Source organism: Rutilus rutilus (genome assembly GCF_951802725.1).
Source record: "Rutilus rutilus genome assembly, chromosome: 2".
Lineage (NCBI taxonomy): Eukaryota > Metazoa > Chordata > Actinopteri > Cypriniformes > Leuciscidae > Rutilus > Rutilus rutilus.
Window position 1 is genome coordinate 49,098,729 of NC_140210.1, and position 72,089 is coordinate 49,170,817.

At 39.2% G+C, this 72,089-nt stretch overlaps 3 protein-coding genes across 3 annotated transcripts in view; all 3 read right to left on the reverse strand.

The window, feature by feature from the left end:
- LOC311279499 (adhesion G protein-coupled receptor E3-like) overlaps positions 1-2,294 on the reverse strand; it is a gene marked incomplete at its 5' end in the record, with an annotated part of 18,766 nt that extends 16,472 nt beyond the window's left edge. Inside the window, 3 exons of the mRNA XM_084391048.1 lie at positions 822-878; positions 1,129-1,497; positions 2,168-2,294. Of these exons, the coding sequence (XP_084247174.1) occupies positions 822-878; positions 1,129-1,497; positions 2,168-2,294 (553 nt within the window). The remainder of the gene's footprint in view (positions 1-821; positions 879-1,128; positions 1,498-2,167) is intronic.
- A 24,453-nt stretch (positions 2,295-26,747) lies between these two features.
- LOC311279505 (adhesion G protein-coupled receptor L3-like) lies at positions 26,748-47,636 on the reverse strand (the record flags this gene model as incomplete). The annotated part of the gene is made up of 17 exons (XM_084391064.1): positions 26,748-27,363; positions 27,627-27,789; positions 27,871-27,962; positions 28,048-28,114; positions 28,339-28,571; positions 28,649-28,864; positions 28,935-29,096; positions 29,184-29,365; positions 30,317-30,436; positions 31,099-31,300; positions 31,444-31,512; positions 33,828-33,859; positions 43,498-43,554; positions 43,639-44,016; positions 46,296-46,352; positions 46,566-46,805; positions 47,510-47,636. 17 exons carry the CDS (start codon positions 47,634-47,636, stop codon positions 27,307-27,309), a joined length of 2,454 nt encoding a protein of 817 aa, XP_084247190.1. The 3' UTR covers positions 26,748-27,306.
- A 19,808-nt stretch (positions 47,637-67,444) lies between these two features.
- The window catches only part of LOC311283837 (uncharacterized protein), a 21,091-nt gene continuing 16,446 nt past the window's right edge, over positions 67,445-72,089 (reverse strand). Inside the window, exons 2-3 of the mRNA XM_084398570.1 lie at positions 70,488-70,562; positions 67,445-67,832 (exon numbers count right to left, since the gene is read on the reverse strand). Coding sequence (XP_084254696.1) covers positions 67,588-67,832; positions 70,488-70,562 — 320 coding nt within the window. The 3' untranslated portion in view covers positions 67,445-67,587. The remainder of the gene's footprint in view (positions 67,833-70,487; positions 70,563-72,089) is intronic.

The window sequence follows — 72,089 nt, forward strand, 5'->3', positions numbered from 1 at the left end:
CAGATAGCTGTAATAGTAAAAACGTATAATAGCTGTAATAGTAAAAGTTTTCCAGATAGTTCCACATGTAATGCCAGATATTTCATATGCAAGCATGTCAGCCAATCACAGCAGAGGGCGTTTACACTGAAGTCTCACAGCAGACACGCCCCTTCAAACAGAGTGTTCAAACCAGGGAGACCATCAGGCTAGGAAATATGCCTTTTATTTCTAAATTATAACAATTTTTGATCTAAAAAACATACTAACATTATAAGGGCACCCCTGGAAACATTATAAAATAATAAAAATAATCCATGGAACGGGACCTTTAAAACAAAATAGTTTATTCTGAGTCAGAGTAAAACTGCACAGGAGGTTGTATATGATGAACTAGGGCTGGGCCTGGGCGATATATCGGATAACATTGTTATGCGCATCTCGTCAGTAAAGCCGGTTCCTTGATTAGTAGTAAATCGCCATCGCCTGCTTTCAGATGGAGCGGCATTTACTACACAGAGCCGTAGTTTAATCTGGTTAGTTTTAAGTGAAGCTGGTAATAAGTGTACGGCCATGCATTCACCTTTTTGTTTGGCAAAATGACATCAGCAGAGGTCAAAATCTTGACATCAAATTGACATCAACACTTTGACGTCAATTTGACTTTCATTTTTGACCTATTTCTTGACGTAATTTTGACATCAATTTGATGTCATATTGATGTTAAATTGACATCAAATGCCCACTGGGATGCTTCTGGGAAATGCAGCCCTGATCTGTAGCCTACATACATTAGAGAACGTTAGAAAATAAGCCAATAGAGACTCAGTGTGTAACATTACCAGGTGAGATGGTCACTGGTGTGACAGTTGTAGGGCTGGTGTTAATGCTGTCAGTGTCTGAAAGTTTGGATGAATAGTGATTAATGAACAGAGACACAAATATTCTGGGGATATTCTGGGGATATCTAATTTGATTTTATCAATAAATTCCACTAGAAACAAACCTTGTTGTATTATTTTAATTTAATACTGTGAAGCTGCTTTGATACAATCTGTATTGTGAAAAGCGCTATACAAATATACTTGACTTGACTTGACTTGACAAATATCATGAGTGTGTAGAAAGAGCTCATGTGAATATAATTACCTGCACAGTATGCTGAATCACAGACAGTTGGACTAACCAGCTCATAGACATAATAATTGCCTGGACAGGCTTTGACTCTAATGGGAAAAGACCCGAACAAGCAGCAGTCATTGTTCCAGTAACCACAGACATCTCGAGTGACGACTCCATCTGTTACTGTTGGGTGTCCACCACGGATCCACAGTGGGACATTAGTGCCACAGCTGTACACAGCAACACATGTGTCTGGGATATGAGCGCTCAGGCCGTTAATGAAGAGACGATACCAGCCGCTCCAGGAGACAGACCTGTCACACTTTCTGACTGAAGCATCTGTATTATTGATGGATCTCCATGTATCGTTCAGCACAGTGTAGTTGTAGCAGGGGTCTGAGGAGAGATAAACTTATGAAAATATATTAAGAAATTAACAAGTTTCTGAAAAATATGTTTTATTACAAAATGTAACCAAAAGTGCAGCTTTAGACATTACTTTTTCTTCTTCTTCTTTTGCTCATTCGGAGCGATTCATTTCGATCCACAATATTTTTTTCAAATGCATTTATAGGATTATTTAAACATCAACACGTTACATACCAGTATAATCATGTACATATTATTATTATTACAATTTTTTAAGATTTTATTTCCATTTTCTTGGTCTAACAATGACCATTTCAAAATTACATTGCCAGGTTTTCAGCGGGAATCCATAAACTAATATTAAAGTAACAATCTGACATTCAGTTTCCTCAATATGCAAATAATGAAAAAAAAAAACGGTTTGACTAAAACAGCTGTATTTTATTTTACAGAAAATAAGTGAGTTTCTCCTCAGCGTGTGAAGTGTTTTATTCCAGTCGTGTCCTCAGCAACACTGTATCAGTGGTTTGATCGGGTCTGACTCTAAACTAGCACTATTGAGAGAGAGACAGAGATCTGTCGTTCACTCAGTGACAGTCAGTGTTTGAGCTGAGAAGAGATCAGACACGAGGTGCTCAGAAAAGTGTCACTAAAGCTCAGGATGGACAGATTCGACACATGCGCACTGCGACTGCACCAGTCCTATAGAGGGCAGTGTAGCCGTGACTCGTGTCAGCTACAGGACCTCTGCTCTGAAGGACAAAGAAGAAGAAAAGGTGTGTGTTCCACTTCCGAAGATACACAACCTCAAAGCGACTGCTCATGTTCCACTGTGTCTGTGTGTGTGCTCTCCGCTGTGTGTGTGTGTGTGTGTGTGTGTGTGTGTGTGTGTGTGTGTGTGTGTTTGTGTGTGTGTGTGTGTGCTCTCCGCTGTGTGTGAGCTCTCCGCTGTTTGTGTGCTCTCCTCTGTGTGTGTGCTGTGTGTGTGTGTGTGTGTGTGCTCTCCACTGTGTGTGTGTGTGTGTGTGCTCTCCACTGTGTGTGTGTGTGTGTGTGTGTGTGCTCTCCGCTGTGTGTGTGTGTGTGTGTGCTCTCCGCTGTGTGTGAGCTCTCCGCTGTTTGTGTGCTCTCCTCTGTGTGTGTGTGTGTGTGCTCTCCGCTGTGTGTGTGTGTATGTGTGCTGTGCTCTCCGCTGTGTGTGTATGTGTGTGTGTGTGTGTGTGTGTGTGTGTGCTCTCCTCTGTGTGTGTGTCTAAGTGTTCTCCTGTGTGTGTGTCAAGTCAAGTCAAGTATATTTGTATAGCGCTTTTCACAATACAGATTGTATCAAAGCAGCTTCACAGTATTAAATTAAAATAATACAACAAGGTTTGTTTCTAGTGGAATTTATTGATTGATAAAATCAGATTAGATATCCCCAGAATATCCCCAACTGAGCAAGCCAAAGGCAACAGTGGCAAGGAACCGAAAAACTCCATCAAGTGACCTAATGGTGTCCTAAAACTCCATCAGGTGACCCAATGGAGAAAAAAAAAACCTTGGGAGAACCCAGGCTCAGTCGGGGGCCAGTTCTCCTCTAGCGTTTATGAACTAGAGGCCGGATTGTAGTTTGAACTGTAAGATTAAAAATATTATATGAATGCCTGGCTGAAGAGATGCGACTTTAATCTAGTTTTAAACTGGGAGAGCGAGTCTGAGCAACGAACAGTATCAGGAAGGCTATTCCAGAGTTTTGGAGCTAAATGTGAAAATGCTCTCCCCCCTTTGGTGGATCTGAATATCCTAGGTATGACCAAAATTAGATTAGATTAGATTCAACTTTATTGTCATTACACAAGTACAGGTACAAGGCAACGAAATGCAGTTTAGGTCTAACCAGAAGTGCAATAGCAGCAAGTGCAGGATATACAGTGGTTCCATAAGTGCAGAACATGGATATGTACTGAATAAATATAGAGTTGAATACTATTATAAGCAAAAATTTACAGATAGATTGTCCTATGAATATAATATACAGATAACTATTACTGTGAACAGAGTTTACAGCTAGATATGTACTGAATATAATAATATACAGATGGCTATTACTATAAACAGAATGCTTACAGATAGATATGTACTGAATATAATATACAGATGGCTGTTACTATAAACAGAATTTTACAGATAGATATGTACTATGAATATATATACAGATGGCTGTTACTATAAACAGAATGTGAGCATAATATACAGATGGCTATTACTATAAACAGAATTTAACAAATAGATATATGTATAAGTTAGGCTAATGAGCAGTATAACAATGGATTTAAAGTAGTGCAAATAAAGTTGGACAGAAGCTATCCGAGTGAAAGTGCAGTGGAAAGTAATTGCATATTACAGTTAAGGTACGATATTGCAATGTATATATAAACAGTCGGTACTGTAAATAAACAGTCGGCAGTGCAAATTGAGCATATTCCAGTCAAGGTAGTAGTGCAAGATGCATATGTAAACAGTTGTTACTGTAATAACAGTCAGTAGTGCAAATGAACATTATAGTATTGCAAATAACAAAATGGAGGCAGGTGTGAGGAGGGAGAGGAGAGTCAATCAGTATATAAGGGGAGTGGGATCAATGAGGGTTAGAGTTTAATAAAGAGACAGCTCTGGGGAAAAAACTGTTCTTTAGTCTGCTGGTCCTGGTCCGGAGGCACCTGAAACGCCTGCCGGAGGGCAGGAGAGAAAACAGTCTGTGGGCTGGGTGAGAGGAGTCCTTAAGGGTGCTGCGAGCTCGATGCAGACAGCGTTTCCTCTGGATGTGCTCGATGGCAGGTAGTGGAGTCCCAGTGATGCGCTGGGCGGTTTTCACCACCCGCTGCAGTGCCTTGCGCTCTGCAACAGAACAGCTCCCATACCACACTGTAGCACAGTTGGTCAGGATGCTTTCTATTGCACAGCGATAGAAGTTCACCAGGATAGTGGAGGAAAGCTGATTCTTCCTCAGTGTCCTCAGGAAGAAAAGGCGCTGGTGAGCCTTCTTGACCAGGCTGGAGGTGTTGGTTGTCCAGGTCATGTCCGCCGAGATGTGGATCCCCAGGAACTTGAAACTGGAGACACGCTCAACAGCCATTCCATTGATGTGGATGGTGTCGTGTGTGCCTCTTGACACTTTCCTGAAGTCCACGATGAGCTCCTTCGTTTTGGTGGTGTTGAGGAGCTGGTTATTTTCGGTGCACCATGTGGCCAGGTGCTTGATCTCCTCCCTATAGGCAGTCTCATCGTTGTTGCTGATGAGACCAATCACCGTAGTGTCGTCCGCAAACTTGACGATGGAATTAGATCCGTACACAGGCTTGCAGTCGGAGGTGAAGAGGGAGTAGAGGAACGGGCTTAGCACACAGCCCTGTGGTACACCAGTGTTGAGTGTGATGGATGTGGAGCAGTTGGAGCCTGATCGAACATTCTGGGGTCTGTTGGTCAAGAAGTCCAAAATCCAGTTGCACATGGAGGTGTTGAAGCCCAGGTCTCCAAGTTTGGCTATTAACTTAGTTGGGATGACAGTGTTGAATGCTGAGCTGAAGTCAACAAACAGCATGCGTGCATAAGTGTTCTTATTGTCCAGATGTGTGAGCACAGAGTGCAGTGCCATGGAGACTGCATCCTCTGTGCTCCTATTGCTACGGTAGGCAAACTGGTGTGAGTCCAATGTGGATGGTAGAGAGTCTTTTAGGTGTGCCAGGACCAGCCGCTCAAAGCACTTCATTACGATGGGTGTGAGTGCTACAGGGCGGTAGTCATTAAGGCACTTCGGGCTGGAGTGTTTTGGCACTGGCACAATGGAAGTGCATTTAAAGCATGTTGGTACAGCTGCTTGGGCAAGAGACAGGTTGAAAATGTCTGTAAAAACCCCAGCGAGCTGCTCCGCACATGCCCTGAGTACGCGTCCAGGGATGTTGTCTGGTCCAGCAGCCTTGTGCGCGCTGATCCTGCTCAGTGCATTGCAGACATCTGTGGAGGAGAGTGTGATCGGTGGGTGGTCAGCTGAGGATTTGAGCTTGGTGGCAGTTTCTCTGTTGTCTCTTTCAAAGCGAGCATAAAAGTCATTTAGCTCGTTCAGGAAGTTGACATCAGTGGCTGCGGGGGTGGAGTGAGAGGGTTTGTAGTCACTGATGGCCTGAATGCCCTGCCACATGCGCCGAGGGTCAGCGTTGGAAAAGTGTCCCTCTATCTTAAGCTTGTAGCAGTGCTTGGCCTCTTTGATGCCCCTTTTCAGATTTGCTCTGGATGTGCTATAGGCTTGTGCATCTCCTGATCTGAAGGCAGTATTGCGTGTCTTCAATAGGAGTCGCACTTCCCTGTTCATCCATGGCTTCTGATTTGGGTATGTGGTGATCTGCTTCTGGGTTGTAACACTGTCAATGGTGGTATTAATATAATCCAGTACAGAGGAGGTGTAGCAGTCAATGTCCGTGTGAGAGCCACTGGTGGCTTGAGAAGCAAACATACTCCAGTCTGTGTGTAGAAACCTTTCCTGGAGTGAGAAATCTGCCCCCGCAGGCCACACCTTGATGGTCTTCACTGATGGCTTCACGCGATTGATCAGAGGTGCATATTTGGGGGTGAGGAACAAAGAAAGGTGATCTGACTGTCCCAAGTGGGGGAGGGGTGTCGCGACGTAAGCTTCAGCCATGTTTGTGTAAACATGGTCTAAGGTTTTGTTTCCTCTGGTGTGACAGGAAACATGCTGGTGAAATTTCGGTAGCACTGACTTTAAGTTTGAATGATTAAAATCACCCGCAACAATAAACGCAGCTTCCGGGTGAACGGTCTGTTGTTTACTGATGGCTGCGTGAAGTTCTTTCATAGCAAACTTGGCATCAGCATCCGGGGGAATATAGGCTGCAGTTATAATAGTGGAAGTGAACTCCCGCGGTAGATAAAACGGTCTACATTTAACCATGAGAAACTCAAGGTTAGCTGAACAATGTCTCCCAACAATAGCAGAGTTTGTGCACCAAGCTTTGTTAATGTAAATGCACAATCCACCACCTCTGGTCTTACCGGAGCCATCTAATGTTCTATCCGCCCGGAATGTATGGCGTCCCGCTAGCTCAATAGCGTTGTCCGGTATTCCGCTGTTTAACCATGTTTCCGTGAAAATTAGAACATTACAGTTCAAAAGTCTCTTGCTGTATGTGATGTTGAGTCGAATCTCCTCCATTTTGTTCAACAGCGACCGTACATTGGCAAGGAAAATGCTGGGTAAAGAGAGCCGGTGTGGTGTTAGCTTTAGCTTAGCTCTTAGTCCTCCGCGCTTCCCCCGCCTTTGTTTACGATCTCGCCGGCGCCTGCGAGCACTTCCGCCCGGCCGGGCAGAGTGCATAGCCTCGGGTGATCTGGCGATCTCAGGAAGGAGTCGAAGGTTGTCCATAAAACTGTCGGAAATTCGCAAACCAATATCCAAAAGCTCACCTTGGGTGTACGATGTTAAGGCACAACTGTTCTGGACGAACAGACCCGAAATGAGCAAGAAAAATACTGCTAAATTACAGAATCTGGAGAGACCGCGAGCCTCGCGATGTACTCGCGCCGCCATCTTGGATCCGTCTTGGAAAAGCCTTGAATTAAGTGATCTTAAAGAGCGCGATGGATTATAGGGCGATAGAAGATCCGTTAAATAGACTGGAGCTAAGCCGTTTAGGGCTTTATAAGTCAGTAGCAATACCTTGTAATTAATACGGAACTTTATAGGTAACCAATGCAGTGATGATAAAATCTGTGTTATATGATCATATTTTCTTGATCTAGTAAGAACTCTAGCGGCGGCATTTTGGTGTGTGTGTGTGTGTGTGCGCTCTATGCTGTGTGTGAGCTCTCCGCTGTGTGTGTGTGTGCTCTCCGCTGTGTGTGTGTGTGTGTGTGTGTGTGTGTGTGTGTGTGCTTTGCTTTCCGCAGTTTGTGTGTGTATGTGCTGTGCTCTCCACGGTGTGTGTGTGCTCTCCACTGTGTGTGTGTGTGTGTGTGTGTGTGTGTGTGTGCTGTGCTCTCCACTGTGTGTGTGTGTGTGTGTGTGTGTGTGTGCTCTCCACTGTGTGTGTGTGTGTGTGTGTGTGTGTGTGTGTGTGTGTGTGTGTGTGTGTGTGTGTGTGTGCTGTGCTCTCTGCTGTGTGTGTGTAAAAGCAAAGTCTGCTAAAAATGTGCTCTGGAAAGTTTCTCTGGACTTGTTTCTGTTTGCAAATCTTCTGGTGTGTGTAGCAGTGCTGGGCAACGCTGGTAAATGACGCTCTCCTCTTGTTCACTCGTCCTCTCTGCTTTCTGCTCACATACTCTGATAATAATAGCGCTGTAGCACTACTCTATTTTCATAAGCGTTTAAAAAAATCTGTTCAATCTGATTTTATTCAGAACTGAATGAAGAATAAGATTTTCATATTTAATGTTTTAATATAGGCCTATTTCCTGTCCAATTTTTGTGTGTTGTTTTATTTCATTGGCTATATCTACAGGTTCACAGGTTATATCTACTGACAGATATGCTTCAGTAAAACCTTGTTTGTTTTAGGTTGGATGAAATCAGTTATAATCAGTAATCTTAAATCATTTATTTCATTTCAACATTTCAACCAGTTATTGTAGATGTTTCCACATGATGTACATTTTTCTAAGTTGAAATGACAAAACATTTAGTTTTTCAGTGTACATTACCTATTTGAGCCGTCACCGGGGAGACAGATGAAAAGGCCAAGTACAGTCTTAAGACATCTAAAAAATAATTATAAATACAAATGAATCAACATGTTTAGGACACAATCAAATATAAATAAACATATATACATATAAGCTTGTACTTAAAATAATAGTTCACCCAAAAATGAAAGTTCTGTCATCATGACTTTTTCTTTCACAGAATATTGTATTGTCTATCCTAGAAATTATTATTATTCACACACATCTTTTCCACATTATGAAACTCTCAAGCCTTTTCTGTTCAAACTAACTAAAAAGCACCATTGCAGCACTACAGTATCTATATGAAGTATGATGTGTGTGTCATATTCCAAATCTTCTGAAGTCAAACAGCAGCTTTATGTGAAGAGAAGAATGAAATTAAAGAAGTGGTTGTTGTTTAGAGTGGTTTCTCTACACAGATAAATCAATCACATTGTAGTTGTATCGATTTAAATTATTGCATGAATGACCAAATGATTCAGGAATTCTAGAGGTTTCAACAGAAAGAAAAGTGATTTCTCCCAAATGGATCCTAACATGCAAAAAAGCACGTGAGTGACTTGCAGAGGTGTTCTTGACCCCAAGTACTTGACCACTATTTCAAGGACAATTAGGAAGAACACAAATTAAAATATTTTATGTAATTCAAATATTACATTTTTTTTCCCACAAATAGGCCTATTTAAAAAATAAAAAAAAAATCCATAATTTAATGAGGCTCCAGGTCTGCCCAGTTTCATGTGGAGTATTTGGAGATTTTTTTTCTCCTGAATTACCACGGGGAGTGAATTGTGCTAAAAAAAAACGTTGCCTTATCTTCTCTAAAAAGCTTTTCACCCATTCAGCTGACATTAACCACAATTTCCGTAAACGAAAAAAACTATCCAGTGATTAAATGTTTTTGACACAAATATTGTGCGATGTCCTAAACTGCCGAGATAATCCCACAATGTGTGCCGTAGACTACACGTCCACTAATGACGTGTCCGATACGCAAACGAATGACTCCTTTGTACCATTCACTTAAATTAATGGTTAAAGCAACTGATCTGTCCAACACTGAACTCACCTCTCAGAGGAGAGGAGAGGAAGAGCAGAGGAGAGGAAGAGGAAGATCAGAGGAGAGGAAGAGCAGAGGAGAGGAAGAGCAGAGGAGAGGAAAAGCAGAGGAGAGGAAGATCAGAGGAGAGGAAGAGGAGAGGAAAGGAAGAGCAGGGGGCCATCTAAGATTATCTTGTACTTAATTATCTCATTAACTCTAACACTGCTTCAGGGTTTCTTTGAACACTCTGCTGGAGTTTCCCTTATGAACACTGAGCGATGGTAATTCAACACCGGGGAATTTACTGTGACGTGAAGGATAAACCAGATCTGATTCACTGGTCATTACATCAGCATACAGACAAAAGAAAAAAACACTGTTTAGACTTACACAGAATAGCAGAGATGAGAGGATGAGTTTTTATAAAACCTGAAATATGAAGAAAAAGTCAATAAAAACACTGAAATTGTATTGGATTGAGTCTGAGAAAACTACATTCATCATACGTTCACAGTTCATAAGGTTTTTAGGGTGATGAGAGCCAACCTTTAAACACAAGAAGAATACTCACCTTTATGAAAGGAAGCCATTGTCAGTTTATTTCTGTTTATCCACAAACCAGTTCAGAGGACGAGTTTCCTTTACAGTTAGAGAATAAACAAATTAGCTATTGCATTGACACATGACTTATAAAAAGGCTCTTTGTTTCAAACACATGTAAAACATTCCACAGCATTTGATTCTGGATCAGAGTTCAGATTGAGACTTTTAAAACCGTTATTGTCAAGCACAATGCAATAAAGGAAGAAACAACTTGATCAATTTCTCATAGTTTATGAGGTGGCTATTGGCTAATGCGTACGAATGACTAACCCCTGATCCCGCCCCTAAATCTACCCCTGACCACGCCCCCGCCCCGAATCACTGAAGGAGAAAACCACAAATTGTAAGCCACCGTTATGGTGATCAGTGTTTGCTTTAGTTGGGCTCTTGACCCTTATATGTTTACTTTAGGTTTTGTTTGGCTGTTTTACTTGAGTTATAACTGTCAGATGAACAAAGAAAAAAAAAACTGATGGTGTTGGTTGCGTTATATCAATCATTGTTTGAACTTGATCACTGAACTCCTTAAGATCCTTAATACTGACATAGCTTAATGTTGTTGGTTACAGCATAACTGTGAATCTGCATAAATATCCAGAATTTTAGATATAATACAAAGGATTTCTTAAAAGTTGTTTTAAAAACAAAAATTTTTTACTTTTAGGCACACACAGACGTCAAGATTCAGTCAATGCATCTCAACAATGGTGACGAGCAGAATATTCAATTAGGAAAAGTAAATTACATAGACAATTCAGATCATAATTTATTCATACCGCAATGCATGATGGGAGCCATTAATGAGTTGTGATTGGTGGCAGCCACTGCAACATGCTTTATTATTGTCACCATTGTTGAGATTCACAGGCTGATTATTGATGTCTGTGTTTCTAAATAAATTCATTTAAAAAATCTTTTGATCAAAACAAAGTTTATTAAAGATTTTGGATTATATGAAAAATACCAAAAAAATCATATGCTGTAGAATCACAGTGCTGCTGTAATTAACACGTTTAACCCAATTATATCAATTAACTTCATTTTCCAGATCACAGTATGATTATGTCAAAGCATAACCAAAACTATCAGATCACATTGTCTATTTGTTCATCTGACTGTTATGAATCAATAACAGCCAAAGTAAATTTAAAGTAATCATGTAAGGGTCAAGAGCCCAACTAAAGCAAACACCCATCACCATAACGGTAACTTACAATTTGTGATTTGTGATACACTTCAGTGATTCTGCTTGTTAACATCAGGTGTCTTCAATAATGCTCAATCATCACTCAATGAATCACTTAATTAGCTCATTAACTTTAACACTCTTGAGTGTTAATTTGACACTCATATTTTAACACTCTTGAGTCTGGAGCCATATAAACTCACAGGAGAGTTCATTTAACACTGGAGTTTTTGTTTTGGTTGAATGTAAAAATATTAATTTTAGGATAACTGAACTTAATTAACTTAATTGTTTTGGACAAAATTAAGACTGTTAACCTTATTCAACTAAACGGCATTGGATTAACCTTATGTAATTAACTTAAGTTAACTGAAATAAATAATATTACATAAATCCAACGTAACCTAGTTATGTGGGACCTGTTGACATAAAAAAGTTAATTAAAGCCAACATAGCATTTTTTAGAGTGTACCCCTCACTGCCGTTTAGACAAATCAGTCGTCCAATTAAAAAATGCTCTGTTGTTTTCCTAGAAATTAAGAATCAAAAGTGCTCTGGAGTTATTCATGAAGTTTTAAAGCCCAAATTACTCAACTATAACTACAAACAAATCAATTATAACTACACAACTGTAACACACACACACATCAATATATGTTTTTGACATAAAGAGAGTGATGAGGATCATTATGAGCAGAAAGAAGATCTTACCTGATATAAGCTGATATACAGTGATCATCACCCGACACGACTGACTGAAGAAAAAGTTTGTTTGTGTTGAGATGATATAGTGAAGTTATCTGTCCATCATTCTAATGAGGAAATATGAAACCAAGTCCAGTGTTTTCCTTCCTCAAATTCAAATACAACTTTCCACACAATATGTGTAATTTCCTCAGTTCCCCCTTCTCCCTATTTTTCTCAGATTGACGCGACACGGCATGGATAATCCCAACATTCCCAACAGTCTCGTCCATCCCTCAAACTCAGATTATTGACTCGTGTCATACATATAAATTGTGCATAGACGTTGTGATCAGATTTTCTGATTATTTCACAGATATCTACAGTTAAGACTTTTGAATGTTACATTTTAAATATATATGTTGCAGAAGATGGCTTAATTTCATTTTTTATTTCACAAACTAGGATATTCTTCTCAAATTAGAGTCAGTCTATTTTATATACATATATCAAATATATATATATAATGCCAAGATAAAATATGATCAGGTGATTTTGGGAAACTGTTGATCTGAACTGCTGATAAAGCTTTTTTTTCTTCCCTCATCACTGAAATCATTCATAACTGATTGCTGTAAAATGCGTTAATAATTTAACACACTTTCTAAATGAAATTAAATTTAAATTAATTTAAAAAAAGTGCCTCATAGTCCAACACAACTCTCCATAATGGAGACCAGAATACTGTGTCGATCATGTTAAAAGCAGAGCATTAATCTAATAGCAGCAAAACTTTCACTGAATTTTACATTTGCTTTCACTAAATTTCTTGTCTACGCGTTCGTGACGTCACGTAATACGCAATTACGTTGAAAAGGTCACGCTTGAAAAATTTCTGTCCTGAAGAAAATGTTCTTTTTGGCTTTTTAATATTAAAACACTCAGGATACACACACGAAATGGGCATTTTAAACGATAAACTGACACAAATACATTTGAAAATGTGTATATGGTCCTCCTTCCGCACATTTGTAAACACGTCAAACTTGACCTTTTCAACGTAATTGCGTATTACGTGACGTCACGAACGCGCATCACAGAACAGAGCAAGGCAAACATTTGTGCTTATAAAACTTAAACTTTTTTATTTATTTTTGAAATGACCGATCGTTTCGCTAGATAAGACCCTTATTCATCATCTGGGATCGTTTAAAGCCCTTTGAAGCTGCACTGAAACTGTCATTTGGACCTTGAACCGTTTGGGTCCCATTAGAATCCATAATATGGGGAAAAATCCTGGAATGTTTTCATCAAAAACCTTAATTTCTTTTCGACTGAAGAAAGAAAGACATGAACATCTTGGATGACATGGGGGTGAGTAAATTATCAGCAAAAGTTTTTTTTAAAGTGAACTTCTCCTTTAATGACAAAACTGCAAAAACGTGTAGATTGATAGAAACACTAAAGCATTTAATTCCCCAGATTGCAACATTGTTTCGGCCCGGATCCGGCCCACATCTGGCACTTGTGGAATGCGGATCTGGCCCACATGCGGCGTGGAATGACGGCACTTGGGCGGACCGCTCCTGTTTGCCAGATCTAGGCCACAAGCAGGCCATAGCAATGCCACATGTCAGCCAAGAGCAAAGAAATAAACCAGAACTGGACCTTATCTGAGCCACAAAACCTGTGTATATTAAATATGAAGTCATCTCAGCCTGTTAACAAAAAGAATCACTGAAAGAAAGAAGAGAACAGAAAAAAGAGACGAGCAGAAACACAAGAACTACAACTGACTTCAGCCACAGCCTCAGATGAAATCAACTGAAGAGAAAAGAAGACATTAAATCTGTGAAGATCTCAGCAGAGGAGGATTAAACAACTCCACAAACAGCATTACCAGCTTCACTTATTACTAACCAGACTGACTTTATTTCTGTCAGACGTCTACACAAGTTTTTATTGAGAATTAACAGAGTTTTAACTGTAATGTGTTTCTTTTTTAAGTCACCATAACAGTGATTCATGTTTCCATTAGTTGGGCTCTTAACTCTTAGTATATCTTATGTCTTTTTTGGCCGCTGTGATAGTGTGTTTGTCAAACACATTTGCAGTAGCAAAGAAAGCTGAAGTGAAATGAGATCAGGTGATGATGGTTACCTGTTGATGGTTTTATAATCATCATGAAATAACCTTTAATCACTGATGTTTTTGGACTCTAACACTTGTGTTGATCCATTAATATTTTCACATCACAAACCCTGTGTTACTGCAGCATGAGATCTAGCAATATTATAACAATCAGTTAGAAGACTTTATCAAACATGAGTAGGAAAAAGTCAGTTTAAAATGACACACACAGACATCAACAATCAGCGTATAAATCACAACAATGGTGACAATCAAATGTACTTTGCTGCAATGCATGCTGGGTACCAGCATAGTACAAAACTCCCAGCATGCATTGCAACATGAATAAATTATGCAGCTGAATTGTCCTATAATTTTGTTTGATTCTAAATATTTGCTTTTATTTTTTGCTGTTGTTTTTGTTATGAATTATTAGCTTTTCAGTGATGTTCTGAATTAATCTGTTTATCTGAATATTTGTGATTGTCACCATTGTTGAGATTCATATGCTGATTGTTGATGTCTGTGTGTGTGTCATATTAAACTGACTTTTCCGTGCTCATGTTTGATAAAGTCTTATAACTTATTGTTATTATATTGCTGGATCTCATGCTGCAGTAACACATGGTTTGTAATGTAATAATATTACTGGATCAACACAAGTGTTAGATTCCAAAGACATCAGTGAAACAGGCTAATTCATGATGATTATAAAACCATCAACAGGTAACCATCATCACCTGATCTCGTTTCACTTTAGCTTTCTTTGCTGCTGCAAATGTGTTTGACAAACACACTGTCACAGCTGCCAAAAAAGTCATAAGATATAATAAGAGTTAAGAGCCCAACTAATGGAAACACTAATCACTGTTATGGTGACTTCAAATGAAACACATTAGAGTTAAAACTCTGTTAATTCTCAATAAAACTTCTGTAGACGTCTGACAGAAATAAAGTCAGTCTGGTTAGTAATAAGTGAAGCTGGTAATGCTGTTTGTGGAGTTGTTTAATCCTCCTCTGCTGAGATCTTCACAGATTTAATGTCTTCTTTTCTCTTCAGTTGATTTCATCTGAGGCTGTGGCTGAAGTCAGTTGTAGTTCTTGTGTTTCTGCTCGTCTCTTTTTCTGTTCTCTTCTTTTCTTCAGTGATTCTGCTTGTAAACAGGCTTATTAAGGCTGAGATGACTTCATATTTAATATACACAGGTTTTGTGGCTCAGATAAGGTCCAGTTCTGGTTTATTTCTTTGCTCTTGGCTGACATGTGGCATTGCTATGGCCTGCTTGTGGCCCAGATCTGGCAAACAGGAGCGGTCCGCCCAAGTGCCGTCATTCCACGCCGCATGTGGGCCAGATCCGCATTCCACAAGTGCCAGATGTGGGCCGGATCCGGGCCGAAACAATGTTGCTATCTGGGTCTCATTTAAGTAAAGAGAGACTCACCTGATATGAGTTTCTTCACCAAACTAGACTGACTACACATAAATATGTGTGTCAGAAGATTATATGACCGTTATCTGTTCATCCAATGAGGAAAAAAAAACATATTTTGTCAACCCTTCCTAAAATTCAAATTAACATTAAAATTTAGACAGAAAACATAAAATTAATACAAAGATCGCATTTCTAAATCCATGGTACATTTGTACCTTAAAGGAGATTAAAAAAATACTATTTACTATCTTTTTTCTCTATCCTTAGACCTTTATATCATCTTAGACCTTCATATTCACCACACTGCATATTTTCAAAGTTGTGCTCAAAAAGTGGGTTTGCAACGACGACCACAGCTTCACATTCATCTTCAATGTTTAAAGCCCAAGTTTGACCAAAGTGACCAAAATCATCATCAAACTGCTCTTCATTACAAACTTCAGCATGTCTAATATTCATGACCGGTGTGAATAGATGAATCCATTGTTTCTACATTGTACAATTTTGTCATAGTTTGAATAAGTCCACAGAGTCTGTTTATGCAAATATGGAATGCATGAACAGTTCTATAGAAACATACATTTCTTTATAAACAAATCAATCTCTCAAATTCTGAACACATTTTAAACCAGATTTCCCAAACAAACTAGTACAACATGAAGTTCTTTTTGTCAATGATCTGATTTTTAACATGAACCACTTGAAGGCCAATTTTAACCAACACCACCTGAGCAGCTTTTCTTGTTGTTCATCTGGAAGTTATAATTCAATTACAGCAGCCAAACTAAATCTAACGTTAATAGATTAACGGTCAAGAGCCCAACTAAATCCAACACTGATCACCATAATAGCAACTTAAAACAAAAAAAGAGATTTTCTCCTTCAGTGATTCTGCTTGTTAACATCAGGTGTCTTCAATAATGCTCAATCATCACTCAAATCAATCACTTAATTATCTCATTAACTTTAACACTCTTGAGTCTGGAGGCAAATAAACTCCCAGAAGAATTCATTTAACACTGGAGTTTTTACTGTGTGAGTTCATGGGTGGAATAAACACATGGCAGGACTTTCCACCTCTGATTTCAGCAATGCTATAACAATCTGAAGATCACACACAGACATCAATAATCTACATATGAATCTCAACAGGCTCGACAGCGCCCCCTGGAATGGGGTCCGAAATCTTGGTCCATATATCAAACACGCTTGCATGTAATAATATGAAACTCAGTACACATATAGAACTCATCGGGCCGAACAACTTTCGTGCTCTAAGTTTCACAAAAGCCCAACAGGAAGTCGGTTATTATACGTTGTTTGGAAAACTCATACAATGGAATGTGAAATACTCCTCCTAGGGAATTATTTATTAGTGAAAGGATTATTGATATCTTAGATACTGTTGCCGTGGCAACGCATCAAACTTTAATATTCTTTTCGGATGCTTTTGAGACTCTTCACATGCTTGAAAATGCATGAAACTCGACAGACACATCACATTTATTATACAGTAGACATGTGCAAAGTTTCAGAAACGGGTGTGGTGGAATGGCTCAGTAGCGCCACCTTTAGTCAAAAATGGGGGCTTAGTTTTTCCTAGAATCACAAAACTTGGTAGGTGTATTATTCTCATCAAGCAGGACACCTTTCTAATTTACAGTCATAACCTCAGACCCACAGGAAGTCAGATATTTTGGTTTGAATGTGGATTTTCTGGAGAATTTTCTCTCTCTCTCTGTGTGTCTGTGTGTGTGTGTGTGTGTGTGTGGGGGGGGGGGGTTGTCTATTCCATGTAATCTTTGTTTTTCAAGGTTTCAGGGGCTTTTGGGGCCCTTAACGTGCTCAAAAACTCTTGAAACTTTCCACACAGGTCAGAACCCACGATCATCAGAGCCGGGCTGAAGCTGGTACCCGGGCGTGGCAGGGGGGCTCAACAGCGCCCCCTTGGACACGGTCTGAAAACTTGGTCCATATATCAAACACGCTTGCATGAATTAATATGAAACTCGGTACACATATAGATCTCATCGGGCCGAACAACTTCCACATTCTAAGTTATTAGCTCCGCCCAACAGGAAGTCGGCTATTATGGCTTGTTTGGAAACGCATGCTGTGGAATTTAATGTACTCATCCTAGAGAATTCATCCAATGGCCTCCAAACTCGGTCAGCATGAAGTCAAGACATTGAGGATGATAAATTCTGGACGTATTTTTGATATCTCGAACGGTTTGGCCGTGGCGAGGAAACAATGGCGAGAAAAAAGAAACACGAAGTAATATAACTTCTGCATACGTTAACTGATCTTGATGAAACTTCAACAGTGTGTTCGTGGTAAGAGGCCGATCAGATGGATGTAACTATTGTGAGTCAAAGTTATTTGGCAAACTATTGCCACCAACTGGCATATATATATATATATATATATATATATATATATATATATAGCTGCGAGCAGCGATGGAGGGCCCAAGCCGGTGACACCGCCACCCCGGTGGCTTTAGTGTAACTAAAGGCACCGCCGGCTTGGGCCCGCAATCCCAAGCTTGTTGTAGTTCTTGTGTTTCTGCTCGTCTCTTTTTCTGTTCTCTCCAGAGGTGTAAAGTCCAGGTTCAGAAAGTAAAAGTCCTGCTCAGAATTTTGTTCCACTCACCTGGATTTGCTAATTCAGACAAGAGAGAGAACTAGTGAAATCAGCTGACTGAGTTCATGGGTGGAATAAACTATGGCAGGACTTCTGCTTTCTGACCCCTGGACTATACAACTCTGACTGACACAGACGAAAATTAAAATATTATCAGTCAAAGTTCTGCTTTAGGAGGGGAAGAAATAGGGCAGGACAAGAAGACTGAGAGAAAAAGAAAGACTGGTGGAGATGAGGAGAGAGCATCCAACAATGCTTCAGTGTTAATTTTAACACCCTGTAGTGTGGACTCATATGTACACTGAGGAGTGTTAATTTAACACTGGGGATTTTGCTGTGTACCTAGTTAGTTCATTTCCAGTGGTGTATAGTCCAGGGGTCAGAAAGTAAAAGTCCTGCCATTTGTTTATTCCACCCATGAACTCAGTCAGCTGATTGCACTAATTAGTTCTCTCTCCTGCTGAATTAGAAAATCCAGGTGATTGGAACAAAATACTGAGGAGGACTTTTACTTTCTGAACCTGGACTTTACACCTCTGAAGAGAACAGAAAAAGAGACGAGCAGAAACACAAGAACTACAACTGACTTCAGCCACAGCCTCAGATGAAATCAACTGAAGAGAAAAGAAGACATTAAATCTGTGAAGATCTCAGCAGAGGAGGATTAAACAACTCCACAAACAGCATTACCAGCTTCACTTATTACTAACCAGAATGACTTTATTTCTGTCAGACGCCTACAAAAGTTTTTTTTGAGAATTAACAGAGGTTTAACTCTAATGTGTTTCATTTGAAGTCACCATAACAGTGATTAGTGTTTCCATTAGTTGGGCTCTTAACTCTTATTATATCTTTTGTGGATGTTGTGACGGTGTGTTTGTCAAACACATTTGCAGCAACAAAGAAAGCTAAAGTGAAATTAGATCAGGTGATGATGGTTACCTGTTGATGGATTTATAATCATCATGAAAGCTCAACTTTGAGAAATGACTGTCAGCTACAGTCGCCAAACAAAAACCATAAAATGTAAGTAAAATATGCTAATTTTAATAAAGTGCAAAAAACTTTAACAGAAATTTGATGTCACCATGATGGTGATCAGTGTTTGCTTTAGTTGGGCTCCTGAGTAGGGCTGGGCGATATATATTGTGATAATGTTATGCGCATCTCGTCAGTAAAGCCGGTTCCTTGATTAGTAGTAAATCACCATCACCTGCTTTCAGATGGAGCGGCATTTACTACAAAGAGCTGTAGTTAACTGACAAGCTGAGCCATATAGTCAGCGATAATTAATGCGATATGGCTCAGCTTGTCAGTTAACTACGGCTCTTTGTACACAGCAAAAACTCCAGTGTTGACTTAACACTCCTGGGAGTGTATATGAGTCCACACTCAAGAGTGTTGAAGTTAATGAGATAATTAAGTGATTAATTTAGTGATGATTGATCATTATTGAAGACACCTGATGTTAACAAGCAGAATCACTGAAGGAGAAAATCTCAAATTGTAAGCCACCGTTATGGCGATCATTGTTTGCTTTAGTTGGGCTCTTGACCCTTATATTATAAACTTTAGATTTTGTCTGGCTGTTGTATCTGAGTTATAACTGCCAGATGAACAAAGAAAAAAAAAGTCATCTGATGGTGTTGGTTATATTATGACAATCATCATTCGAACTTTATGTTTTTGATTTATGTTGTTGGTTACAGCATAACTGTGATTTCTGCATAAATATCAGAATTTTAGATATAATATAAAGGATTTCTTAAAAGTTGTTTAAAAAAAAAGAACTTTCTTTTAGGCACACGCAAACGTCAAGATTCAGTCTATGCATCTCAACAATGGTGACGAGCAGAATATTTAATTAGGAAAAGTAAATTACATAGACAATTCAGATCATAATTTATTCATACCGCAATGCATGATGGGAGCCATTAATGAGTTGTGATTGGTGGCAGCCACTGCAACATGCTTTATTATTGTCATCAATGTTGAGATTCACAGGCTGATTATTGATGTCTGTGTTTCTAAATATATTCACTTGAAAGCTTTTTTGATCAGAACAATGTTTATTAAATATTTTGGATTATAAGAAAAACACTGATAATCATATGCTGTAGAATCACAAAGCTGCTGCTAACAAGTTAAACCAAACTATTTCAATAAGTTTCATTTCTCAGCTCACAGCATGATTATGTCAAAACATAACCAACACTATCAGATCCCACTTTTCTTTGTTCATTAATTTTGACTGTTTTAAATCAATAACAGCAGACAAACAAAATGTAAAGTGAATGTTTAAGGGTCAAGAGTATCAACTAATGCAAACACTGATCACCATAACGGTGGCTTACAATTTGTGATTTTCTCCTTCAGTGATTCTGCTTGTTAACATCAGGTGTCTTCAATAATGTTCAATCATCACTAAATTAATCACTTAATTATCTCATTAACTTAAACACTCTTGAGCGTGGACTCATACACTCCCAGTAGTGTTAATTTAACACTGGAGTTTTTGCTGTGTACAAAGAGCCGTAGTTAACTTACAAGCTGAGCCATATCACATTAAATATCGCTTGCGATACGTCCGCGATATTAATGCGATATGGCTCAGCTTGTCAGTTAACTACGGCTCTTTGTAGTAAATGCCGCTCCATCTGAAAGCAGGTGATGGCGATTTACCGTATTTTCCGCACTATAAGGCGCACTTAAAAGCCTTTCATTTTTTCAAAAAACGACAGTGCGCCTTATAATCCGGAGCGCCTTATATATGGATCTGGCGCCTTATATTAATGTCTGTAAAACAACCGCTGACTTAAACCTTGTTTATACTTTCGCCTGGCACGGAGCGCGAGCCTCCGCTGACTGCGCGCGCACCTCCCCAAACAGACGAGGCATTTATACTTGACGCAACTGTTTTGTTTTAGACTGAACACCAGACCATACAACTGATTTAGACGCGCAAACTGGGTGCCGGTGTGATGAGATGTACTAATATCCGTCTGCTCGGGCAGATTCGGCTCAAAGTCGTGCATCTTTGGATGCGGAGGCGCGCGCGCTGTTACAATGACGTCATTTTTGCCGCGCGCGCGCCTCCGCATCCGAAGATGCACGACTTTGAGCCGAATCTGCCTGAGCATATGGATATTAGTTTTTTTATTACCTTCGCGGAAGTAACAAGGTTTTACAGCTCAGCCACTTGTTTTTTCATAATTTTTTGCAAGTGGTAGATCTTGGTTTACATTTGGACTTTGGATGTGATCTTAGGCTTGAAAAGGTTGGTGACAACTGCATAACGCAAACCCAGTCAAACGTTTGACTGCAGTATCTTCTATTCTATGCGCCTTATAATCCGGTGCGTCCTATATATGAAAACAGTTCTAAAATAGGCCATTCATTGAAGGTGCGCCTTATAATGCGGTGCGCCTTATAGTGCGGAAAATACGGTACTACTAATCAAGGAACCGGCTTTACTGACGAGATGCGCATAACAATATCACAATATATATCGTATAGTTTACACTGCTTCTTTAAGTGTGTGTTTAATTCACATTAATTATGATAATAAATGCAAGACAGAATTTCATCAGATGATGATGGTCACTTATTGATGAAGTTATAATCATCATATGATGACTTGATTTTCTCATGTGACTTAGAATCAAATCTCCGAGTATATTTTTTGAGGCTTTGTAACATATATAGAGATCATTTATATATACTGTATGTAATTATTGAATAAGTTTAATTTATGTAACAAATTTTTACATGACCCCTGTGTAATTTTGGCATTAGTATTTTGACAATCTGAAATTAAATATATATGTAACCTATAGATTATACTGAAAATGGTTTGCATTGTTTTTTTTTATTGTTTTTTTAGGAGTATAGAGACATCAAGAATCAACATATGAATCTCAACAACGGTGATAATCAACAAAGCTTTTTTGTGACTTTAGCTGGTTTTGTGACGAGTTCAGAGTTGAGCTGAATTTTTTTCATAGTCACCATGGTTGCGAATCATGCACTGATTTTTGATGTCTGTGTCTATATGATCCTATCAAAAAAAAGTTTTGTATAATAATTTCATAAAATCTTTCAGAATATCACAACACATTATTGACTTAGAAAATTTACAACCCAATGTTTAACAATTTAAGATATTAGTATTAATAAGTCAGGCCATTACATGATGACTGTCATCACTAAAAAGGGACCAGCATCATCTGATCTGATCTCTTGGATTTCTATCATAACAAATATGCATTAGAGACTCAGTTAAAGCAGCCAGAGAAACACTCATGTTAATAACTGAAGGGTCAAGAGCACAACTAAAGCAAACACTAATCGCCAAACTTTATTATTTTCAATAAAACAACTTACAAACCTCTGTTAATTCTCAAAAAAATTGTTAGCATGAAATAAATGAAGACTGGAGTATAATACAGTCACAAATAAATCATACATGTACTTTAATGATCAATATTACCAAAAGTGAATAAAAATCATGTGCATAAAATATTTGGATTAAGTTGATCATGCAGTCACACTCAGACATCAAGATTTTGCATATGAATCACAACAATGATGACAATCAAAACAACAAAAGCTTCATGCTGCAATGCATGATGGGTGGCTTCATATATAATACAAACTCATCCATGATTCCCAAGCTTTTTTGTTTTTATTGTCACCATTGTTGCAACCATTAGTGGCTGGAGAGAGGTGTGGTGAGGAGATCTGAAGCTCCAGCCAGCAACGATCAACCTGAAGCTTTCGCCTGCACTCCCACCGAAGCTCAGGAGGGTTGAGCCCAGTCTTTATCTGGATGGGAAACCTCTGGGAGACTGGGTTGCTGCTGGAAGAGGTGTTAGAGAGAGCACAGGTCTGATCAACCTGAGGCCTGAGTGGGTCCTGATGCCCCAGTACAGTTGCAATAAGCTGTGTTGTATAAAGGGAAACCCTGGTGTAAAATAGTCCTTACAGCACATATCGCCAACGCCCCAGTACAGTAGCCATAAACTGTACTGAATAAAGGGTTATAGTAAACCCCAGACTATAAGGGGTGTAACCCTGGGGCAAAAAATAATCCCTAATATCACATACACAGCAAAATCACCAGTGTTAAATTAACACTCCTCAGCAGGGTTCGAAATGACTTAGGACTTTTGGGGGAGTCCCCTAAATTTTAATTATTAAATTATTAATAAATTAGAACTGCATTTTTTCATATGTGATTATGACATGTTCCTGCCTGCAGAAAGGTGTTTTATGACCCCATTCCCTGACCCAAACCAGTTACAATCAGAGGTGGAGATTCCAGGGGTCAGAAAGTAAAAGTCCTGCCATATGTTTATTCCACCCATGAACTCACACAGCAAACACTCCAGTGTTAAATGAACTCTCCTGGGAGTTTATTTGGCTCCAGACTCAAGAGTGTTAAAGGTAATGAGCTAATTAAGTGATTGATTGAGTGATGATTGAGCATTATTGAAGACACCTGATGTTAACAAGCAGAATCACTGAAGGAGAAAAATCACAATTTTAGACACCGTTATGGAGATTAGTGTTCGATTTAGTTGGGCAGCTGACCTTCAAATGATTATCTTTAGATTTTGTTTGGCTGTTGATCTGAGTTATTACAGCCAGATGAACAAAAAGAAAAGTTGATCAGGTGGTGTTGGTTATATTTGAACATAATCATAATTTGATCTGAATCACTGAACTCAATTAGAGCCTAATCTCTGACTTAAATGTATATTGGTCATTACAACATCACAGTAATTCTACAGATTAAGTTCCAGATTTTTCAATATAATTCAAATTATTTCTTAAAAGTTGTTCTGATAAAGAAAAAGAAAATCTTTCTTTAAGGCACACACAGAAATCAAGATTCAGTGTATGAATCTCAACAATGGTGACAAAAAGAATATTCAATTAGGAAAACAAGACAATTCAGATCATAATTTATTCATACCGCAATGCATGATGGGAGCCATGGATGAGTTTTGATTGGTGGCACCCAGAATGCACTGCAACATGCTTTATTATTGTCACCATTGTTGAGAATCACAGGCTGATTCTTGGTGTCAGTGTGTCCAAATAATATATAAGTCCTTTGATCAGAACAACTTTTAAGAAATCTTTCCAATTACATTGAAAATGATTAACATGACATAATATTAAAATCACAGGCTGCTATAATCAACAATGTAAACTTAACTCTCTAAATGAGTTTTGTGATTCAGGTCAAATTATGTCAAAACATAACCAACACCACCTGATCAACATTTCTCTTTGTTCATCTGAGAGTTATAACCCAGATACAACAGTCAAACAAAATCTAAAGTTATTAGTTTAAGGGTCAAGAGCCCAACTAAAGCAAACACTGATCACCATAATGGCAACTTAAAAAAGAGATTTTCTCCTTCAGTAATTCTGCTTGTTAACATCAGGTGTTTTCAATAATGCTCAATCATCACTCAAACAATCACTTAATTATCTCATTAACTTTAACACTCTTGAGTCTGGAGCCAAATAAACTCACAGGAGAGTTCATTTAACACTGGAGTGTTTGCTGTGTGAGTTCATGGGTGGAATAAATATATGGCAGGACTTTTACTTTCTGACCCCTGGACTTTCCACCTCTGCATATTACACAACATTGCCAAAAAAAAAAAAAAACACTTTTCATTAAATGTTTAATCAAAGACAAATATGCTTAGTTCCTTGAGTTTTATTTCAATTGTTCTTTGTAAAGAAAAGCCAGTGGTCAAGTGCCTGCAACAAGAGATATTAGACACATGCCTCATGCAACAAATAAAAAGGAAAAGTTGGTTATACACTGCCCACCTGTAGGCCTATGTCTCCTCTGTCTGTGCAGACTCTTCTGTAGGCCTTTCTGTAGATGTGGAATCCTGCAACTTATATTGCAGCCATAAAGCATACAAGTATATATTAAGTAAAGTTATTTATGCACTTGCAGGTCGGCTAGTTCCTCCATATGACAGTTATCTGAGAGGGTTTATTCACTGTCCAGTGCAATGGAAACAAATGGACATTACATAGTCTTATACTTTCTTTCCTTTGGAAATGATGAGTATGAAAAAAAACATACAACAGGTGTAAAACATTAATGACACAGTTTTCAACTAAAATGAAAAATTCTGAAGACTTCTGAATTAAGAAAAATAATATTAGCTTCCTATATAGCTTACCAAGCTCTCATGTACATACTCATTCATGCTCAAATCACATTCCCTTTAATCAACTCACAGACTTGAATTAAGACCTGGTTATCTTTCGTAATCACTGACTGGACAAGTAGGTTGTTAAGATAGCTTTGAATAACTAGTCTAGCTGCTAGGTCTGCTGTTAGCTTAGCTGGCAGATCATTTGGCTTTATACTAGGGGTGGAACGGTACACAGAAATCACGGTTCGGTTCATACCTCGGTTCAGACATCACGGTTCGGTACAATGGAGGGAAAAGCAAAACAGAAATGCAGAAAGCTTGTGCATGTCTCAGGCTGTACCACCAAAGGAAAATAAATTACTTAAGCCTTGTATTTTTAAAATAAGTTTTATTAATAAAGTAAAGGCATAGAACCAGTTTATTTGTAGTGCACTATATTTTTGAGATATTTTTTGTAGTGCACTGACAATAGTTTTATATAATTAGTTTATTAATTAAATTAATAAAAAGACAAAAAGACCTTGAGATATGTTTGGTAACTGTACCTGAATGAATTGAAATTTAATTTGCTACATTTCAGATTGATATATTTGTTTTCCTTAAAATTTTAACTAACAGTAACTTAAACACTTTGCACACTTTGCATATATACCTACATCCCTTCCCTACATTCTAAAGATATTTTGAGAAAAATGTTGTACCATGTGACATTACTGAAATAGAGTTCTCTGTTGCATCAACATTCTGGCCGTTCAGGCTTCCAAAGTCAAACCCAAAGACACACACACACAGAAAGAAAATAATAGTGTACAAATATATAGCTAAATTACTTATTTTCTAAATAATAAAATCTTCTACAGGAGCCTTTTATACATTGTTGTGTTTCTTTAGAAATAAACAATGGACAAATGGAGTCTTTAAACGCCTCAGATGTAAAGTTATTCACTGTCAAAGTGACGCCAAAATGAATGGGAGTCAATGGAATGCTAACAGCAGGTGATGGCTTGTTAGCCAATGGATGCCCCCATAGAAGGTACGCTTTCCGGGTGCTTGATTACTCCTTTGTTTCTTTCACGGGGAAATGAAGGGTGCATTTGGCGGCGCTTTTGAATCAGGGTAGCCTTCGTCGCGCAGTGATGATGCAACCAGCCTTCGAGTACGGCCTTCGAAGGATGCAGAATTGAATTGGGACAGCCTTCATCGCGCCGTGGTGACGCAATCAGCCTTCAAATGTGACCTTTTCAAGGGTGCAGGCTTTGACTTGGGACATCCTTCGTCACGTCACGTGACGCAATCGGCCTTCAAATACGGCCTTCGGACGATGCAGCCTTCGTATTGGGACAAAGCTAGTGAGTGCTGAAGAGTGATGACGAGGGTGACAGCTTGCAGGTGCAGGTGATGGAGGAGTGTGTGCCGGTGAAGGAGGAGTGTGTGCAGGGGATGGAGGAGTGTGTGCAGGTGGTGAACAGGAATGGTTCTGGGAAGTGTAGTGCTGAGGGAGACTGTGCCTGTGACTTTGACAATCATTTTGTTAAGATATTTTGTAACAAAAATGCATTTGAATAATACAGGAAAGCATGAATGTGACCTGAAAAAAAAGCAAAAATCTTTTGTGTTTTAAAACAAAAACTCAAGACACAGATTTACTTTGAATGAGACATTAGTTGCACATTTAATCATTTTTTTATAGCTTAGTTTTTAAATTTATATCACAATACCGATAAATCCTCTGGCCCTCCCTCTTGAAAATACATTTATGACATATTTTGTACGAGAAAATTAAAGTAGTGTACTGTAAAATCGGTCATTACAAAAAGAAACAGCTTTCTGACCTTCACAAACAAAAATATAATTTTGCAAGATTAACAAATTTATAACTTTACAACCCTGAATGTAAATTAATTTATTTCCCTTCACCATGCACACATGAAACAGTTTTTAGTCAACATTTACTTAAAAATATTTCAGCTTAATTATTCTGAGGAATCTGTATAAAAATAATATTTTCACCCTCCACCAAAAACATCCTGACTATTTAATTTTTTTAAAACATTAACAGCTATAAAATAAGACACTCGTATAACATGTTTTCCTATCATTCAAGTTGAATTATGAATTTAAAATTCCCAAACCATTCACTCTGTTATATAAAATACCCATATAATAATGGCACTTTTTATTTCCTGATCGTGATTGCTGTTATCCTCAGTGTTGTTTGACACAGCAAAGACATCTGAAGAACTTCCTGAACTGCTGTCTGACCTGGACAAGAATGAGACGAGAGGAGCTGAGTGACTTCATGACATCATTTAACCTCTGAAACTCATGAACCATGGAATTTCCTTATAATAAACAGGTAAGAAAGCATATTTAAAGAGACTAGATTTGCATTTTCAGAAGTAAATATAGATACTTTACTTTTATATACTGTCTCTGAAGAGAGTGAAACGGTTTTCCTATGGAGTGTGATGATAAAATGGCTGAAATAATTACGGAGGACAAAAATGATTTTAAACATGTCTGACCTCATTATTGAGGACACAATAGACCAGGAAGATGAAGGTTCCCTGCTGGGAGTTCAAGATCAGGAAGAGGATCTCCAACTCCTTCCTGCCATTAGTGAAGAAACCCAGAATCCAGGAGCAACCAAGAATCACAAACTGAGCCAGTGTTTTAAAGACCATAATCCTGCAGAGAAAGAGTTAAAGTGTCTTTATTGACTACTTTTTTTTTTTCTATGGAGTGTTTTTGAATCTGAATGTTTGTTACTTGGTTTGTTTCATCTGTGAAACTTCAGCGTTCAGATTTTTGAGAGTTGAGTTCAGATTGATGATGATCATGATGAAGAGAATCATGTTTAACTGAAAAGTAGAAAAATAATAAATAATCACCTTGTTTTCCCTTTAATATAAATTAAAATCATGAGGAAAAAAGATATGTGCTTACTGCTAGTATGACACAAACAGGACCCAGAAAACTCCAGATAAAACCTTTATCAATTTTAATCCAGCACCTGTTTAGAGGAAACATAATATAAAACTGCATGAATTTGGCAAAAATTCTGTCTGGTGTTGACATGTTTAGTCTTTTTAATCTTGTATGTGCTTTTACGGTGTGTGTAAATTTTTTTTTTTTTTTTATCAGATTATAAATATCACAAAAGTCCCAAGCTGCTTTATTTGCCTCTAATCAAATGAACTTAAAACAACAACAACAACAATAACAACAATAACTCACTGTTCGCTGCCGTATCCTTCAGGAAACAGCCCGACAGACACGGCCACCACAACCAGAGCAACCGTATATCCAATCACACACAGGAATCCACTGCTAAGCACCTCCCTCTTTTTGGAGCTGATCTGTGATAGGTTCTTCACACAGATGAAGAGCAGCACAGCTTCAGTGAACATCCACACAAAGCCGGAGAGAAAGAGGAAGTGCAGCACACCTGATATCACGTCACACAACACCTGGAGATCATGAGAGATGGTTATGATGATTCTCAGTGAGACTGTGCTGAGCTGTAGGGCTCCTTCATCATCCTCACCTGATGAGGGTGTATGAGGCTCAGGAACTGTTGTGTGAGCAGGAACAGAAGGTGAGCCAACAGCAGACTCAGGCAGAGATTGATTCGAGCCACATTATTCACTCCAGGACTCCACTGACAAAGGGCAAAGGTCAACAGGGCCAAACTGAAGAACACCAGCCCCACGATCACACACACCAAATTCAACAGGTCCAGCAGCTCCAGCATTGAGTCGCTCTGAGAAAACATGTCAGAGTACATGAGTGCCAAATCTGTTCTTCAATGCTCACTATAAATGTTCTCGTACCTCTGATGGGCGGCTGGTTTGCATGATGAGAGCGAATGTGGAGAGATGAACACAGGAACACACAGTGTAGCTGCTGTTGGTCTTTAAAACAGAACAACCATCTACAATCCACTCGCTGATATTCCAGTACACACAGGACAGAGAACCGTTGGGGTCAAACTCCTTCGGAAAGAAGAAAAAACATGTAGAACATGTTTTCAGATGTTCATCAGTTCTCAGGTTGGACAAAAACACATTTCAGTCTCTCACTCTGATGTGTTTGAGGGTGAAGTTGACTGGTTTGGTGAGTTTAGTGTTGGTGGTTTTGGGAAGAGTAGCTGAGATCACAGTAGACATCATGGTTTTAATCGTGTCATTTGATGTGTTGAAGAAGTCTGGCTTCAGTAGATTCTCCATTGTGTTATAACTCATGAAAGCCACAGCAGCTGATCCTGTGTGACAGAAACAGAAGCTTACATGTTTACAATACTAAAATAATAATAACAACAATAAAATAAAACAAAAAAAACATTTATAATAAGCAAATGTGGCTTAGTGGTAACCCACATAGCAACATTGTTGTCGGCCCAGATCCGGCCAACATTTGGCCCACATGCAGCTTGGAATGACGGCCCTTGGGCGGCTCGCTCCTGTTTGCCAGATCTGGGCCACAAGCAGGCCATAGCAATGCCACATGTCAGCCAAGAGCAAAGAAATAAACCAGAACTGGACCTTATCTGAGCCACAAAGTCTGTGTATATTAAATATGGAGTCATCTCAGCCTTAATAAGCCTGTTAACAAGCAGAATCACTGAAGGAAAGAAGAGAACAGAAAAAGAGACGAGCAGAAACACAAGAACTACAACTGACTTCAGACACAGCCTCAGATGAAATCAACTGAAGAGAAAAGAAGACATTAAATCTGTGAAGATCTCAGCAGAGGAGGATTAAACAACTCCACAAACAGCATTACCAGCTTCACTTATTACTAACCAGACTGACTTTATTTCTGTCAGACGTCTACAGGAGTTTTATTGAGAATTAACAGGTGTTTAACTCTAATGTGTTTCATTTGAAGTCACCATAACAGTGAATAGTGTTTCCATTAGTTGGGCTCTTAACTCTTACTATATATTTTGTTGGTTTTGGCCGCTGCGACAGTAAGTTTGTCAAACACATTTGCAGTAGCAAAGAAAGCTAAAGTGAAATGAGATCAGGTGATGATGGTTACTTGTTGATGGTTTTAAAGTCATCATGAAAAAGACTGATGATTTTTGAATCTAACAATTATGTTTTTCCATTAATATATTCACATCACAAACCCTGTGTTTCTGCAGCATGAGATTCAGCAATATTGATGATAACTCTAAGATGTTTCAAACCTACAGAAACATCTCACATACTTGTTTCATTGTTGTTCTTGGCGATCCCAATGAGATCGATGTCCACAGAAGAATTTGTCGTGTCAAGTCGAGGGATTTTATCTAAGGTGACCTGTGGTCCAACCATGAAGACTTCAACCTCTGATAAAAAAAAAAAAAAAAAAAGCAGTTATGTGCTATATTAATTTATTTACAATTATTATCTTTTTATTAAAGTCCAATTCCATTGAATTTGCACAAAAGACAAACAAATAAAATGAATATTCACTATTGTTGGGTTTTCATCTCTGATGAACCCTTCAGGTTTACTTACATTTGCATGTATTCAGTTAGCAGATTAAATGAATCACTATTAACTGTAAGGTCATCTTGAGGTCAAATGTTAGATCTTACAGTACACTGTATAGTCAAGTGTACAAGTGCTTCAGTTCCCAACTGGTTTAGCTTCCAAATCCAAATGTCCAAAATGTCAATTTTTTAAACTTTTTTCATGGTTTTTCAGGATGAGTGTTTTTCAGGACTCAACCTGTCCATCTGGAATCTGTCTAATGTGACGAGCTTCTACCAAATGATGAATGACTTTGAACCAAAATACTGACCTTTGACATCAACAACAAAAGACACAAAAAGAGCAGAAAACACTGTCTAAAATATTTGTAATTCTTCTCAATTATATAGTTGCTGTAGCTGCATTTATCATCCTCACCGTCTGACACCCGTGATCCACTGCTGCTCTATATAAACTCCCTGACATCATGTATAATCTCAGTTTCATCATCAATAATAACAGTTTTTCCACTCACCTACAACAGCAAGAGCAAAACTGACATTGTCACTCGTGACTGTCGGCTTCACCAATGTAGAGATGAGTTTCTCACTGGTTTTTAACACACGGTTTCCATAGGAGGCTAGTTCAGCTGGGCTGACTGATGATGATGATGAAGATGATGACTCTAAAATCTTCCCTGAAGCGTTGAAGGCCACAGTCAAAATGTTGGTCACAGTCTAATTTATTGATCAGATAAACAGTGTCACAGTAAATGTCAACAGAGCAAATAAGACAGCACTGTTTTGTCAATCATATATTATCTACAGTATATAACTGACAAATGTTTGATTATTTGATTATTTTTCTCTTGAAGACTTACAGTCACAGAGAGCACTTGAGATGTGATGTTCTCGATCTTCTCAAGAAGATTTTGGAAACAGTTCTGACTCTGAAATCACAATTGTGAAAGCATTAGGCTGTTGATTTTGATCATGTTTTTCAATATTAACAGAGAGCCAAACATGTATTGTTACTGCACTGAAGGTCACTGTGAAGGTTCAGTGATGTTAGTACAGACACACAACACAAATCTAGCAACAATAAATAGAACAGCACATATATATATATTTTACATTACAGATATCTACTATGCATATTTTATTGCACTACTCTCTGAACTAATAAACCATTTCCAGTTACGAATTGAGCAAAAAAAAAATAATATTGCATAAAATATATAAAAAATGTGTGCAGAAAAATGCTCCTCAAAGCTCAGATGAAATAATAACCCAGTCAACACATGATCACAGTGACATCACACCATTCTCATATGGTGATGCTCACAGTGTCAGTAATATTTGAACTCATTGTGAATTCAAAATGTTGAGCAGGTTGAGAGGAGGCGGTTCAAATATCGGTCACTGGGGGAGATTCTACTTCCTGTTTCTCAACAGTGGTGTCACAGTGGTGTCACATGGTGAGCTCTCAGTATGAGTGCACACCCAGATAACAGATTTTTTCTTATAAGAACGTTCTCCAAACATACAACTGACTAAAGGAGGATTAAACAACTCCACAAACAGCATTACCAGCTTCACTTATTACTAACCAGACTGACTTCAGACGTCTACAGAAGTTCTTATTAGGAATTAAGATGTTGTTTATTAAGATGTTTTAGATGTTGACGTTATATTATTTAGTTTGACATTACCATGATGGTGATCAGTGTTTGCTTTAGTTGGGCTCGTGACTTTTAGACATTACATATTCTTTGGCTGCTGTAACTGTGTTTGTAAGGCACTTTTGTTATGGCTAAAAGAAAATGTATCCAGGTGATGTTGGTTTGTTGTTGGTAAAGATATCATCATCTAGATTCAGTATGTAAGTCTTTGTGAGGTATTTTAAATTATAACATAATTTATAACAAACTTTCATTATACAGTTTGAAATTCAGCAGTTTTCTTTTTCTCCCTAGTCAAACACACCTGATTCAACTCATCAGCTCATTATCACATGGGTTAATGAGCTGATGAGTTGAATCAGGTGTGTTTGACTAGGGAGAAAAAGAAAACGTGCAGTGTTGGTGGTCCTCCAGGACAGGTTTGGGAACCACTGATTTAGACACAAAGAGACCGAGTATCAGTGTATGAATTTCAACAATGGTGATGATCAAAAGCTTCATGCTGCAATGCATGCTGGGTATCTAGGCTTTGTGCACTTTGACCTCACATTGTGGCCATAGTATGAGTATCCTGGGAGCTTGTGGTGAGATCACTGTGAGATCAAATAGTTGACTGGGTAACAACGTCATGTTATCTTTTGTTCAGATGCCTAATGTGTGTGACAGTTCTGGGAGATAATCAGACCAAATCATTTTGATGACAGGCATTTCAGAATGACCAAAACAAAACTTTAGATGGTGTATGATGAGATTGATCAGTCCAGTTATCTAATCACATAATCGTATGCAATATCCCAAAAATTGCATAGGCTACAATACACGGATGGAAACATTGGCATTGTTAGTTCAACTCTAAGGCCCTATCACACACCCGGTGCAATGCAGCGCCAGGCGCTACGCAAGTGTGTTTGGCTAGTTTCAGCCCGACGCAGTTTTCATTTTCACGTCCTGCGTCACGTTGTTTAAACAGCAAATGCATTTGTGCCCATTTGTGCCGCCATGGGCTTCTGGTCTGAAAACGAAGTGTGTTCAGGCGCATTGATGGTGCGTTTCTATTTTGAGGAACTGAAATAGACACGCCATTGACCAACTGAAACCTGGTCTGAAGTCAATGGCGCAGTATTTATTTATTTTTTGTTATTTAAAGATGGCGTTAGTAATATGAGCCTATAGGCAAGTCCACAACGCACGTACACTCTTCTTATTACACACACAGGGACGCGCAGCATTCAACAAACATGCCAGATATTAAAAACAAAAGCATTACAATGTAAAAGATTAATATTGTGTACATAAAGATAACGTGGAATCCGGCTTGCACTTTAACCTCGCACACAAGCAGATCCGTTTCCTCTCTGGAGAAGCGTTCAGTCTTTCCGCTTCAAAATTGCGTCATGTAAAAAGCGAATCCGCCATGGCGCGAGCGCAACTGACTTTTAAAGGGAATGGGAGATGAGACTCTGATTGGTTTGTTGCACATTATGCCCAAAACACACTAATTACTCGTTAATAGAGACGACCCTTTTAGACCATGCACCTATATTGTTCAAATATAAAACTTCAATTTCAGAAACTCAACTTACGGTGCATCCTTCCTCCAGCGTTATATTTATATCTGCAATGACAGAAATCAGCATGAAGACAATAATAAAATACATCTGAGTCAGACAAAACTTTAGAAAAGTCCTATCCATTTATGTTGTATTTTATTCATTTTGATCTTAGTCCAGATCGAGTGGAAGTCAGTGTCTCACTTTAAACTGTTATGATGTTTCTCCATTAGGAGCAGAACTCAAGTTACCAGCACATAAAACGTACTCGGTTACTAACGTAACCTCGGTTCTCTCTAGAAGAGGGAACGAGTACTGCGTTTTTGTAAAACGCTACGGGAAAAGTCTCTTTTCACGAAATACTGAAGCAAAAAATTATCCTTAATTTTCATACATGTAAAGCGCGTTGCGGCAGTGCTTAGCTATGGCGAGACGGCTTGCTCGCTCATTGGCTGCTCTGCAGCAACTGCATAAGCCTATCGAGCGAGGCCTGAGGTGACGTCAGGCCAATGAGGACGCTTCGCGCCCTCTTAGCCATTTCCCGCCGAGACGGGTGTGGCTAACCTCTATATAAGGAGCTCGAGAAGGCTGATTCACTTGATTTTCATCGCCGAAGCGAACCAGAGTGAACCGTACGCACGGCAGAGAACGCAGTACTCGTTCCCTCTTCTAGAGAGAACCGAGGTTACGTTAGTAACCGAGTACGTTCTCTTACGAGAGTCCTCTCGTACTGCGTTTTTGTAAAAACGCTACGGGAACCCCTTGTAAAACGCCGTGCGTGCTGGGATAAAGACACCGATCACTGGAAGCTAACCAGGTGTACAGTGCATAATCACCAGATAGACTCACAAAGAGCCTGGGATTTAAGGGAGGGGAACCTTAATTCCCTATATTGTAACGTCCGCAGACGTAAAACATGACCTCACAGAGAGAGTCTAGAGACAAGAGGGGATTCCTCTGTCCTTATATGGTTGCGTCAGCAGACGCGAATATGACATCACATAGACAGGGTGGGGGAACCTGAACTAAATGTGGGAAATGTGGGTCTTACACAGTTCTGCCCATAAGACAGTCGGCAGCGCGTTGCGCATGCGATTTCAGTGTTCTAGTTAGACAGCTGAATCGGCTATACCGATAGTAGCTTAGCCTGCAAGGCGGGAACCTCTAGGTTGTAAAACCTGATAAATGTAGACGGCGAGGCCCAGCCCGCCGCCGTACATATATCCTGTAAGGAAATCCCGCTGGACCAAGCCCACGAGGAGGCAACGCCCCTCGTGGAGTGCGCTCTAACTCCCAACGGGCACTGGAGGCCCTTGGCAGTATAAGCCAGCGCTATGGCGTCAACTATCCATCTGGATAAGCTCTGTTTCGACACAGCCATTCCCTTGGAACGTCCACTGAACGAGACAAAGAGCTGCTCAGTCTGTCTGAAGACAGCAGAGCGGGACACGTAAGCTCTTAGAGCCCTAATGGGGCAAAGAAAGCTTGAGTCCCCTTCCTCACTTGATCCCGGCAGGGCAGACAGGGAGATAACCTGAGCCCGAAATGGTGTGTTGAGGGACTTTGGCACATAGCCATGCTTAGGTTTGAGTATGACCTTAGAGTCGTTAGGTCCAAACTCTAAGCACGCTGGGCTCACAGAGAGCGCGTGCAGGTCGCCTATGCGCTTCACCGAAGCGAGAGCCATCAAGAACACTGTTTTGAAAGACAAATGTTTGAGGCTAATAGATTGGATAGGCTCGAAAGGGGCACCTTTCATGGCCGCCAAAACCGTAGAAAGGTCCCACATAGGGACTGAAGGAGGTCTGGGAGGATTTAGCCTCCTAGCTCCCCTGAGGAAGCGGATGACTAAATCGTTCCTTCCTAGAGACTGCCCCAGCGTTGTTCCAGAAAACGCTGTAATAGCCGCCACATAAACTTTGAGCGTGGAAGGGGATCTGCCCTTATCCAACAGCTCCTGTAGGAAGGAGAGAACCTCCGTCACCTCACAATCGAGAGGTGATAGGCTCCGAGCTGTACACCAGCCGGAGAAAACCGACCACTTCGAGGCATAAAGCCGCCGAGTTGACGGCGCCCTGGCCTGAGTGATGGTATTTATCACTCCCTCTGCGAGGTCAACGGATAGCCGTTGAGCGCCCACACGTGAAGGGACCACAGCTCCGGGTGTGGGTGCCAAATTGAGCCCCTGGCCTGCGAGAGGAGATCTCTCCTCAATGGCACTGGCCATGGAGCGATGTCTGCTAGCTGCATCAGGACTGGGAACCATGCTTGGTTCTTCCAGAACGGTGCTACAAGCAGCACTGAGCATTTCGTTTCCTTGACCCGCTCTAACACCTGTGGCAGGAGGGAGACGGGGGGAAAGGCATAAAGTGGGCAGCGCGGCCACATGTGGGACAGCGCGCTGTCGTTCTTGGAAAAGAACACGGGGCAATGAGCGTTTTCGCGGGACGCGAATAGGTCCACCTCCGCTCTGCCGAATCTTTCCCACAACAGCAGGACTGTTTGCGGGTGTAGAGACCATTCGCCCAGGGGAATGTTGTTCCTGGACAGCCTGTCTGGGCCCACATTCTGGAGCCCAGGCACATGCACTGCTCTCAGCGAGCGCAAATTGTGCTGAGCCCATATTAGGAGGCGTTTCGCCAGCCTGTACAGGGATGTGGATCTCAGACCGCCCTGGCGATTTATATAGGACACCACGGCCGTGTTGTCCGAACGGACTACGACGTGTTGGTCCTTGATTTGGGGACAAAAACGCGTCAGCGCATTGTGCACTGCCAGCATCTCCAGGCAGTTGATGTGTTGGAGCTTTTCTCGTTTCGACCACAGGCCGAAGAACGGTCTGCCCTCGAGCAGCGCTCCCCATCCCGAGGTGGATGCGTCTGTCGACACCATCCTCACTCCCGAGGAAGTCCCCAGGCTTACACCTGATCGGTACCAGTCGCCCGCCAACCAAGGTATTAGGGCTGTCACACAGCTCTGATTGACCTTGAGGCGTAACCGGCCGGACACCCACGCTCCGCGCGGTACTCGCGCTTTCAACCAGAACTGCAGAGGGCGCATGCGGAGCAAGCCCAGCTGAAGAACCGGTGATGCTGAGGCCATGAGACCTAGCATCCTTTGAAACGTCCTGAGCGGGGTAATCGCGCCGCAGCGGAAAGATCTCGCTGCGCGCTGAATGTGCAGCACGCGCTGTGGCGACAGCCGCGCTGTCATAGACTGTGAGTCCAGAATGGTACCCAGAAACGAAATCGTTTGACTGGGGTTCAGTGAACTCTTCGTCCAATTGACTGTGATACCAAGATTCTCGAGGTGATCGAGTAAAATGGTTCTGTGCTCCACGAGCTGTGATCGTGATTGAGCTAGGATCAGCCAGTCGTCCAAATAGTTCAGCACTCGCATGCCTCTGAGTCTGAGAGGAGCGAGCGCTGCGTCCATGCACTTCGTAAATGTACGAGGTGCCAGGGACAAGCCGAACGGCAGGACTGTATACTGGTATGTCTGACCCTCGAAGGCGAATCTCAAGTATCGCCTGTGATGTGACGCTATTTGTATTTGAAAATACGCGTCCTTCAGATCTATCGACATGAACCAGTCTCCTCGGTGAACATGCGCGAGGATTTTCCTGGTCGTGAGCATTTTGAAACTGCGTTTCACTAATGCTTTGTTCAGCCGTCTTAGATCCAGTATGGGTCTGATACCACCGTCCTTTTTGGGAACTAGAAAGTATCTGCTGTATAGCCCCCCTTTGCTTTGAGCTAGGGGTACATGCTCTATCGCCCCTTTGCTTATCAGTTTTGATATTTCGGCGCGAAGTAGGTGTGCTACTTCTAAATTCACCGAAGTTTCGACGCGCGCTGTGAAGCGGGGAGGGCGTCGACAAAACTGTAGCGAGAAGCCTCTCTTTATAATGCCTAGCACCCAGTCCGAAACCCCTGGAAGCGCTGCCCATGCTACTGCATGGCTGGCTAAGGGCTGGATGCGAAGCACGCTCTGTTCGTCGTGTGACAGAGGTGCTTCGGGGTGCGATAACATAGGCGTTATGCCTGTGGCATTCGAGGCGAGGGGCGCGCTTATTACAGCGGGCAGAGCGCTCGTCCTCGACCTTACTACAGTGCTTAACTGAGTGAGGGAGGGCTGAGCGAGTCTCGCGGGACTCATGTCTGCGAGTAAATGTGGGCGGGACGCGGGCACATTCACTGCTTTGGACGCGCTGTCTGCCTGAGCAGAGCGAGCGCACACAGGTCTCGTTTTTACAGAGAGCCTGTGGTCTGTGAGACATAGTGTATGTGGGCACTGGGAAGTGGGCACTCTCACTATATTTGAAGCGCAATCGATCTGAGTCGATTTTATGTGCGCGAGCCCTAAGTGTAGGGCTGTGCTTATGTGTAGGGATGGGCACTGAGGAGTGGGCATCGACACTACATTTATAGCACCATCGGCCGTGGCCGGGACACCAGAAAATACACTCTTTTCGGGATACATCTGGGTAGCCGTGAAAACGGCTTTTGTGTGCAGGCAAGCGGGCAACTGTGCGGGCTTGCGTCTTGCAGAAAACGCTGGAACAGTCGCAAGTCTTGGGACTGAAACAGCGGCGCGCTTGGGTGAGAGACCGGCCGCAGCGGGACTCACACACCTGCGCTTTCCTAGGAGTGCTAGGACTTCTTCGGGGCTTCCGGCTTTACCACAATCCTCGGCCGCGGCCCGCGCTGAGCGGGGCGTCGGCTGGTAGAGCGAGAGCGGGACCTAGAGCTGTGCTGCTGTCGCTGCTGTCGCTGCTGTGAAGATGTGGCAGAAGGCGGGGGCTGAGGCTGAGAACTCCGCGGAGTCTGTTTTTCACGACTCGCTGCAGAACCGGAGCGCTTCGGGAGGAAGTGCTTGAAGGCTTGAGACGCTTTCTGGGCTTCGGTAAATCTCTCCACGAACTCGGAGAGAGAAGAACCGAAAAGGCCAGCGGAAGACAGCGGGGCGTCAAGAAACGCGTTGCGCTCGGAATCAGCCATCTCCGTGAGCGTAAGCCATAGGTGTCTCTCAGCAACAGTGGCGGAAGCCATACATCTTCCCATGGCTTGTGCAGCAGACTTGGTAGCGCGGAGTGTTAGATCCGAAGCGCTCCTCAAATCCGCGATGCAGATAGCTTCAGGTCCCATCTCATCCAACTTACGGAGGAGATCACCTTGGAATATCTGCAGCGTAGCCATGGTGTGTAGCGCTGACGCAGCCTGCCCAGCGGCGGAGAAAATTCGCGCGAGCAGCGTCGACGTCATGCGGCAGGCTTTAGAAGGCAACACCGGTTTAGTCCGCCGTCCAGCAGAGGGTGGGCAAAGGTGGGTCGCTATCGCCTGTTCCACCGGCGGAAGTGAAAGGTAGCCTCGGTCTTTTGCATTATCCAAGGAGGAAAATGCTGGCGACACAGACGAGCGCGTTCGCGCAGAGTAGGGCGCATTCCAAGCCTTCGCCACTTCTTCATGAAGCTCAGGAAGAAAGGGGGCGGGCTTAGATTCCGGAGAAGTGCGCTCACCAGGGAGGAAGCTACCATCCAGCCGGGTACGAGAGGGGAGTTCCGGTGCAGACCACTCGAGGCCGAGGCTCGCCGCGGCCAGCGCGAGTACTCGCATGAGCTCCTTCTCGATGTTGGCTCTCGTAGTGGGCTTGCGGGCAGGAGGCGCGAGGTCCTCAGAGCTCGCCCAGTCCTCGCTGCCTGAAGCTAGCAGAGAGCAGGAATCCTTCTCCCCCGACGCGGCCTCGGAAACGACTTCCTCTGATGAAGCGGCGGCAGACTGCGGGCGCTGAGCATCAGGAAGAGGCACAGGAGAAGCCGGTGAAGCAGGCGGGCGAACCGGCGAGCTTGGTCGGGCTGGAGCGGGTTCCGGGACCCGCTGCGAGCGGCGCTTCTTGCGGCGCGGCAGCGCGGCGGGGAATGCAGACTCTGAGAAGGATGCCAGGCGAGTCCGCAGAGTCACCATCGGCAAAAGCTTGCAGTGAGGGCAGCCGCCGTCAGCGAGCGCGAGCGCTGCATGGTCCTCTCCCAAACAGGAAACACAGATGACGTGGCGGTCTCCCTGGGAGAGTGGGGCTCGGCACGAGCCACACGAAGGCATCTTTAAAAAGACGCAGCTCTTTTAGGGGGTGAGTGTCGCGGGGCGAACACACACACACACACACACAAGAACAGAGTAATGAAAGGATATAGCGCCGGAAAGCGCAGCAGGTACGGCAGTAGAAGGCGGCGTTGCCAGCAGCTTCGAGTGGCTCGTCCCGCTGAAGTGCTTGCCTCAAACGACGCTTGCTTCCTCGTGATCCAGCGATGTGAGAGCTTCGCTGAAGAGATGAAAATCAAGTGAATCAGCCTTCTCGAGCTCCTTATATAGAGGTTAGCCACACCCGTCTCGGCGGGAAATGGCTAAGAGGGCGCGAAGCGTCCTCATTGGCCTGACGTCACCTCAGGCCTCGCTCGATAGGCTTATGCAGTTGCTGCAGAGCAGCCAATGAGCGAGCAAGCCGTCTCGCCATAGCTAAGCACTGCCGCAACGCGCTTTACATGTATGAAAATTAAGGATAATTTTTTGCTTCAGTATTTCGTGAAAAGAGACTTTTCCCGTAGCGTTTTACAAAAACGCAGTACGAGAGGACTCTCGTAAGAGAACTATCAGTGTAAATCACTGTGCTAAACAAGATTAATAGATTAGCAGCAGTCAGAATTAAAGAAAAAAGAAATGATCAAAAATAGAATGATGGATGCGACCGTAAATATGGGAATGAAGAGACATTGCCTGTAGATTTTGATCATATATGGACATAAAATCTTCTCTCAGTCAAAAAATGAAATAACAAATAAAAATAATAAGTAAATAACTTAATATACACTAGCTTGTGTGCAGACATTCATTTCATGTTATAAAAAAAATTCACACACTCTTAGATAACTTGAGACACAAACACACTCACACACCAAACATTCAGACAAATTTACAAATGAAAATAAATAAAAATGTAAATATATTTACCAGCACAGTTTGAGAAATATTGGGCAATTTGCCTGACCAATCCTTAAGCATAAAAAATGCCAAGTCAGGCTTTTGTCTAGGCTAGTTGAATTTATTTTAAACTTTTCTGAAGAAGATGAAGAAAACTACCAATACGGCCCTAGTACATTACAAATACGGCTGCAATAAGGCCCCGTTTACACGATGGGAAAACGCAGATATTTCCCTGCGTTTTGGCCTGTCATTTACATGAAAATGCCGTTTTTATCCCAGAAAAAGATTATTTCTAAAAACTCCGGCCAAAGTGGAGATTTATGAAAACGCCAGTTATGTGTTGCCGTGTCAACTGGGAGAAACGGGGTTTTAGGTTCTCAAACGTCACAATATGCGTCAGAAAATGCTTACGTCATGTGAGCGCCCTATGTTTGAGTTTGTTTGGCTACTATTTGATCATGGATGCTGTTAAGGTGGTACTCATTTTTACTTTTATGCAAACGCTTTTGGCCTGTTTGCATTTGCTTCGCTGTCTGTCCACACAAACGAACCTCACGCCATGTCTGTTGTTTTGAAAGGAACTTGAAGTCGCTCGTGCTATTCGTTGTTGTCGATTTTGAGGATTCTGATTGGCTTGCATGGCTTTGTCCTTCTCCATACACTGCTGCCCATAGGTTTGGCATAGTTATGAGGCGTATTTATGCGGGTTGATGTAAACGACAACTTTTTTGAAAACGATGTTGTGTGCACGATGTTATTTTTGAAAACGGAGGGGGAGAAATATTCGTTTCTCTAAATACCCGGCTATGTGTACATGTGGCCTAAGGCTCTAGTAAATCTACTGCTAGAGAGCCAAATAATTCTGACAAATTTGACTAGTCAGTTCCAGCATAATTTCCTCTTTTCTTCAGTTATCCTGATTGTTAATATCAGGTGTCTTCGCTAATGGTCTATCGTCACTCAATTGATCACTCATTTACTTCAACACTTTGAAGTTTGAAGTCATACTCTGAGCAGAGTTAGGGGCTGTTTACATGACACCATTTTGAACTAAAAACGTAAATATTTGTATGCATTTTGGCAGTTAATTTACATGAAAACGGCGTTATGGGTCCCTGAAACCGTAAACTTTTGAAACCCGGTTTCAAAGTGGACGTTTTTGAAAACGGTCTCCATGTAAACAACAAAAAAGCAAATCTCTGAAGATGATGATGTCATGCACGTGTATGACATGTTCAGTCTATAGTGTTTCATCGCCATCAATGGCCCGGCAGCAGAATACAGCATTTTTAGTCGTTTTTGCGGATCCGTGTGAATGTGGATCATTTTGACAATGGTGTCGACTGTACGCGGAAAACTCAAGGATAAACCCTCCGTTTTAAGCATATCGTTGTCGAGTAAATGTATTACTCGTGTATTACTCGTGTATAATGTATAACCTTAATTTAACACTGGTGTTTTTGTTGTGTAATGAGCTGATGAGTTGAATCAGGTGTGTTTGATTAGGGAGACACACAAAATGTGCAGTGTTGGGGGTCCTCTAGAAGCAGGGTTGAGAAATAATGCTTTAGAATAATTGATTTTCTGGATACAATATTTTCATGCAAAACTTTAATTTACTAATGGCACAACAACTTTATTAATGGTTATTAGATTTTGGATGAGATCAGTGAATCAGGAAACTTAATGATAAACTACCATATCATAATTTACCAACAACAACTTACCTTGGATCTTATTGCACAATAAATGCATATTATAAACACACATATTTCAACAATCAGAAAATACAAAAATTAAAAGTCAAGGGTCAAGAGCTCAACTAATATAAACACTAATCACTAATCAAAAACATTAACCACTTAATTATCTCATGAACTGCAGCACAGTGTTGTACTTCACTTTCAACATTGGATTACTTGATCAAATACAGGCTGGTGAGTTTGAATGGGGTTGGAGACCCCTGGTATAATGTATGAAATACAAGCAAGCAATTTTCTCAACAGTAGTCCAGCGTGTCAGATACACATTTCCATGTTGTAAACTTAAATAAGACAACATCTGTATTGCAAACCCCTTCATGATGCTGTTGTTGTATTTAGCGTATGCCTACTAACACAACGTCATTGAAAACAATGCAGATATTCCTGAAACAATCAGAACACACATTCTTCATCTTTAAATATATATGGAGACACAAATATCATGAGTGTGTAGAAAGAGCTCATGTGAAAATAAATACCTGCACAATATGGTGAACAGTACACAGCTCATAGACATAATAATTGCCTGGACAGGCTTTGACTTTAATGGGAAAAGACCCGTAATAGCAGCAGTAACTCCCAGCGTTACCGCAGACATCTCGAGTGAGATATACAATCTCTGTTACCTTAAATTATATGTTTATCTCTGTAAAGCTGCTTTGAAACAATCTACATTGTTAAAAGCGCTATAAATGAAGATGACTTGACTTGACTTGAATACTCCATCTGTTACTGTTTTTTTTTTTTTCAATGTATAAGAGTAAGTATTTTATTCTTCTGACACACACACACATCTTTCCAATGGTACAGAGCAGAGTTTCCCAAAAGCATCGTAAGCCTAAGTTGATCATAGAGACATTGGTGTTGTTCGATGCTTCTGGGAAATGCAGCCCTGATCTGTAGCCTACATACATTAGAGAATGTTAGAAAATAAGCCAATAGAGACACAGTGTGTAACATTACCAGGTGAGATGGTCACTGGTGTGACAGTTGTAGGGCTGGTGTTAATGCTGCCAGTGTCTGAAAGTTTGGATGAATAGTGATTAATGAACAGAGACACAAATATCATGAGTGTGTAGAAAGAGCTCATGTGAATATAATTACCTGCACAGTATGCAAAATTGCAGTAAGGTGGTCTAACCAGCTCATAGACATAATAATTGCCTGGACAGGCTTTGACTTTAATGGGAAAAGACCCGAAATAGCAGCAGTAACTCGCATAACCGACCGCGTGACCGCAGACATCTCGAGTGACGACTCCATCTGTTACTGTTGGGTGTCCACCACGGATCCACAGTGAGGTATCAGTGCCACAGCTGTACCTCGCAACACACGTGTCTGGGATATGAGCGCTCATGCCATTAATGAAGAGACGATACCAGCCGCTCCAGGAGACATGGTAGTCACAGTTTATGACTGAAGTATCTGTATTATTGATGGATCTCCATGGATTGTCCAGCACAGTGTAGTTGTAGCAGGGGTCTGCAGAGAGATTAACTTATGAAAACACCAATATGAAGTCATGGTCTAAATATAAACATGTTCATGAAAACACATATTATATTATAAATTATATATATTGAATTGATATTCACACTTTTTTTTTATTATTATTATTTTTATTTTGAAATATTATTAGTATTTTTATTTAATTTTTTTTGTTTTTTATTCTACATTTCCTGCATTTGCACATTGTCACATATTTGTAAATCACCCTGAATTTGTGTGTAAATATTTTGGGTTGTTTTTTAACCCAAAATAAAAGGATGGAAGAAAAAAAGATTATCCCATCAGATGTGTTTTTAATCCGGCCAATCATAACAGAGCGAATGAGGGATGAATGAGAGATGAACGAGATCTGAACGAGAGATGAACGAGGGATGAAAGAGGGATTAATGAGGGATCAATGAGAGATGAACGAGGGATGAACGAGGGATGAAAGAGGGATTAATGAGGGATGAATGAGAGATGAACGAGGGATGAAAGAGGGATGAATGAGAGATGAACGAGGGATGAATGAGAGATGAACGAGATATGAACGAGAGATGAACGAGGGATGAATGAGGGATGAAAGAGGGATTAATGAGGGATGAACGAGATATGAACGAGAGATGAACGAGGGATGAATGAGGGATGAAAGAGGGATTAATGAGGGATGAAAGAGGGATTAATGAGGGATGAAAGAGGGATGAACGAGAGATGAATGAGAGATGAACGAGAGATGAACGAGGGATGAATGAGAGATGAAAGAGGGATGAATGAGAGATGAACGAGATATGAACGAGAGATGAACGAGGGATGAATGAGGGATGAAAGAGGGATTAATGAGGGATGAACGAGATATGAACGAGAGATGAACGAGGGATGCATGAGGGATGAAAGAAGGATTAATGAGGGATGAAAGAGGGATTAATGAGGGTTGAATGAGGGATGAATGAGAGATGAACGAGATATGAACGAGAGATGAACGAGGGATGAATGAGGGATGAAAGAGGGATTAATGAGGGATGAATGAGAGATGAATGAGAGATGAATGAGAGATGAACGAGAGATGAACGAGAGATGAATGAGAGATGAACGAGAGATGAATGAGGGATGAACGAGGGATGAATCAGAGAAGCTGATCAACAGGCTCACTCTAAATGAAGCAGAATTTCTATATTTTATAGTTCTTCATCAGTAAAAACACAAGGACTGTTTCTGACTATGAATTGTGGGATATTCAGAACTACTGTACAGTGAATGACAGCCAGACACTCCTGAGAACAATCTACAGGTTTCATACATTTCTATAAATACATTTCCAGGACTTTTGAGGCAAATATTAATAACCTAACCCTAATTCAACACAGCATATCTTGATTAAAAATGAATGATAATCCAGGCTCTTGACAATTGTTCAGTTACTTATTTTTCAGCCATTTTAAAAGTTTTCAGAAAGCATTTCCACATGCTTAAATCAGATCAACATGGCAGCTTTAATGACCAACAACTGCTTTTTCTGTAATTGTTGACTGACATAATTGAAGCATTATTGAGAAGTATTAAACTCAGCTGAAATTATAAAGATTGACTGTGTTTCAGATGCTGAATGATGATGTCAGAGAGTGTATAACACTGTCATTGCTAACTTTATTTAAAACTTGTTTAGTGTCGCTTACACACTCACACACATCAACATCCGGCATATGAAACACAACAATGGTGAAGTTACAACTAGGGATGAACAAGAACCCACATTTTTTCATGTTCCCAGAATCAACACTGAATATTTGGAGAATGTTCTTGTAACTAAACTCTGTTTGCTAGGAAGCTTTGTGGTTTATTATAAAATAAACATGTATTTAAATAACGCTGACACACGAGCAAGACATACGATAATGACCTTGAGAAATCACTGTATGGATTAACAAATCAATTGGAGATAACAATATGTTGCTACTGTACTTTCTACAGTAAAGTACTGGTAACAACAACTGACGTTTTTAATTAATTATAGTGATGCAGTAAATATATCATTCTTCTGACACACACACACACACACACACACACACACACACACACACACACACACACACACACACACACACATATATCCAATGATACAGAGCGGCGTTTCCTAAAAGCATCGTAAGCCTAAGTTGGTCATAGAGACATTGGTGTTGTTCGATGCTTCTGGGAAATGCAGCCCTGATCTGTAGCCTACATACATTAGAGAACGTTAGAAAATAAGCCAATAGAGACACAGTGTGTAACATTACCAGGTGAGATGGTCACTGGTGTGACAGTTGTAGGGCTGGTGTTAATGCTGCCAGTGTCTGAAAGTTTGGATGAATAGTGATTAATGGACAGAGACACAAATATCATGAGTGTGTAGAAAGAGCTCATGTGAATATAATTACCTGCACAGTATGCAAAATTGCAGTAAGGTGGACTAACCAGCTCATAGACATAATAATTGTCTGGACAGGCTTTGACTTTAATGGGAAAAGACCCGAAAAAGCAGCAGTAATTGTAACTCCCACCGTTACCGCAGACATCTCGAGTGACGACTCCATCTGTTACTGTTGGGTGTCCACCACGGATCCACAGTGCGAGATCAGTGCCACAGCTGTACCTCGCAACACACGTGTCTGGGATATGAGCGCTCATGCCGTTAATGAAGAGACGATACCAGCCGCTCCAGGAGACAGACGTGTCACAGTTGGAGTTATGTCCATTACTGATGGATCTCCATGGATTGTCCAGCACAGTGTAGTTGTAGCAGGGGTCTGCAGAGAGATTAACTGTTATGAAAATATATTAAGAAATTAACAAGTTTCTGAAAAATATGTTTTATTACAAAATGTACCCAAAAGTGCAGCTTTAGACATTACTTTTTCTTCTTCTTCTTCTTCTTTTGCTAATTTGGAGAGATTCATTTCTATCCACAATATTTTTTCAAATGCATTTATAGGATTATTTAAACATCAGTGCGTCTTAAAGAAAAATTCTAAAAATCTTTTCAATTGGAAGTAAATACGTTACATACCAGTATAATCATGTACATATTATTATTATTACTATTTTTTAAGATTTTATTTCCATTTTCTTGGGTCTAAAAATGACCATTTCAAAATTACATTGCCAGCGGGAATCCATAAACTAATATTAAAGTAACAATCTGACATTCAGTTTCCTCAATATGCAAATAATGAAAAAAAAAAAACGGTTTGACTAAAACAGCTGTATTTTATTTTACAGAAAATAAGTGAGTTTCTCCGCAGCGTGTGAAGTGTTTTATTCCAGTCGTGTCCTCAGCAACACTGTATCAGTGGTTTGATCGGGTCTGACTCTAAACTAGCACTATAGAGAGAGAGACAGAGATCTGTCGTTCACTCAGTGACAGTCAGTGTTTGAGCTGAGAAGAGATCAGACACGAGGTGCTCAGAAAAGTGTCACTAAAGCTCAGGATGGACAGATTCGACACATGCACCAGTCCTATAGAGGGCAGTGTAGTCGTGACTCGTGTCAGCTACAGGACCTCTGCTCTGAAGGACAAAGAAGAAGAAAAGGTGTGTGTTCCACTTCCGAAGATACACAACCTCAAAGCAACTGCTCATGTTCCACTGTGTGTGTGTGCTCTCCACTGTGTGTGTGCTCTCCCCTGTGTGTGTATGTGCTGTGCTCTCCGCGGTGTGTGTAAAAGCAAAGTCTGCTTAAAAATGTGCTCTGGAAAGTTTCTCTGGACTTGTTTCTGTTTGCAAATCTTCTGTGCTTTAACATGGTGTGTGTAGCAGTGCTGGACAACGCTGGTAAATGACGCTATCCTTTTTTAAAAAAAAAAAAAGCTTCATCCTGCAATGCATGATGGGTAGCTTTCATAGTACAAAACTCATCCTTGATTCTCAAGCTTTTTTGTTTTGATTGTCACCGTTGTTGTGATTCATATCCAAAATCTTGATGTCTGTGTGTGACTATATGATACTCTTGCTCAAAACATGTGCACATGATTTTTATCCACCTTCAAATAAGTTATAGTTTTAACGCTTTTGGCACCAATATTGCAGTTCCACAAGGATGGTGGTTATTAATCCCAAAAATAAATACAAAACTTTAAACAATATTAGATGCCCATTTTGTGATGATTATGTCTTCATCAACATTGAGCTGATAACACCTCAAACTTTTTCTAGGCTTTCTCTGCCACAACAATTGTTACACAAACACACTGTTACAGCAGTCAAATAAAAGTTAAATTATAAAGAAAGGGGACCAAGAGCCCAACTAAAGCAAACACTGATCACCACAATGGTGACACTTCAAATTAAACAAATATCAACATCTAAACCTCTGTTTATTCTCACTAAGATCATCTGACAGCAATAGTCAAAGTAATTATGTCTAAATGAGACCATAAATGATGTTGAAATATGTCACCAATGGCCACATCTGAACTAGTGTTTTAACCTTGTACGAAGGTTCGATGAACGTCTATATCGGACGTGCAGAACACGTCAAAAAAAGACGTCATACAAACTTTCATTCTGGCTCCTCAGTGGACGTCATTTCAACGTCCGATTGTGTGACAAAGACATTGAAACATTTTCGGACATCATTTTGCTTAGTGGGTAGCAATGCCACATGTCAGCCAAGAGCAAATAAATAAACCAGAACTGGGCCTTATCTGAGCCACAAAATCTGTGTATATTAAATATGAAGTCATCTCAGCCTGTTAACAAAAAGAATCACTGAAAGAAAGAAGAGAACAGAAAAAAGAGACGAGCAGAAGCACAAGAACTACAACTGACTTCAGCCACAGCCTCAGATGAAATCAACTGAAGAGAAAAGAAGACATTAAATCTGTGAAGATCTCAGCAGAGGAGGATTAAACAACTCCACAAACAGCATTACCAGCTTCACTTATTACTAACCAGACTGACTTTATTTCTGTCATACGTCTACAGAAGTTCTTATTGAGAATTAACAGAGGTTTAACTCTAATGTGTTTCATTTGAAGTCACCATCACAGTGAATAGTGTTTCCATTAGTTGGGCTCTTAACTCTTATTATATCTTTTGTCTTTTTGACAGCTGTGACAGTGTGTTTGTCAAACACATTTGCAGCAGCAAAGAAAGCTAAAGTAAAATGAGATCAGGTGATGATGGTTACCTGTTGATGGTTTTATAACCATAATGAAATAGACTGATTAAGTGATGTGTTAAATCTAATCCCTGTGTTACTGCAGCATGAGATCCAGCAATATTATAATAATAAGTTAGAAGACTTCAACAACCATGAGCATGCAAAAGTCAGTTTAATATGACACACACAGACATCAACAATCAGCGTATGAATCTCAACAATGGTGACAATCAAAAGTACCTTGCTGCAATGCATGCTGGGTACCAGCATAGTACAAAACTCCCAGCATGCACTGCAGCATGAATAAATTATGCAGCTGAATTGTCCTATTTTTTTGTATAATTCTAAATATGTACATTTATTTTTTGCTGTTGTTTTTGTTGTGAATTAGTAGCTTTTCAGTGATGTTCTGAATTGATCTGTTTATCTAAATATTATTTGTGATTGTCACCATTGTTGTGATTCATACGCTGATTGTTGATATCTGTGTGTGTCAGCGTAGGCAAGATTCTTTTGTTTCATCCTTGTTAAATAACACAAGGTTTGTGACGTGAATATATTAGTGGAACAACATAATTGTTATATTGTATTATAAAAACCTCAGTGAATCAGTCTATTTCATGATGATTATATAACCATCAACGGGAAACCATCATCACCTGATCTCATTTCACTTTAGCTTTCTTTGCTGCTGCAAATGTGTTTGACAAACACACTGTCATAGCAGCCAAAAAAAATAAAAATTATACGAGTTAAGAGCCCAACTAATGGAAACACTTATCACTGTTATGGTGACTTCAAATGAAACACATTAGAGTTAAACCTCTGTTAATTCTCAATAAGAACTTCTGTAGACGTCTGACAGAAATAAAGTCAGTCTGGTTAGTAATAAGTGAAGCTGGTAATGCTGTTTGTGGAGTTGTTTAATCCTCCTCTGCTGAGATCTTCACATATTTAATGTCTTCTTTTCTCTTCAGTTGATTTCATCTGAGGCTGTGGCTGAAATGACTCCATATTTAATATACACAGATTTTTTGGCTACGATAAGGTCCAGTTCTGGTGTATTTCTTTGCTCTTGGCTGACATGTGGCATTGCTATGCAGAGGTGTAAAGTCAAGGTTCAGAAAGTAAAAGTCCTCCTCAGTATTTTGTTCCAATCACCTGGATTTGCTAATTCAGCAGGAGAGAGAACTAATTAGTGAAATCAGCTGACTGAGTTCATGGGTGGAATAAACACATGGCAGGACTTTTACTTTCTGACCCCTGGACTATACAACTCTGGAGCGGCCCACCCAAGTGCCGTAATTCCACGCTGCATGTGGGCCAGATCATCTTTCCACGTGTGCCAGATGTGGGCCGGATCTGGGCCGACACAATGTTGCTATGTGGGATTGTTCAGTGTACATTACCTATTTGAGCCGTCACCGGTGAGACAGTTGAAAAGGCCAAGTACAGTCTTAAGACATCTAAAAAATAATTATAAATACAAATGAATCAACATGTTTAGGACACAATACAATATAAATAAACATATATAAATATAAGCTTGTACTTAAAATAATAGTTCACCCAAAAATGAAAGTTCTGTCATCTTGACTTTTTCTTTCACAGAATATTGTATTGTCTAACCTATAAATTATTATTAATCTCACACATCTTTTCCACATTATGAAACTCTCAAGCCTTTTCTGTTCAAACTAACAAAAAAGCTCCATTGCAGCACTACAGTATATATATGAAGTATGATGTGTGTGTCATATTCCAAATCTTCTGAAGTCAAACAAGCAGCTTTATGTGAAGAGCAGAATGAAATGAAGTGGTTGTTGTTTTGAGTGGTTCCTCTACAAAGATAAATCAATCATATTGTAGTTGTATCAATATAAATTATTGCATGAATGACCAAATGATTCAGGAATTTCTAGAGGTTTCAACAGAAAGAAAAGTAATATCTCCCAAACGGATCCTAACATGCAAAAAAGCATGTGAGTGACTTGCAGAGGTGTTCTTGACCCCAAGTTCTTGACCACTATTTCAAGGACAATTAGGAAGAAAACGAACGAAAAGCTTTTATGTAACTCAAATATTACATATTTTTTCCACAAATAGGCCTATTTAAAAAAAAAAAAAAGTAAATATAGCTGCAAGCAGCAATTATCGGGGCCAAGCGCAAGCAGATGACAGGATATGCCAACATGGCTGAAGGTGTCAGACCAACTGCAACAATGAGCAATTAAAGATATTTAGAGAGGATTTTATGCGAAATGGCTGAAAAATCATATATAAAGTAATTCAGAATATGATTTAATGGATTATCACTTTCGACCAATTGGTGGAGCAGTTACAAAACTGATGTGATGAGGTCAGAGTGAAGTGACAATGACACATACAAAGTTTGGTGTCAATATGTCAAGGCATTGCAGAGATAAAGCCTGAATAGTCGAAAATCCACGAAATCCATAACTTTTAGTCAGCACAGTCTGGAGATGATACGATTCGATTTTGGTGAAAATCGGACAAACGGTCTAGGAGGAGGTCAAAAAAGTAGTTTTTTCGGAAAATTCAAAATGGCGGTAAACTTTCCATGACGGAAAATGAAGTCATAGAGTGCATTCGAATCGTCTTGAGCTAGGGAATCAGAGGAAAAAAGAATTTTGTTTCTAGCCATTGTGGTTTAAAAGTTATTAGCATAAACATGAGTGCAACTTTGGACAGTTGGTGGCGCTAGAGGGAATGAGTTGGAGACTCCAAATTTGCTATGCTGGTAGTTCAGACTCTCCTCTGTCAGTGTGCCAAGTTCCATAACTTTCCTACGAGCGTAAGCATACGTAGTCAAAAGTTATTGGCATTTTTGATAATTTAATTATAACTTTTGACCAAAAGGTGGCGCTGTCTCGTAATCTTTTGAGTACCTTCAAGGCCTTGTACTGATGACCCATACCAAGTTTCGTAACGATACGTTCATGCATTCCTAAAATACAGCATTTTAGCACATAATTCAAAATGGCCGACAGCCAAAATGGCTGATTGGGGAAAATTGGATATCAGTCGACTCAGCATGATGCCCTGAACCTAACGAGGCCACTTTTATGATTTTTGGACAAACCATTCAGAAGTTATAAGCAAAAACAGCCATTTTTCATATCTCCGGACCAGTAGGTGGCACTGCGCCGAAACGCAGCATGTAGGCTCAGGTCAGGCTTGTGATGATATGTACCAAGTTTGGTCTGAATATAATAAAGTGTTGAGGAGATACTGGCTTGTGTCTGTTTTCGCAAGCGCCACATAAAATTTGTTTGCGCAGTATTCGAGAACGGTTTGACAAATCAACACGAATTCCATAACTTTTTGTAGGCATGGTCTGAAGATGATCTGATTCAATTTTCGTGAAAATTGGAGCAACGGCCTAGGAGGAGTTCGAAAAGTAGGTTTTTCAGAAAATTCAAAATGGCGGAAAAATTATTATGACGGAAAATGACGTCATATGGTGCAATCGAATCGCCATGTGCTCAGGAATCAGAGGAAAAAATAATTTTGTTTCTAGCCCTTGTGGTTCAAAAGTTATTAGCATAAACATGAAAGCAACTTTGGACAGTTGGTGGCGCTAGAGGGAATGACTTAGACAATCTGTGCTTGGCCCCTAATAATAAGCGAACCTTTTTGCCATTTATAGCGCCACCTATGGTCCGATCTCCATGACATTTTTCACGCTTCCTCACCATGTTAGGGCACATATGCTCACCGATTTTCATGATGGTCTGAGTTTCTGTTTAGGATTTATAGGCTTTCGACTGTATTTTGCCCCGCCCATTTTTTAAATGACCCTGTTATAGCCAACCAAATGCAAAAATTCTACTTTTTTTCGATAACTATTGATCGAGAGAGTCCAGAGAAATGTCCTAGACTGGTTTGGTTCCGATCTGGCGAAAAACCTAGGACTAGTTTGCAAAAGTAGGTTTTGGACAAAATTGGACATAACTGAAAATTTTGCGGCCCAAATCGAAATCGGAGATATACGTTTTGTCCGACAAATGGTCTAGGAGTTATGAGCGATTTAGTAGTTTTGCACTAAATCTGTAGCTGTAGCGCAACGTAAAATTTGTTTGCGCGGTATTCAAAAACGGTTTGACGCATCAACACGAATTCCATAACTTTTAGTCGGCACACTCTGGAGATGATACGATTCGATTTTGGTGAAAATCGGAGCAACGGCCTAGGAGGAGTTCGAAAAAGTATGTTTTTCGGAAAATTCAAAATGGCGGAAAACTTTCCATGACGGAAAATGACGTCATAGGGTGCAATCAAATCGGAGGAAAAAAGAATTTTGTTTCTAGCCCTTGTGGTTCACAAGTTATTAGCATAAACATGAGTGCAACTTTGGAAAAATTTGGGAAACATGCTTCAGGGTTTCTTTGAACACTCTGCTGGAGTTTCCCTTATGAACACTGAGCGATGGTAATTCAACACCGGGGAATTTACTGTGACGTGAAGGATAAACCAGATCTGATTCACTGGTCATTACATCAGCATACAGACACAAAAGCAAAAAACACTGTTTAGACTTACACAGAATAGCAGAGATGAGTGGATGAGTTTTTATAAAACCTGAAATATGAAGAAAAAGTCAATAAAAACACTGAAATTGTATTGGATTGAGTCTGAGAAAACTACATTCATCATACATTCACAGTTCATAAGGTTTTTGGGGCGATGAGAGCCAACCTTTAAACACAAGAAGAATACTCACCTTTATGAAAGGAAGCCATTGTCAGTTTATTTCTGTTTATCCACAAACCAGTTCAGAGGACGAGTTTCCTTTACAGTTAGAGAATAAACAAATTAGCTATTGCATTGATGCATGACTTATAAAAAGCTGTTTTCTCTTTGTTTCAAACACATGTAAAACATTCCACAGCATTTGATTTTGGATTAGAGTTCAAATTGAGACTTTTAAAACCGTTATTGTCAAGCACAATGCAATAAAGGATGAAACAACTTGATCAATTCCTCATATTTTATGAGATGGCTATTGGTTAATTCGTACGAATGACCAACCCCTGATCCCGCCCCTAAACCTACCCTGACCCCGCCCCTAAACCAACCCCTGGCCCCACCCCTAACCCCCTGACCCCGCCCCTAAACCTACCACTGACCCCACCCCTAACCCCTGACACGCCCCTAAACCTACCCCTCACTGGCGTTTAGACAAATCAGTGGTCCAATTAAATAATGCTCTGTTGTTTTCCTAGAAATTAAGAATCAAAAGTGCTCTGGAGTTATTCATGAAGTTTCATCCTTAAAAATGTTAGTAAGAGTCCTGACCTGGTCAAAGCCCAAATTACTCAACTATAACTACACACAAATCAATTATAACTACACAACTGTAACACACACACACACATTAATACATGTTTTTGACATAAAGAGAGTGATGAGGATCATTATGAGCAGAAAGAAGATCTTACCTGATATAAGCTGATATACAGTGATCATCACCCGACACACGACTGACTGAAGAAAAAGTTTGTTTGTGTTGAGATGATATAGACAAGTTATCTGTCCATCATTCTAATGAGGAAATATGAAACCAAGTCCACCTCAAATTCAAATACAACTGTCCACACAATAGGCCTATGTGTAATTTCCTCAGTTCCCCCTTCTCCCTATTTTTCTCAGATCGACGCGACCCGGCATGGATAATCCCAACATTCCCAACAGTCTCGTCCATCCCTCAAACTCAGATTATTGACTCGTGTCATACATATAAATTGTGCATAGACGTTGTGATCAGATTTTCTGATTATTTCACAGATATCTACAGTTAAGACTTTTGTATGTTACATTTTAAATAGATATGTTGCAGAAGATGGCTTAATTTCATTTTCTATTTCACAAACTAGGATATTCTTCTCAAATTAGAGTCAGTCTATTTTATATACATATATCAAATATATATATATATAGAATGCCAAGAGAACATATGATCAGGTGATTTTGGGAAACTGTTGATCTGAACTGCTGATAATGCTTTTTTTTCTTCCCTCATCACTGAAATCATTCATAACTGATTGCTGTAAAATGCGTTAATAATATAACACACTTTCTAAATGAAATTAAACATATTGAATTTTAAAAAGTACCTCATAGTCCAACACAACTCTCCATAATGGAGACCAGAATACTGTGTCAACATGTTAAAAGCAGAGCATTAATCTAATAGCAGCAAAACTTTCACTGAATTTTACATTTGCTTTCACTAAATTTCTCCCATAAATACTGTGAAACATGTAGTCTACAGTATCACAAACAGCTATTAATGACAAAACTGCAAAAACGTGTAGATTGATAGAAACACTAAAGCATTTAATTCTCATTTAAGTAAAGAGAGACTCACCTGATATGAGTTACTAGACTGACTACACATAAATATGTGTGTCAGAAGATTATATGACCGTTCTCTGTTCATCCAATGAGGAAAAAAAACATATTTTGTCAACCCTTCCTGAAATTCAAATTAACATTAAAATTTAGACAGAAACCATGAAATTAATACAAAGATCACATTTCTAAATCCATGGTACATTTGTACTTTAAAGGAGATAAAAAAAAAAATACTATTTACTATCTTTTTTCTCTATCCTTAGACCTTTATATCATCTTAGACTTATTTACCACACTGCAAATTTTCGAAGTTGTGCTCAAAAACTGGGTTTGCAAAGACAGCCACAGCTTCACATTCATCTTCAATGTTTAAAGCCCAAGTTTGACCAAAGTGACCAAAATCATCATCAAACTGCTCTTCATTACAAACTTCATGTCAAATATTCATGCCTGGTGTGAATAGATGAATCCATTGTTTCTACATTGTAAAATTCTGTCATAGTTTGAATAAGTCCACAGAGTCTGTATGCAAATATGGAATGCATGAATAGTTCTATAGAAGCATACATTTCTTGATAAACAAATCAATCTCTCAAATTCTGAACACATTTTAAACCAGATTTCCCAAACAAACTAGTATATGAAGTTCTTTTTGTCAATGGTCTGATTTTTACATGAACCACTTGAAGGCCAATTTTAACTAACACCACCTGAGCAGCTTTTCTTGTTGTTCATCTGGAAGTTATAATTCAATTACAGCAGCCAAACTAAATCTAATGTTAATAGATTAACGGTCAAGAGCCCAACTAAATCCAACACTGATCACCATAATAGCAACTTAAAACAAAAAAAGAGATTTTCTCCTTTGGTGATTCTGCATGTTAACACCAGGTGTCTTCAATAATGCTCAATCATCACTAAATTAATCACTTAATTATCTCATTAACTTTAACACTCTTGAGTGTGGAGCCAAATAAACTCCCAGAAGAGTTTGTTTAACACTGGAGTTTTTGCTGTGTGAGTTCATAGATGGAATAAACATATGGCAGGACTTTCCACCTCTGATTTCAGCAATGCTATAATAATCTGAAGGTGTTAAAATCACACACAGACATCAATAATCTACATATGAATCTCAACAATGGTGACAATCACACACATGCTTCATGTTGCAGTGTATGATGGGAGCCAACAATCAGAACGCATCCATGGCTCACATCATGCATTGCAGCATGAATAAATTATGCAGCTGAATTGTCCTGTAATTTTCATTGTTTTTTCCTGCTTGCTTTTACTTTGCTATTGTTTTATTATGACTTTAGTAGCTTGTTTTGTGATGTTCAGAGTTGATCTGTTTGTCACTAGTTTGTTTATTGTCACCATTGTTGAGATTCATATGCTGATTAATGATGTCTGTGTGTTTAAAAACACTACTATCTCTACAGAAAGTTTTTTTTTTTTTTTTATTGTTCATATTGCTGTTAGATCTCAAACTTTACAATTTCAGGACTACAAAATGAGACATCAAGCATATAGTAAAAGATTTAGATTGAATGTCATCAGTGAATCAGGTCACTACATACTGATAATGTTCTCATCAAATCCTATCGTGAGCAGGTCATATTTTCTCTTGCAGTATCACATGTGTTTTATAACGACAATGTCGGAAGAGAAAAACTATTTTCATAAAATTAAAAGGTCAAGAGCCCAACTAAAGCAAACACTAACCACCATAATGGTGACTTGAAAAGAAAAATTGCATAAAACATTACTGTCTAAACTTCTGTTGACTCTCAAGTAGATGTATGACAGAAATAAAGTCGAACTGGTAATATTAAGTGCAAAAATGTGTAATGACTCGAAGTCAGTCAGTAGTTTGTGTGTTTCTCTTTTTTCTGTTATTGTTTTTTCCTTCCTTTAATGATTCTGCTGATTAACATCAGGTGTCAGCACTGACGGCCAATCATCACTTAATTAATCACTTAATTATCTCATTAAATTCAACAATGCTTCAGTGATAATTTTAACACCCTGTAGTGTGGACACAGATGTACACTGAGGAGTCTTAATTTAACACTGGGGATTTTGCTGTGTACCTAGTTAGTTCATTTCCAGTGGTGTATAGTCCAGGGGTCAGAAAGTAAAATTCCTGCTATTTGTTTATTCCACCCATACACTCAGTCAGCTGATTGCACTAATTAGTTCTCTCTCCTGCTGAATTTGCAAATCCAGGTGATTGGAACAAAATACTGAGGAGGACTTTTACTTTCTGAACCAGGACTTAACACCTCTGAAGAGAACAGAAAAAGAGACGAGACGAGCAGAAACACAAGAACTACAACTGACTTCAGCCACAGCCTCAGATGAAATCAACTGAAGAGAAAAGAAGACATTAAATCTGTGAAGATCTCAGCAGAGGAGGATTAAACAACTCCACAAACAGCATTACCAGCTTCACTTATTACTAACCAGACTGACTTTATTTCTGTCAGACGTCTACAAAAGTTTTATTGAGAATTAACAGAGGTTTAACTCTAATGTTTTTCATTTGAAGTCACCATAACAGTGATTAGTGTTTCCATTAGTTGGGCTCTTAACTCTTATTATGTATTTTGGCAGCTGTGACAGTGTGTTTGTTAAACAAATTTGCAACAGCAAAGCAAACTAAAATTTGCATTAGTTGTGCTCTTGACCCTTGATTCTTTAATATACATTTTTTTTCTGGCTGTTATAATTGTGTTTATAAAGCACAATTGTTGCAGCTAAAAAAGAATGCCATGAGAAAATGAGATCAGGAGATGTTGGCTGTTTATTGATGATGATGACGAAATCATCATGTACTTTCGTGAATCCCTGATCTTACTCAGTGTCTAATGCTTTGATTATATAGGACTTGTGGTTGTAATATTGTTTTATTCATAATAGAAGTAATTTGATTCTACAGCATATCTAGCAGTGTTGTTTATCAAAATAAAACTTGTTATTTAAAAACTATTTTGTGCACAAAAACCTTTGATTGTCACCATTGTTGAGAGTCATACACTGATTCTTCATGGCTAAGTAATAATATAGAGGAAAAGGTTTAATGCACTAAATGTTTTTAAAATCCTTTATATTATCTGATAAACAACATTGCTCTCATGCTGTGAACTTAAATGGCTTCCTTTATAATACAACATTAAAAATACAAATACAATATAATTAAAACATTAGACTCTGAATAAGATCAGGGATTTAGGCAATTATATGATGACGACTTCATTTTCTCTAGGATTTTTTTCCACAATAAATGTGCTTTATAAACACACAATATAATAACTGACTTTATTTCTGTCAGACGTCTACAGAAGTTCTTATAGAGAATTAACAGAGGTTTAGATGTTGATGTTTTAAAAGCACCATTATGGTGAACAGTGTTGCATTTAGTTGGTCAATTTGACGCTTATCTTTGTTGCGTTAGTTATGATCTTAGTAACATTTGTTAACCAAAACACATAATGTGTTGCATAGAAAGCCAGAAACAAAGATGGTCAGGTGAGAGGCCTATTGATTCAACATCATAAAGTACAAAAATTCACTAATTGTATCTTTTTATTATACTAATTTATATTTTTTATTAATAAATTATGCACTCCAGCCATTAAAACAGTCAAACTCACCATCCAAGTTCATCCCCAGATAGCAACATTGTTTCGGCCCGGATCCGGCCCACATCTGGCACTTGTGGAATGCGGATCTGGCCCACATGCGGCGTGGAATGACGGCACTTGGGCGGACCGCTCCTGTTTGCCAGATCTGGGCCACAAGCAGGCCATAGCAATGCCACATGTCAGCCAAGAGCAAAGAAATAAACCAGAACTGGACCTTATCTGAGCCACAAAGTCTGTGTATATTAAATATGAAGTCATCTCAGCCTTAATAAGCCTGTTAACAAGCAGAATCACTGAAGGAAAGAAGAGAACAGAAAAAGAGACGAGCAGAAACACAAGAACTACAACTGACTTCAGCCACAGCCTCAGATGAAATCAACTGAAGAGAAAAGAAGACATTAAATCTGTGAAGATCTCAGCAGAGGAGGATTAAACAACTCCACAAACAGCATTACCAGCTTCACTTATTACTAACCAGACTGACTTTATTTCTGTCAGATGTCTACAGAAGTTTTTATTGAGAATTAACAGAGGTTTAACTCTAATGTGTTTCATTTAAAGTCACCATAACAGTGATTCATGTTTCCATTAGTTGGGCTCTTAACTCTTATTATATCTTTTGTCGTTTTTGGCCGTTATGACAGTGTGTTTGTCAAACACATTTGCAGCAGCAAAGAAAGCTAACGTAAAACGAGATCAGGTGATGATGGTTACCTGTTGATGATTTTATAGTCATCATGAATTAGCCTGTTTCACTGATGTCTTTGGAATATAACAATTGTGTTGATCCAGTAATATTGTTACATCACAAACCCTGTGTTACTGCAGCATGAGATCCAGCAATATAATAACAATAAGTTAGAAGACTTTATCAAACATGAGCACGAGAAAGTCAGTTTAATATGACACACACAGACATCAACAATCAGCGTATGAATCTCAACAATGGTGACAATCACAAATATTTAGATAAACAGATTAATTCAGAACATCACTGAAAAGCTAATAATTCATAACAAAAACAACAGCAACAAATAAAAGCAAATATTTAGAATCAAACAAAATTATAGGACAATTCAGCCGCATAATTTATTCATGTTGCAATGCATGCTGGGAGTTTTGTACTATGCTGTAACCCAGCATGCATTGCAGCAAGGTACTTTTGATTGTCACCATTGTTGAGATTCATACGCTGATTGTTGATGTCTGTGTGTGTCATATTAAACTGACTTTTTCGTACTCATGTTTGATAATGTCTTCTAACTGATTGTTATAATATTGCTGGATCTCGTGCTGCAGTAACACAGGGTTTGTGATGTGAAAATATTAATGGATCAACACAATTGTTAGAGTCCACAAAACATCAGTGATTAAAGGTCATTTCATGATGATTATAAAACCATTAACAGGTAACCATCATCACCCGATCTCATTTCACTTTAGCTTTCTTTGCTGCTGCAAATGTGTTTAACAAACACACTGTCACAGCGGCCAAAGAAGACAAAAGATATAATAAGAGTTAAGAGCCCAACTAATGGAAACACTAATCACTGTTATGGTGACTTAAAAAAGAAACACATTACAGTTAAAACTCTGTTAATTCTCAATAAAAACTTCAGACGTCTGACAGAAATAAAGTCAGTCTGGTTAGTAATAAGTGACACTGGTAATGCAGTTTGTGGAGTTGTTTAATCCTCCTCTGCTGAGATCTTCACAGATTTAATGTCTTCTTTTCTCTTCAGTTGATTTCATCTGATTTCGTTCTTGTGTTTCTGCTCGTCTCTTTTTCTGTTCTCTTCTTTCCTTCAGTGATTCTGCTTGTTAACAGGCTTATTAAGGCTGAAATGACTCCATATTTAATATACACAGACTTTGTGGATCAGATAAGGTCCAGTTCTGGTTTATTTCTTTGCTCTTGGCTGAGATGTGGCATTGCTATGGCCTGCTTGTGGCCCAGATCTGGCAAACAGGAGCGGTCCGCCCAAGTGCCGTCATTCCACGCCGCATGTGGGCCAGATCCGCATTCCACAAGTGCCAGATGTGGGCCGGATCCGGGCCGAAACAATGTTGCTATCTGGGTCCTATCTTCTTCATCCAACGGAGAAGAAAACGATTGCAACTTCTACGTTCGATACTCACGGAGCCATCCAGGAACTCAACTTTCGACCCCTTAAAGAATTGTGTCCACTGCACAGACCATGCAAGTATCAATTTAATTGAGGTGTTTGAAAATGATAAGCTGATGGTTCTTTTCCATAGTTCTATTTCCTGCTTCTGGTTCCATATAACTCACCATTTTACCTATGTATATATGTATGTATGTATGTATGTATCTATGTTTGTTTAGTTTAGTTATGTTTGTGATTTAGTTAATAAAACTTGTGCACAACATGTATTTGGTTCTGATCCTCTGCTTGCAACAAAGTCCCTTTTACGATCTTGATCTTGTCACATGCTCTAAGCGCTGTACAGGCTAAGAAATAATAATTTTTCGGTGGTCATGAAAAATATGCTTTTCTTAGAATAATTGAATAATCAAAAGAGTTTGTTGGAACTGATTAATTGATTGTAATATTAATTTAGCCGTCTCAAGATAACCAAATTAACTGACCCCAATATTAAAAATTAATCATAATAGATAATTATGAGTTATTAATATTTCCCTTTTGAGCTTATTCGTTACAATAGACATGACATAAACAAAGTCAGTCTGGTTACTAATAAGTGAAGCTGGTAATGCTGTTTGTGGAGTTGTCTAATCCTCCTCTGCTGAGAAATTTTTTCTTTTTTTTAGCTGATTTCATTTAAAGCTGTGAAGTCAGTTTTAGTTCTTGTTTCTCTTTCCTTCAGTGATTCTGCTTGTTGACATCAGGTGTTCATCACTAATGCTCAATCATAACTTAATTAATCACTTAATTATCTCATTATCTTTAACACTGCTTCAGTGTAAATTTAACACCTTGTAGAGTGGGACCATATGTTTTTTAATTTTTAATTTACAGATATTATTTGTAATTTTATTTAGTTTTGAGTATACTCAAAATATAAAATTACAAATAATATCTGTAAATTAAAAATTAACCATGATGGAGATCAGTGTTTGCTTTAGTTGTGACTATGACGCTTGAATTATTAACATTAGCTTTTCTCTGGCTGCTTAAACTTATTGGTGATGTTTTCATCATCAAATGATAACCTGATTTACTCATATGACTTAGAAGTCAAATCTCTGATTATATTAGTTGAGTTTATGAAACATAGAGAACTCTGTGTTTAACATAACAATTTTTCAAGTGATCGTTATGATACAGTGATGTTACGTTCGTAAACGAATCGTTCTTTCTGAACGAATCCTTTAGGTGAACGAATCGTTCTCGTTCACGTAATCCATTGACTCATATTTCTCGTTCACTGAAATGTGAAATCCCTCCCTCCACAGCAGCACGGCGCTATTAGCAGCGCATGCGCAGCTCAGTGAACCGGTGTTTTCAACCTGTCAAAGAATGAACCTCGAGCCAATAGCCTTAGAGTATGAGATGTGACGGAGCATGTGATTTGTTGGATGTAGTGAACGAATACGCCCTTCACTGACTGTGACCGAGTTGCTTTTGAGTCTGAACGAGAGAGAGATCTTATCGTTTGTGAACGAGTTGAGTGAACTGGTACATGTCGTTCATGAACGAAAATAACCAGTTGTTTGAACGATAATGATGGCGAACCGATAGAGCTAGGTTTGTGTAGTTAGCATGTTTGCATCAAAGAAAGAAATTTACACTTTACCATTGTAATGAAAACAGGTTAATAATGCAAGCTAATGGTTAAATATAACAAAGACAAATTGACATCGTCATTTTTTACTTGGTTTGAGCTAAGGGGGGGTGCACTTGACTGTTTACTTGATTTAAATTTACACTTCTCGTTACCTGCTTTTCTTATATTTTGTTTGTGTGTTTTAGTCTTAGTTTTGTGGTATTTTGCACTTTGAACAATTTACTTGACTACTTGTGTTCATTTTGTATGATCAAAAATTAATTCATTAGGCTACGTTTTATTCATGTCATATGCACTTCTCTAAAAACCAAAACAAACCAAAAAAATATGACAGTATTAGTTAGGTCTCATTTGCGTAACGTCAGCAAATAGCATTTCAGTTCGGGCTGTGAAGGGACATGTATTTGGTTGGATCTACTGAACGAATATGCCTATCACTGACTGAGATCGCTCTGTTTTGAGTCTGAACGAGAGAGAGAGATCTCGTTCGTGAACGAATTGAACTATACTGGTACTTTCGTTCGTGAATGAGAGTACTGGGTAGATCGGTCATTTAGCATGTGATTCAATCTCATTCAAAGCGCAGTTATAGGTGTGCACATATAATTGTTTATATTCATATTCAACATACAGAACATCAACGTTTAATATAATCCCAGATTTATGAATGTGTATGTCTGACTAAACAATTAAAATGTTAATTATGCAAGAAAACCTTGGTTTGGTCATCTGAACCACTTATTTAGACTTATGTTATTAATTTAGTAAATAAGGCACACATTTTAACAAAGCCAAATCACTTTTTTTTGTAACAAGTAAATATGTTTGTTAAAACATAGCATAAAATACACTCTTTTTTTCGCCACCTGCTGCAGTATATATTTAATATGAAGAAATTATCAGTGAACGAATCAATGAACGAATCTGAACGAATCATTTTGGTGAACGAACTGAAAATGAACAAGTCTCACTATTATAATATCAGTATTATTACAATCTGAAATTAAAAAAATATATGTATTTAATAATGAAAATATTTGCACTGTTTTTTAAGCAGTATAGTGACATCTAGAATCAACATATGAATCTCAACAATGGTGACAATCAAAAAAGTTTTTTTGTGGCTTTAGTAGCTGTTTTGTGACGAGTTCAGAGTTGAGCTGAATATTTTTCATAGTCTCCATTGTTGCGATTCATGCACTGATTTTTGATGTCTGTGTCTATATAATCATGTCAAAAAATGATTATATAGACAATATTTATTAACTTAATCAGATATTAGACTTCAGGTAATATAAATAAAGTCAGGCCATTACATGATGACAATCATCACTAAAAAGTGAACAACATTATCTGATCTGATCTCTTGGATTTCTATCATAACAAATATGTATCAGAGACTCACAGTTGAAGCAGCCAGAGAAAAAACAATGTTTAACACTGAAGGGTCAGAGCCTTTTTTTTTCTTTTTTTTGTGGGTCACCATTGTGTTGAAGAGTAGAGCCTGAGCTTCAGTCAGGATGAGCAAAGAAACACTGATGAAATGCTGTGTGTTGCAAGAGCACAACTAAAGCAAACACTAATCGTCAAACTTTATTGTTTTCAATAAAACATCAACTTCTAAACCTCTGTTAATTTTGAATAAAATTGTTAGTATAAATAAATATAGACTGGATTATAATATAGTCACAGAAAATCATACATGTTCTTTAATGATCAATAATACCGTAAGTGAATAAAAATCATGTGCATAAATTATTTGGATTAAGTTGATCACGCAGTCACACTCAGACATCAAGATTTTGCATATGAATCACAACAATGATGACAATCAAAACAAAAAAAGCTTCATGCTGCAATGCATGATGGGTGGCTTCATCTATAATACAAACTCATCCTTGATTCCCAAGCTTTTTTTGTTTTTATTGTCACCATTGTTGCAACCATCAGTGTCTGGAGAGAGGTGTAGTGAGGAGATCTGAAACTCCAACCAGCAGCGATCAACCTGAAGCTTTCGCCTGCACTCCCACCGAAGCTCAGGAGGGTTGAGCCCAGTCTTCATCTGGATGGGAGACCTCTGGGAGACTGGGTTGCTGCTGGAAGAGGTGTTAGAGAGAGCACAGGTCTGATCAACCTGAGGCCTGAGTGGGTCCTAATGCCCCAGTACAGTTGCAATAAGCTGCACTGTATAAAGGGAAACCCTGGTGTAAAATAGTCCTTACAGCACATATCGCCAACGCCCCAGTACAGTAGCCATAAACTGTACTGAATAAAGGGTTATAGTAAACCCCAGACTATAAGGGGTGTAACCCTGGGGCAAAAAATAATCCCTAATATCACATAACTTTATTTAATTTAATTAATCAATCAACAATACTATCGATCAGCATTACCAAACGTGGACGTTTTCCACTAGAAACAAACATTGATGTATTATTTTAATTTAATACTATGAAGCTGCTTTGATACAATCTGTATTGTGAAAAGCGCTATATAAATAAACTTGACTTGACTTGACCTATTTTTTTTAATTTCACATCACAAATGATACAGTACTTTATTTAGTTCTTACAACTGCATGGAAGCAAAAAAAAAAAAATGCCATGAAAGAAGTCTCTTATGCTCATCAAGCCTGCATTTATTTGATCAAATATACAGACTGTCAATCCAAATCCGATTTTTGTGCATATCCAATTGATCCAATCGGATACATTGTACGTAGCCTTTGAGTCCACACTCCTACCCCTACCTTTTTTCCGAAGGACTTCCTGGGACCTTTAATGACCGCAGAGAGGCAGAACCTCGGTTTAACGTCTCATCTGAAGGACAGTGCTTGTTACACTAAAGTGTCCCCATCACTATACTGGGACGTTACGACACACACAGACCACAGGGTGAGCGCCCCCTGCTGGCCTCACTAACACCTCTTCCAGCAGCAACCTAGTTTTCAGAGTTTTCACTTAACCTCCTTTCTGAAACAGGCCCCAGGACATCATTCAAACTGCAAAGTGTTTACTTATATTTGTGTACACTCACAATAAAACACAACATTTTGCTTTTGTCAAACTGTAACCTACAACTGACACACACACACACACACACACACACACACACACACACACACTGTTTAAAAGCAAAAAATATTTATCCAACCCTATTTAAAAACAGTCTGTGAGTGCCATCTTTTGGACATTCATCATATTGCATTGGTTTTCATTTCTTGTCCTCAAACACAGCACTAATTTGTTTATTTTTAATTTACACATTCTACATTGATTAAAAAAAATCAAATGTTTATTAATGGTAGTATTATTTTATACAGAAATAAATTATTTATAATTCAGATGAGAATAAAGTTAGTGTTTATAAAAATTTTCAGGAAAACAAATATATTGATTTGAAATTTAGCAAATTAATTTTAAATTCATTCAGGTGCAATTACCAAACATGGTACCAATCAAGGTCTTTGTGTCTTTTTATTAATTTAATTAATAAACAAACTATTGTCAGTGCACTGCAAATAAACTGGTTCTATGCCTTTAGTTTATTAATAAAACTTATTGGAAAAAAAATGCAATGCTTAAGACATTTATTTTCCTTTGGTGGAACAGCCTGAGACATGCACAATAAAATAAAAATTGCCTTCTGCATTTTTGTTTTGCTTTTTCCTCCATTGTACCGAACTCGTACCGAACCGTGATGTGCGAACCGAGGTATGAACCGAACCATGACTTCTGTTCCACCAAAGCACCAGTTGTTTTTCGCTGAGGAACCGAGCAGGAACCTGGCGTCAGCAGTGGTTACACACGTAACCGAGACATTCCCTTTCAGTTGTACCGACCTATTGGGATCCCAAGTAAAACGCCATCTATTGCTCAAGGATTCTTACTGCAGTTCCACATTACCCCTTTCAGTCAGACTTTTGGATAACACTGGAAAAGCGTGCCCTTTCCAGGGGGAAAAGTTGTGCCCCATGGCCCCAATCATTTACCCTGACCCTGAACTATTAATGTCAGTTATTTTATTCATATGGAATACATCTGAGTAATTGTAACAGGTGCTCATTAGTTCTTTATTTAAACACAAATAATCTAGATCAAAATTGTAGAGATACACCAGAAATTAAACTAACCACTCACAGAAAAAGTAATAAACAAAGAACCCATTGAAAAACTGAAAAACTAAAAACATGAGGTACAGGAAACCATAACCAGAACAGACAACAGCAAATAATCTTCATATAGAAACCATGAGGACATCATTTATGATTTGATTACACAATTTGATTTATACTCAGTTTTCGATTATAATAGGAATGTTTTGCTGAACACTAAACGTGTCTCCACATCAGACATTTATCATTGAAAAATACTGTATATGCATGTATTGTACACTCTTAGAAACAGGTTCATTGGGATTCTCTATAGATCCCTTTTCCTGACTATGAAGAACCATAAAGGACTATGACTGAACCCCTAAAAAGGCTTTTATGGAAACTTTTAGAGGTTCCAAATATGAAGCGCCTCATAGAATCCTTTAATGTTCTTTAAGCTTGAGAAATCATGTTTAATCAGTTGTCAAGAATGGTAAGAGACTCTTGCAGTTATTGTAAGGGTTTATAATGAGTCATTTATTTATTTTTCCTATCCCTGACTTTATCTGCAACGACTTTTGCGCCTACGACAACAGCTCCTTTTGCCACTAAGGCAGCAGGAACCGCGAGTCCACCAGTGACCACTGCAGCTCCTGCGATAGCGACTCCCGCCAACGCCATCTTGAAGATCCGCTTACGGCGCCTTTTCTTCTTCTCTTTTTTCTCCTCTACTGAAGTCTTCCACTGGTCTTCCGCTCTCTGCCTCTTCTTCTTCTCTTCTTCTGAGGGTGGTGTGTCAATCAGCAGACAAACAGCAGTGAGATTCGTGAATAAGGAAAAATCTTTGTAGAAAATCAGATTGTATTTATGCTGAAAATACTGATGTCCTATAGACCTATTTGGATACATATTTGAGCGCTCAAACTATTTGAGAACATTCAAATAAACAAACATATTAGACATATGTGACCCTGCAGAACTCCCAGTCAACACTTTGATCTCACAGTGATGTCACCATGTGGTCACACCGTCAGCAATCTGAGTTCACAGTGATCTAAAAGTGTGTAACCTCACAGCGCTCTCACTGTGTGCTCAAACTGTGACCACAATACCCACATAGCAACATTGTGTCGGCCCAGATCCGGCCCACATCTGGCACACGTGGAAAGATGATCTGGCCCACATGCAGCGTGGAATTACGGCACTTGGGTGGGCCACTCCTGTTTGCCAAATCTGGGCCACAAGCAGGCCATAGCAATGCCACATGTCAGCCAAGAGCAAAGAAATAAACCAGAACTGGACCTTATCTGAGCCACAAAATCTGTGTATATTAAATATGAAGTCATCTCAGCCTGTTAACAAAAAGAATCACTGAAAGAAAGAAGAGAACAGAAAAAAGAGACGAGCAGAAACACAAGAACTACAACTGACTTCAGCCACAGCCTCAGATGAAATCAACTGAAGAGAAAAGAAGACATTAAATCTGTGAAGATCTCAGCAGAGGAGGATTAAACAACTCCACAAACAGCATTACCAGCTTCACTTATTACTAACCAGACTGACTTTATTTCTGTCAGAAGTCTACATAAGTTTTTATTGAGAATTAACAGAGGTTTAACTCTAATGTGTTTTATTTGAAGTCACCATAACAGTGATTAGTGTTTCCATTAGTTGGGCTCTTAACTCGTATTATATCTTTTATCTCTTTTGGCCGCTGTGACAGTGTGTTTGTCAAACACATTTACAGCAGCAAAGAAAGTTAAAGTGAAATGAGATCAGGTGATGATGGTTACCTGTTGATGGTTTTATAATCATCATGAAGTAACCTGTTTCACTGAGGTAATTTGAATTTAACAATTGTGTTGTACCAATAATATATTCTCATTACAAACCCTGTGTTACTGCAGCATGAGTTCCAGCAATATTATAACAATCAATTAGAAGATTTTAACAAACATGAGCATGAAAAATTACTGTTCGATAACAAACACAGACATCAATAATCAACGTATGAATCTCAACAATGGTGACAATCTAAAGTACCTTGCTGCAATGCATGCTGGGTACCATCATTGTACAAAACTCCCAGCATGCATTGCAACATGAATAAATTATGCAGCTGAATTGTCCTATTATTTTAATTCTAAATATGTGCTTTTATTTTTTGCTGTTTTTTTTTTTTTTTGTGACATTTAGTAGCTTTTCAGTGATGTTATGAATTAATCTGTTTATCTAAAAAAAATTATATATTGTCACCCTTGTTGAGATTCATGTGCTGATTTTTGATATCTCTGTGTGTCACAGTGGATTCATTTTTCATGTTCATGTTTGTTAAAATCTTCTAACTGATTGTTATAATATTGTTGGACCTCACGCTGCAGTAACACAGGGTTTGTGATGAGAATATATTATTGGTACAACACAATTGTTAGATTCAAATTACCTCAGTGAATCAGTCTATTTCATGATGATTATAAAACCATCAACAGGTAACCATCATCACCTGATCTCGTTTCACTTTAGATTTCTTTGCTGCTGCAAATGTGTTTGACAAACTCACTGTCACAGCTGCCAAAAAAGACAAAAGATATAATAAGAGTTAAGAGCCCAACTAATGGAAACACTAATCACTGTTATGGTGACTTCAAATGAAACACATTAGAGTTAAACACCTGTTAATTCTCAATAAAAACTTCCGTAGACGTCTGACAGAAATAAAGTCAGTCTGGTTAGTAATAAGTGAAGCTGGTAATGCTGTTTGTGGAGTTGGAGCCTGACATCAAAGTTGGAGCCTGACATCAAATGTTTAGACGTCAACCTAATTTTCATTTTCAACTAAAATGTTCAAATCCAATAACATTTATAGCTGGGGTGACCTCATATTGTGGCCATAAAATGAGCACACAGCGAGTGCGCTGTGAGGTTACACTTTTAGCTCACTGTGAACTCACATTGTGGTCATATGGAGAGTTCAAGGCAAGGCAAGGCAAGTTTATTTATATAGCACATTTCATACACAGTGGCAATTCAAAGTGCTTTACATAGAAGAAATTAAAATAATAAAAAGAATAAGAATAATTAAAACAGTTTATACAGAAAATACAGTACAGTTCAAACAGTCGGACGAACATTGGCACAGTGCTCATTCATTAAATGCATAGCTAAACAGATGTGTTTTGAGTCTGGATTTGAATGTGACTACAGTACACAGTTCACTGTGAGATCAACGTGTTGACTGGGATGTATTGTTGGCTATTGCCACAGATATACCCGTGCGACTCGTGTGACTGGTTTTGTGATCCAGGGTCACATATGAGCACATTCAGAAAAAAATAAATAAATATGTAGACAGTATTTAAGTATATTTTTATACATTTTTTCATTAACATTAAATGCAATCAGCACGTACAATGTCTGAACTTTCAGATTTCTCTCACCTTCAGAATCTGAGGTATAAATACTTGACTCTTCATCAGATGAAAAAGAGAGGTCGGACAGTTTCTCTGCAACGTCTGAAAGGAAAGACATTTGCTATTAAATACACGGCTGCTCTTCTCAGTCTATACATCATTGGCCTGTGTGATTCAAAATACAAAATAAGTTATAAAATACTGCTAGGTCCTTAAAGTCTCCATGTAAGTCAATAATATTATCCCTTAAAACTCATCACTAAAACTACATATGTAAACGTTTTTCCTGTGAAAAAAAAAATATATATATGATGCGATCTGGGAAAACCCACCACATGGTGAAATTTTACCTATTACAGGTTTTGATATCATATGGAAGCTGGTATCAAGCCCTTTCCAAATCTGTTTTTATTTTTATCATAGCTTGTTGTTAGCAAAAGCTATGCTTATCTGAAGTCGGCCGATCGCTATGATTTTCTGGAAAGGAATTTTGAGAAAAACAGGTTTAATTAACTGTCACACTTAAATCCCATGTTGCAGGTTAGAGTACCCAGTGAGCAAATGTATAGAAAAATAATGTAGGAACTAGATTTAAATATAAACATATACTTATAAAACGCTATTTAGGCTTCTGGAGTCGTTTTTGTGAGGAAAATTTTACTTCCGCATTTGAAAACCGCCGAACCGGAAGTGACGTAACATGAGGGAGAGCGGTCAAAGTAAACAATAGGAAAGCAATGGATCGCAATGACAGCTCGGAAAGCTGGGGGAATTGTAGCCTAAATGTTTACTCGTATGATATATATAATTCATATAATTGATATATATGATGATATCATATAATTATGAGCCTGATATGAAGCCAAGTGAGCAGGACAGGCCAGGGTTAGACAGAACAACGGTGAGTTGTGGTGTGAGGAGAACAGGGCGAGAGAACAGTGTTAGCCGACGATATGTAGTCTATAACACTATGCTCAGATCACAACTGTACAGATTATTATCATCATGTATCAGGCAATAGCAAAGCTAGTACTTAGACCCTTACCTGCATGTGTTGTGTGTGTCAGCCATTAGCAGACAGTTTCCAGAGGAAGAGGGACTTTATAAAGGCTTTGAATTAACCCATTTGGTGACGATGAATAAAAAAATTATCACAATCACAACTGTCTTACTGTATAAAAACTTTATATGTAGAAACAGCCAACACAAACATTAAAGTCGGTTTGTACAGATTGAAAATGAATTATAGAACATAATATTTATAATAATTAAATAAGATTTATAATAATAAGTGTCGGCTGCAGACTAATAACAAACACATAAATGCATTACATTACAAGTTTATGTAGGATATGTTAATGAATTAAATTAAGACAAGGCACATTTTGTAAAACAGATGTACAATAAGTGATCTCTGACGGATCCGTGAGCGCCATGTGTCCTGCCGGCGGCCGAACCACATGCTGACGACGGACCGGGCGACCCGATGAAGGAGCCGGAACAGTGTGCACATATCGCCGGGATTATAATCATTCGGTCTATAGTGAATGCTACACAATACCGCGTTTTTCAAAGCAGAAGCAGAAGTGAAGTCCCGTCTCTTACCCTGCACAGAACGCACACAGGCAC